Below are 60,948 nucleotides of genomic sequence, written 5' to 3'. Positions count from 1 at the left end.
GATTGGCCATGCTAAATTGCCCGTAGTGTCCTAGTAAGGTTAAGGGAGGGGTTGTTGGGTTACGGGTATAGGGTGGATACGTGGGTTTGAGTAGGGTGATCGTTGCTCGGCACAACATCGAGGGCCGAAGGGCCTGTTCTGTGCTGTACTGTTCTATGTTCTAATCCTCAGGCTTACTACTATGTTGGCCCCTTTATGAGCCTCTTCCATGGATCAAATGTAATCTTTAACTTTTCATGTTAGCCACGTTGCATCACTTTTCCTGTTGGAGTTTTGTTCCTTCAAGGAATCAATATCTGTTGTATAAATGTGAAATGCAAGTCGCCAAAGTCCCAGAGGACAATAGGCTGCTCCCCCCGTTGAGAGAGAGAGAGAGCTGACTGACAGTAATTTAACCTGAGTGTCATCATACGTGAGATGGGTAGCAAGGTTGAGAAGGCGAGGGCCTCATGGATAACGTCAGCCGGTACAGGGGTTGAACCCGCTCTGTTGGCATCACTCTATATGTCACAAACCAACCATCCAGCCAACTGAACTAACTGACCCCCTTGTAAATGTGCAATAATTCCTTAAATATTAGCTATTGTCTGTCTCTCATCATACCATTTAATGTCGTTTCCAAGTCCACCTCAGACAAGTTGCTCTTCATCCCCTGATAGTTGTCTTCTGTGACAAAAACTCAAATAAATTAAGCAAAGGAACCAGAGCACATCGTCATGGCAACGCGGCATGCTTTTGGCAGCACAAAACAGAAATGGGAACTAAATATATTTTCATTTCCAAACACCCTTTCACGCTGTTATCCTTGTAAAATTTGAAACCAGATATTTGCAACAAGGCTTACAGAGCATCAGCCCACTGGAAGCAAAGTTGTGAGACCAGCCAGTCCAGCAGAAAGAAACCCTCCGACCCTCCCACTTCACCAAGTGTCAGAATGAACACGATGCAGTCCTGGATGTAATTGAGAGGAGAAACAATAACCGCAGAATCCAACCCTTGTAATCACTTGTCCATTTATTGGTGTCTCAGCAGGCGCAATGAATCACAAAATCCCTTCCCACATTTCGAGCGGGTGAACACTCTCTCTCCGGTATGAACCTATTTATGTGCCTGCATGTGGCATAACTGAGTGAATCCCTTCCCACACTGAGAGCAGGTGAATAGCCTCTCCCCAGTGTGGACTCGCTGATGTGTCTGCAGGTTGGATGAATCACCAAATCTCTTTCCACACTGAGGGCAGGTGAATGGCTTCTCTCCAGTGTGAACTCGCTGGTGTTTCTGCAGGATGGATGAATGACTGAAACCCTTCCCACACTGACAGCAGGTGAATGACCTCTCCCCAGTGTGAACTCGTTGATGTGTCTGCAGGCTGGATAATTGAGTGAATCCCTTCCCACATTGAGAACAGGTGAACGGTCTCTCCCCAGTGTGAATTCGCTGGTGTGTCCGCAGGTGGGATAACTGAATGAATCCCTTCTCACACTGAGAGAAGATGAACAGCCTCTCCCCAGTGTGACTGCGCCGATGAATGTCCAGCACAGACGGGCATCTGAATCCCTTTCCACAGTCCCCACATTTCCACGGTTTCTCCATGGTGCCAGGCTCCTTGTGTCTTTGACGATCTATTCAAGCCTCGTCCACACACAGAACACGTGTATGGTCTCTCTCCGCTGTGAATGGTGTGATGTTTTTCAGGCTGTGGAACCGATTAAAGCTCTTTCCACAGTCAGTGCTCTGGAACACTCTCACTCGGGTGTGTGTGTCTCGGTGCTTTTCCAGTCACACTAATATTTAATATCTTTTAAAGCCGACAGATTGGCAAAAAATTCTCCTTCTTGATTCAAAGTCCGACCATATTCAGGGCCAAGGAATCCAGTGACTGTCAGATCTATATGTGACGTTTGCGATTTTTGTCTATCATTCCACCTCTTCTAATTTCCTGTCAAAACAATTTACCAAAGGTGTCGCTGTCAGTACAGAATAGAAATTCAGAACACTCAATTCTAGTTTCTCGGTACACTCTTTCCTCTCTCATTCCCCAAAAGGTGTAAATCTCCATCCCACACACACTCCCTCCATTCTCACTCTGCTGTATCTAATATTCACCCTACCAATTCTTCTGAAGGTGCTGATTCAGGCTGATTGACAGATCCCTGCTCACTGCTTCCTGTCCTGGATATAGAGATCATAACAAATAGGAGCTGCAGTTGGCCATTTGGGCCATGGTGCCTGCTCAAACATTCCATGGGATCATTGGCCAATCTATCTCAGGCCATTTTCCGGCAATTTTGGCCATATCCCTTGTCCTTGTCAATATCTAGAAAAATATCAATCTCTGTCTTCAAAATACTTGATGACTAAGGCTCCACAGTCCTCTGGGGTAGTTTCACCTCATCCCCGAGTGAAGAAATCCCTCCTCATCTCAGCCTTCTCTCCATTTTACTGCCTGTTCCCCATAACCTTTGACTCCCTCGTCAATTAGAAATCTGTCGAGCTCATACGTGAAAATATTCAATGACCCCCAGACTGGGCTGGTCCATGTGGAAGAGAAATCCAGAGACTAACAACCCTCTGTGGGAAGAGATGACTGGAAATATATAGCGTAGCAAGAGTAGTTTATTACAAGAGTAGAAATAATTTTTTAAAACTTTATTACAAAACCATCAATAACTTCTCTCATCTGTACCATAGAATGGCACAGCAGCAGTGGTTAGCACTGTTGCTTCACAGTTCCAGGGTCCCAGGTTCGATTCCCGGCTTGCATCACTGTCTGAGCAGAGCCTGCATGTTCTCCCCATGTCTGCATGGGTTTCATCCGGGTGCTCTGGTTTCCTCCCACAAGTCTCGAAAGATGTACTAATTGGACCTTCTAAATTCTCCCTCAGTGTATTTGAACAGGTACCATAGTGTGGCAACTAGTTTTTCACAGTAACTTAATTGCAGTGTTAATGTAAACCTACTTGTGACACTAGTAAAGATGACTATTATCATAGCACTGGACATGTCATGGCCGATATTGACTGTCCCCTGAAATGTCAGCCATTTCCTGGGGAAACCAGCCCTTTAAATGTGAACATTAGGAAAGAGACCATCCTTTTCGCCAGACAAATAAATGTGTCAAGCTGAGGGAGCAAAGGATGTCAATGTATTTGAGAGAGAGAGAGAGAGAGAGACCTGGGCCAAGCTTTCCAGAGTATGCACCCTCCCTGGATTCACTTCCTTTCCTTCAGTTGCTGCAAGTCCCCAATGTCCCCCCAGAATGAGGAAAGAAATGGAAAGGGGGAAACATTGCAGATGTTGCAGAGGAGGAAGTTTTAGTTTGAAACTCATTGTGTGACCTCTGTGTTGTGACGTCACAATAAAGCCTTGTCTGAGTCAGCCAATCGAAATCACGCTGCTCCGCGGTGACGTCTCCGGGTTCCAGTGCGCAGGCCCGGCGCGGACACTGAGACCACACCCCCAACCTTTGTCTCGCCCGCCTCCTGTGCCTCCTCGACACAAGGTTTCCTGGCAACCGGTGAACTGTTCCGGCCAGAGCGATGAGCCGCTCGGTGGTCTCGTCCCCGACGACGCATGTGCAAGGGAGAGGGGAAGCTGCGCATGCCCATCCCTGAGCTTCCTGCTGAAGTATTGACCAGTTAAACAACTTGGAGGACCGGAAGGACCCTGGTGTTCCAACCAATCACAGCACGGTCTTTGTGTGAATGAAGACTGAGCTTCACACAGACTGAAACCTCCTCCTCTCTCCAACATCTGTGAGTAAAACATTTTCTTTTCTCCCCCATTCCATTTCTTTCCTCATTCTCACCTTCATTTGGTCACTTGCAGCAACTGAAGGGAAAGGAAGTGAATCCAGTCTGTATATTACAAACATTTTTAGTCCAGTATTATGGACAGGTATATGTCTGGCAGCCTGCAGGTAGATTTTCAGGTCTCTGTGTCCAGGATAGGAAGCAGTGAGCATGGATCTGTCAATCAGCCTGAATCAGCACCTTCAGGAGAATTGGGAGGGTGAATATTAGATACAGCAGAGTGAGAATGGAGGGAGAGTGTGTGGGATGGAGATTTAGAGCTTTTGGGGAATAAGAGAGAGAAAATAGGATTGTTTGTTCATAATTTATATCCTGTGCCGATAATAACTTTTGTAAATTCCTTTTACAGGGTATCAGAAGGGGAGGATTTACAGACAGAAATCTGAAATGAAATATCACGTAAAGATCTGAGAGAGTCACTCAATTCACCAGGACCTAAATATTATCTGTCTTATCGTGAAGGAGGAGGTGTTGTGCCTGCTTCAAATGGCCTTAAACATCAGTGTGACTGAAAAAGCACTGAGACACATACACCCAAGTGAGAGTGTTCCAGTGTACTGTTTGTGAAAAGAGCTTTAACCAGTTACACAGCCTGAAAAATCATCACACCATTCACAGCGGGGAGAGACCGTACACGTGCTCGGTGTAAGATTTCAACTCATTATTTAACCTTGAGAGACACAAGCATACCAGCATCATGGAGAAACCATGGACATGTGGGGACTGTGGGAAAGGATTCAGGTACCCATCTGAGCTGGAAATTCATCAACGCAGTCACACTGGAGAGAGACCATTCACATGCTCCAGGTGTGGGAAGGGATTCAGTGATTCATCCACACTCCGGCAACACCAGCGGGTTCACACTGGGGACTGGCCGTTCACTTGCTCTGTGTGTGGGAAGGGATTCAGTCGTTCATCCCGACTGCTAACACACCAGCGACTTCACTCCGGGGAAAGTCCATTCACCTGCTCTGCGTGTGGGAAGGGATTCACTCAGTTATCCAACCTGCTGAGCCACAACATCACTCACACAAACGAGAGACCCTTTAAATGCTCTGACTGTGGGAGCAGTTTCAAAAACTCTCGAGAACTGATGGACCACGAGCGCATTCACACTGAGGAGAGACTGTTCAGCTGCTCTCACTGCGCAAAGAGGTTTAGAACCTCATCCACCCTGCAGAGACACCAGCGAGTTCACACTGGGGAGAGGCCATTCACCTGCTCTGACTGTGGGATGGGATTCACTCGGCCATCCCACTTACAGACACACCAGCGAGTGCACACTGGGGCGAGGCCGTTCACCTGCTCTGACTGTGGGAAGGAATTCACTCAGTTAACGAATCTGCTGACACACAAGCGAGTTCACACTGGGGAGAAGCCATTCACCTGCTCTAACTGTGGAAAGGGATTCACTCAGTTATCCACCCTGCAGACGCACCAACGAGTTCACACGAAGGAGAGGCCGTTCACTTGCTCCGACTGTGGGAAGGGATTTGTTCAATTAACCAATCTGCTAACACACCAGCGAGTTCACACTGGGGAGAGGCCGTTCACCTGCTCTGACTGTGGGAAGAGATTCGCTCAGTTATCAGCAATGCAGACACACCAGCGAATTCACACTGGGGAGAGGCCCTTCATCTGCTCTCAATGTGGAAAGGGATTTGTTCGGTCAACCCACCTGCTAAGACACCAGCAAGTTCACGAGTGATGACAGGAGTTGGATTGTGCTGTTATTTTATCATAGAATTTACAGTGCAGAAGGAGGCCATTCGGCCCATCGAGTCTGCACCGGCTCTTGGAAAGAGCACCCTACCCAAGGTCAACACCTCCACCCTATCCCCCTATCCCCATAACCCAGTAACTCCACCCCACTAAGGGTAATCCACCTAACCTGCACATCTTTTGGGCTGTGGGAGGAAACTGGAGCACCCGGAGGAAACCCACGCACACACGGGTAGGATGTGCAGACTCCGCACAGACAGTGACCCAAGCCGGAATCGAACCTGGGACCCTGGAGCTGTGAAGCATTTGTGCTATCCACAATGCTACCGTGCTGCCCTTACAGAGTTAAATCGTGCAATGAGGATAGCCAGTGATATTTTTGTTGCACCTCCTATTTTTCACCATCACTAAAAATGATTTGGTAGAGCCGGACTTAAGAGTATTCAGCATTTTAACTTTTGAAAAAAGTAGCCACTTTTATACAAAAAAGTATAAAAAATAGTAGTGTTATTGCTGCTGTTAATCACATCCAGGACTGAACCATGTTCATTCTGACACTTGGTGAAGTGGGAGGGTCGGAGGGTTTCTTTCTGCTGGACTGGCCGGTCTCACAACTTTGCTTCCAGTGGACTGATGCTCTTTGAGCCTGGGAGAGCACATTTCCACTGGAATGATCCACAAAAGCCGATGAAGGACATTTATTTTACTCTGGAGAGTAAGTAGTGTTTTTCCTACCCCGAAGGACGAATCAATAATAAATACAGAATGTTGTCAGATTTCTAACTGCTGAAAATTCACAATGCACGAGGGCAAAGTAGCCAATCTTACACCAGGACTGTGAAAACAGCTGTAGTTACACTTTGTTGAACCGGGCTGTTGAGGAAGCAATGCTGCGGCAGCGAAGACTACTAGGCAGCGACAGATGAGAACATTCTCGATGCTGGGAGAAAAGGAAGAGATTTGGAGCCTCCATGGCGTAGATCCGCAGGAACAAGCATCGAGTAAGGAATCTCTGGGCCCGGGATGCAGAGATGTTACAGTATGGAGAGGGGAAGGGAGGGCGGTGTTACAGAATGGAGAGGGGAAGGGAGGGCGGTGTTACAGAATGGAGAGGGGAAGGGAGGGCTGTGTTACAGAATGGAGAGGGGAAGGGAGGGTGGGGTTACAGAATGGAGAGGGGAAGGGAGGGCGGGGTTACAGAATGGAGAGGGGAAGGGAGGGCGGGGTTACAGAATGGAGAGGGGAATGGAGGGCGGGGTTACAGAATGGAAAGGGGACGGGAGGGCGGTGTTTCAGAATGGAGAGGGGAAGGGAGGGCGGGGTTACAGAATGGAGAGGGGAAGGGAGGGCGGGGTTACAGAATGGAGAGGGGGAGGGAGGGCGGGGTTACAGAATGGAGAGGGGAAGGGAGGGTGGGGTTACAGAATGGAGAGGGGGAGGGCTGTGTTACAGAATGGAGAGGGGATGGGAGGGCGGGGTTACAGAATGGAGAGGGGAAGGGAGGGCGGGGTTACAGAATGGAGAGGGGGAGGGCGGTGTTACAGAATGGAGAGGGGAAGGGAGGGCTGTGCTACAGAATGGAAAGGGGAAGGGAGGGCGGGATTACAGAATGGAGAGGGGAAGGAACGGAGGGCGGGGTTACAGCATGGAGAGGGGAAGGGAGGGCGGGGTTACAGAATGGAGAGGGGAAGGGAGGGCGGGGTTACAGAATGGAGAGGGGAAGGGAGGGCGGGGTTACAGAATGGAGAGGGGAAGGGAGGGCTGTGTTACAGAATGGAGAGGGGGAGGGAGGGCGGGGTTACAGAATGGAGAGGGGAAGGGAGGGCGGGGTTACAGAATGGAGAGGGGAAGGGAGGGCGGGGTTACAGAATGGAGAGGGGAAGGGAGGGCGGGGTTACAGAATGGAGAGGGGGAGGGAGGGCGGGGTTACAGAATGGAGAGGGGGAGGGAGGGCGGGGTTACAGAATGGAGAGGGGGAGGGAGGGCGGGGTTACAGAATGGAGAGGGGGAGGGAGGGCGGGGTTACAGAATGGAGAGGGGAAGGGAGGGCGGGGTTACAGAATGGAGAGGGGAAGGGAGGGCGGGGTTACAGAATGGAGAGGGGAAGGGAGGGCTGTGTTACAGAATGGAGAGGGGAAGGGAGGGCTGTGTTACAGAATGGAGAGGGGAAGGGAGGGCTGTGTTACAGAATGGAGATGGGGAGGGAGGGCGGGGTTACAGAATGGAGAGGGGAAGGGAGGGCGCGATTACAGAATGGAGAGGGGAAGGGAGGGCGGGATTACAGAATGGAGAGGGGAAGGGAGGGCTGTGCTACAGAATGGAGAGGGGAAGGGAGGGCGGTGTTACAGAATGGAGAGGGGAAGGGAGGGCGGGGTTACAGAATGGAGAGGGGGAGGGAGGGCGGGGTTACAGAATGGAGAGGGGGAGGGAGGGCTGTGTTACAGAATGGAGAGGGGAAGGGAGGGCGGTGTTACAGAATGGAGAGGGGAAGGGAGGGCGGTGTTACAGAATGGAGAGGGGGAGGGAGGGCGGTGTTACAGAATGGAGAGGGGGCGGGAGGGCGGGGTTACAGAATGGAGAGGGGAAGGGAGGGCGCGATTACAGAATGGAGAGGGGAAGGGAGGGCGGGATTACAGAATGGAGAGGGGAAGGGAGGGCGGGGTTACAGAATGGAGAGGGGAAGGGAGGGCGGGGTTACAGAATGGAGAGGGGAAGGGAGGGCGGTGTTTCAGAATGGAGAGGGGAAGGGAGGGCGGGGTTACAGAATGGAGAGGGGAAGGGAGGGCGGGGTTACAGAATGGAGAGGGGAAGGGAGGGCGGGGTTACAGAATGGAGAGGGGAAGGGAGGGCTGTGTTACAGAATGAAGAGGGGAAGGGAGGGCTGTGTTACAGAATGGAGAGGGGAAGGGAGGGCGGGGTTACAGAATGGAGAGGGGAAGGGAGGGCGGGGTTACAGAATGGAGAGGGGAAGGGAGGGCGGGGGTTACAGAATGGAGAGGGGAAGGGAGGGCTGTGTTACAGAATGGAGAGGGGGAGGGAGGGCGGTGTTACAGAATGGAGAGGGGGCGGGAGGGCGGGGTTACAGAATGGAGAGGGGAAGGGAGGGCGCGATTACAGAATGGAGAGGGGAAGGGAGGGCGGGATTACAGAATGGAGAGGGGAAGGGAGGGCGGGGTTACAGAATGGAGAGGGGAAGGGAGGGCGGGGTTACAGAATGGAGAGGGGAAGGGAGGGCTGTGTTACAGAATGAAGAGGGGAAGGGAGGGCTGTGTTACAGAATGGAGAGGGGAAGGGAGGGCGGGGTTACAGAATGGAGAGGGGAAGGGAGGGCGGGGTTACAGAATGGAGAGGGGAAGGGAGGGCGGGGTTACAGAATGGAGAGGGGAAGGGAGGGCTGTGTTACAGAATGGAGAGGGGGAGGGAGGGCGGTGTTACAGAATGGAGAGGGGGGGGGGAGGGCGGGGTTACAGAATGGAGAGGGGAAGGGAGGGCGCGATTACAGAATGGAGAGGGGAAGGGAGGGCGGGATTACAGAATGGAGAGGGGAAGGGAGGGCGGGGTTACAGAATGGAGAGGGGAAGGGAGGGCGGGGTTACAGAATGGAGAGGGGAAGGGAGGGCGGGGTTACAGAATGGAGAGGGGGAGGGCGGGGTTACAGAATGGAGAGGGGAAGGGAGGGCTGTGTTACAGAATGGAGAGGGGAAGGGAGGGCTGTGCTACAGAATGGAGAGGGGAAGGGAGGGCGGGGTTACAGAATGGAGAGGGGAGGGAGGGCGGGGTTACAGAATGGAGAGGGGGAGGGAGGGCGGGGTTACAGAATGGAGAGGGGAAGGGAGGGCGGGGTTACAGAATGGAGAGGGGAAGGGAGGGCGGGGTTACAGAATGGAGAGGGGGAGGGAGGGCGGGGTTACAGAATGGAGAGGGGGAGGGAGGGCGGGGTTACAGAATGGAGATGGGGAGGGAGGGCGGGGTTACAGAATGGAGAGGGGAAGGTAGGGCGGGGTTACAGAATGGAGAGGGGAAGGGAGGGCGGGGTTACAGAATGGAGAGGAGGAGGGAGGGCGGGGTTACAGAATGGAGAGGGTAAGGGAGGGCGGGGTTACAGAATGGGGAGGGGAAGGGAGGGTGGGGTTACAGAATGGAGAGGGGAAGGGAGGGCGGGGTTACAGAATGTAGCGGGGGAGGGAGGGCTGTGTTACAGAATGGAGAGGGGAAGGGAGGGCGGGGGTTACAGAATGGAGAGGGGAAGGGAGGGCGGGGTTACAGAATGGAGTGGGGAAGGGAGGGCGGGGTTACAGAATGGAGAGGGGAAGGGAGGGCTGTGTTACAGAATGGAGAGGGGAAGGGAGGGCGGGGTTACAGAATGGAGAGGGGGAGGGAGGGCGGGGTTACAGAATGGAGAGGGGAAGGGAGGGCGGGGTTACAGAATGGAGAGGGGAAGGGAGGGCGGGGTTACAGAATGGAGAGGGGAAGGGAGGGCGGGGTTACAGAATGGAGAGGGGGAGGGAGGGCGGGGTTACAGAATGGAGAGGGGAAGGGAGGCCGGGGTTACAGAATGGAGAGGGGAAGGGAGGGCGGGGTTACAGAATGGAGAGGGGAAGGGAGGGCGGGGTTACAGAATGGAGAGGGGGAGGGAGGGCGGGGTTACAGAATGGAGAGGGGAAGGGAGGGCGGGGTTACAGAATGGAGAGGGGGAGGGAGGGCGGGGTTACAGAATGGAGAGGGGAAGGGAGGGCGGGGTTACAGAATGGAGAGGGGAAGGGAGGGCGGGGTTACAGAATGGAGAGGGGAAGGGAGGGCGGGGTTACAGAATGGAGAGGGGAAGGGAGGGCGGGGTTACAGAATGGAGAGGGGAAGGGAGGGCGGGGTTACAGAATGGAGAGGGGAAGGGAGGGCGGGGTTACAGAATGGAGAGGGGAAGGGAGGGCGGGGTTACAGAATGGAGAGGGGAGGTCAGGGCGGTTATACAGATTGAGGGGGGAAGGAACTATCTCTCCACTTCACCTGAATATCATCCGAATAGAGGGTCTGCTGGAGGGGTTGGTGGGCTCACTTGCTCAGATGCTGCAGAAGCTGGTAGGTGAGGAACGTTTCAGCCATCCCCCCCCCCCCCCCCCCCCCATCGAGATTGAGCGTGCACACGGACTACTGAGGAGTGAGCCAAAGACGGGTGAGCAGCAAGGGTGAAGGTGGTGCGACTGCACCGTTTCCTGCACAAGGAATAAATTCTGAGGTGGGCTCGGCAGGCGAGGAAGAGCTCCTGAGAGGGAAGTGTGATCAGAATATACCCCCATTGAGGTGGAACTTGCGAAACACCGAGCCGGATTGAACAGGGTCAAGAAGGTCCTCCGTACGGAAGGTGTGAGATTTGGAATGTCGTATCCGGCTTGTTTATGGATCACCTTTCAGAACCAGAAACACTTTTTCCACACTCCAGAAGAGGCGGGCAAGTTTCTTCAGGACCAGGAAATTGGGAATCTGTCAATACGTTAAAATGCGCTTCTTCTGTGCTTCATGATATTGTTGATAGTTCAGTTGCTGTGCATTTCTGTATCTTTGTCCTGTTCTTCTCTCTATCATTCTCCTCCCTATTTTCTTTTTATTGAGGAGTGTTCTGGGTTTGCGGGGGATGTGGAGGGTGGGATAGTCGTTATTTTTGTTTGAGTTTGGGTGCGATGGCAGGTTCAGGGCAGTCGTAGGCCTCGTGCGTGGGTGGTGGGGGGGGGGGGGGGCACCATACTGGTGTGAGAACCAGTAAACGGAAGGGATGTGGGGGACGAGGTGGCGTGAGGAGGGTGGTTTAGCTTGAGGGGTAGGGCAGGGAGTGGGAAGGGTGGTGTATGGGGAAGCTGACGGTGTGAGTAATGTTCGGGCACAGAGATAGAGAAGTCGGTGGCAGTGGATGCCTCACGGGGGCCCCAAGGGGTCTGATTGGACGACCTGGGGTGATTGTCCTAAATGGACCAGTTCAAAGGTCACGCATATTCGCCCATTTGAAGAACCTGAGGGCGGACTTGATATTTCCCCAGGAGACTTACTGAAGATTGACGGACCAGATCAGACTAAGAAGGGGGTGAGTTGGTCAGGTTTACCACTCAGGACTTGACATGAAGACGAGAGGGGTGGCCGTCGTAATAGGTAAGAGGGTATCTTTCTCGATGAAGAGGTTCATTGCTGATCCGAGTGGAAGAATCGTGCTGGTGAGCGGGTGATTGGAGGGCTCCCCGGGTCGTGCTGAGCAATATGTACGCCTCAAACTGGGACAGTGTGGATTTTGTGAAGCGGGTTTTGTCTTTGATCCCAGATTTGGATACACACAGATTGATCCTCGGAGGGGGACTGCAACACTTTCTTGGACCCGGAGCTGGACCGCTCGTGCTCGAGATCCGGGAGGATGTCAGCGATGGCTGGGGTGCTTTCGAGACTCATGCAGCTTATGGGTGGCATGGATCCGTGGAGCTTTGGGAGGCCTCGGACGAGGGAGTTTCTTTCTGATCACAAGTGTTATTCTCGAATAGACTTTTTTGTTTGAAAGTGTGGTGATATGCATCACTGTAAATACACAAGGGGTTAATGTAGATACACTACGACTAAGTAAACACTAGAGGGAGCACCAGAGACATGACACACACACATGCAACCAATAGGTCAGTAAGATAGGATACAACCAATAGGCAGTCAAGACACACCCAGAGGTGACACTACCACAAGGGGGCTACCCATATAAAAGGACAGGGCACACATAGAACATAGAACAGTACAGCACAGAACAGGCCCTTCGGCCCTCGATGTTGTGCCGAGCCATGATCACCCTACTCAAACCCACGTATCCACCCTATACCCGTAACCCAACAACCCCCCCCCCCCCCCTTAACCTTACTTTTTAGGACACTACGGGCAATTTAGCATGGCCAATCCACCTAACCCGCACATCTTTGGACTGTGGGAGGAAACCGGAGCACCCGGAGGAAACCCACGCACACACGGGGAGGACGTGCAGACTCCGCACAGACAGTGACCCAGCCGGGAATCGAACCTGGGACCCTGGAGCTGTGAAGCATTTATGCTAACCACCATGCTACCGTGCTGCCCCTCTTTCTGCCCACATGCTCTTTCTCTTTCCACAGGCGACACTCAGAGAGACAGGGGCAGATCAGGGAGCATCACACCCACCGCATGGATTAGAGCAGATGGTTAGTTAGACTGAGTTACTATAGCAAGATCAGCAGGAGAGTCGAACTCAAGTAGAATTGTTAACTGTTCAATAAATGTGTTCAATAAATGTGTTAAACCGATCTCCAAGTCTGAACCTTCCTTTGTCAGAGCATACATTAAGGAAGGAGCTTATGCTACATGAAGAAGCATAACACAACAGAAAGAAGACGTTGATTTCACGAGTGGCAGGGACAGAGTACTCGGCGATCGTGGTGGTCTGACCCCCCCCCTCCCCCCTCCACACTGGATGGAGATGCGGGCGGAAAAGCCATCCCCTTGCAGACCTCAGTGGAGACTGGATGCTGGTCTCCTTGCCGATAAGGGAATATGCGAGAGGTTGGAAGGGGGAACCCGTAGCTATGTGGGGGTGGTCTCTGCCGGGGGTGCTGTGCTGTGGGAGGCACTGAAGGATGTGGTTGGGGGAGAGCTCATCTCAATCTAGACCAGGGGTGGGCAAACTACGGCCCGCGGGCCGCATGCGGCCCGCCTAAGGTCTTTATGCGGCCCACCAAGTCATTAAAAAAAAAATTTTAATGGGGGGGCTGTTGGGTTACTTACTGGTATAGGGTGGATACGTTGACTTGAGTAGGGTGATCATTTCTCGGCACAACGTCAAGGGCCGAAGGGCCTGTTCTGTGCTGTACTGTTCTATGTTCTATATGAGGCGCCCAGAATCATAACCGGGTGAAGTAATTATTTTACTTAATATACTATGCGGCCCTTTAAAATTGTGAATTTCTGAATGTGGCCCTTGCACGGAAAAGTTTGCCCACCCCTGATCTAGACGCTCAGACTGAGGGTGGAGCAAGAGGAGCAAACAGGATTGGTGGAGGCGATCTTGGGGTTCGATCGCAGTTCCCTGGAATCACATGACGAGACGCTGTTGAAGAAGCGCCAGAGACTCCAGGTGGAGTTTAATCTGGTCACTTCAGATAAGGCAGTGAGACAACTGCGCAGAGCTGGAGAGTTCGTGGACGAGTACAGAGAGAAGGCTGGCAGGATGCTCACCCACCAACTGGGGAAACGGACAGCTGCTCGGGAAATAAATAGGCTGAGGGAGGCGAGGTGGTCATGGACGTGGGAGGGATCAACAAAATGTTTGAGTCCTTCCCATCAGAGAGTACACGAATCGGAACCTCAGCCAGGGGATGAAATGAGACGGTGATGTTTGGGTGGATTAGAGTTTCCGAGGGGGGGATCAGGCGAGGGCAAAAGGCCTGGGGGGCCCCCAATAGGTTTAAGGGGAGGTGCTGGGATGTGTGAGTTTGCTGCAGTCAGAGAAGGCCTCGGGTCTGGACGGATTCCCAGCCGAATTTTACAAATGCTTTGGTGCGTTGCTGGCTCCGTTAATGGTGCGGGTGAACAATGCAGCGCTGGAGGGGTGGGGGGGGGGGGGGGGGGTGGTATTCCCCACCCATTGTCGCAGGCCTCCACTTCCCTCATCCAAAAAAAGGACAAGGATCCGGAACAATGGATCTTACCGTCCGATGTCACTCCTGGATCCAAAATCCCTGGCTAAGATCTTGGCTAGACGTGGTGAGGTGTGTGCCGGACATGGTTGGAGAGGACCAAACCAGGTTCATAAAAGCCAGATTATTTAGCAACCAACGTACGGAGGGTATTAGACGTACTTATGATGCCCGCAGGAGGAAGTGAGATGGAGGTTGTGGTGCCAATGGATGCCAAGAAGGCATTTAACCAAGTGGAATGGGTGTACTTGTTTGATATTTTGGAGCGGTTTGCGCACTGGGTTACATTATTGGCTACTCTAAATTTATTTTTTGAAAAAAATTATTGTACTGTTGAAGAAATTATAAGTCAGCAGTTTGAGCTTTCGTCAAAGGTCCTTTATTTAGCACGCAGTGCGGGGGAGGGGATTAGAGAGACCACAGTCATTCCAAATGTCCCCGCTTTACAAAGGTAAGGCAAGCAATTTATATGATACAGGAAGCAATATCCAGGACAAAAGGCATTCTTTAGACTAGCAAAAAGACAGAAAAGCGAGCAGGCTGGAGTTAGAGTTTAATAACAGGCCTTGGGTTCCTCGCCTAAGAAAAATAATACTTGTCTGCTGTCAGCAAAACAATGTGCAGCTGTACGCTTGTTTACATTGTATGACCTTCTGACTGTTTCATACAGAACTCCCTGACTAAAAATAAGGCTAACTATCCATCATGCTTTGCCAAGTGCCTATTTCCATGAAATATAGTCAGGCAGCCGGTTAAAATGAATACAGGGTATTAAGGCAACGAATCTGCCAACGAAAGTCCCTTCTATATGTACAAAGCCCTGAAAGCAAGCATCTCCACTAATGGACCATCACGTGCCACCCCCTGGTCTGTCACTGTGCTCGTCGCCGTCAATCATACAGTCCTGTTGATTAGTATGCACCCCCCTCCTTTCTTGTCCTTGTATCAAAACAGAAGTGAAATGTTTGTCCCACCCAGCCCTTCCTTACCCGCTGTCAGTCTCTCTCTCTCTCTCAAGGGTGTGTTTCCTGTAGCAAGGCTAAGTCCACCCTCAGACTTTTGAGATGGGCGAGGATTCCGGATCTCTTCACCGGCCTGTTAAGGCCCCTCATGTTACTATTCAGAAGGGGGAGCAGAAGCTGGGGGGGGGGGAGGGGGAGGGGGGGAGCGGGGGCTCCTCTAAAGTTATTTTTTAAAATCCCCAGAATCAAAGACCCCTCCCACCCGGCTTACTCACTGTTCCAACTTCTTCCATCGGGCAGGAGATACAGAAGTCTGAGAACACGCACGAACAGATTCAAAAACAGCTTCTTCCCCACTGTCACCCGACTCCTAAATGACCCTCTAATGGACTGATCTGATTAACACCACACCATGTATGCTTCAACCGATGCCGGTGTCTATTTACATTGTGTACCTTGTATTGCCCTCTTATGTATTTTTTCTTTTCTTTTCATGTACTAAATGATCTGTTGAGCTGCTCGCAGAAAAATACTTTTCACTGTACCTCAGTACACTTGACGATAAAATAGCTAATCCAATCGAGCCACTGACCTTTACCCTCAGATCGGTGAATTGGGGGACGGGCACTGGGAGAGTAGGCAGAGAGCACAGAGTCTCACTCGATGTTGATGACCTGCTCCTCTACATGTCGTACCCCCGAGCAAGGATTAGAAAGCTAACTGGACTCTTCAGGGAGTTTGGCGCCTTCTCAGGTTACAAACTCAACCGGGGAAAGAGCAAAACCTTCCTGGTAAACCCCCGAGAGGGAGGAACAGAAATGGAGGAACTGCCATTTAATAAAGTGGACCAAACCAAGTTCAGGTACCTGGGGATCTAAGTGGCCCACGCCTGGTAGAGGCTCCGCAAATGGAACCTCTCCAGCCTGGAGGAGGAGGTGAAGAGGGACCTGTAAAGATGGGGCTCACTCCCTCTTTACCTGGCGGGAAGGGGACAGACAATCAAAATGAATGTACTGCCTGGGTTCCACTTTGTGTTCAGATCACTCCCGATCTTCATCCTCAAATGCTTCTTCACCAGGATCGACAAGTTAATCACGATCTTTGTTTGGGCGAGGGAAGAGGTCAGATTGTTTTACAACGGGGGCGGCATGTGGGAGGCCTGGCTCGACCAAATCTCCTACTTTACCACTGGGCGGCAAACGCGGAGAGGTGAGGGGGGTGGCTAAGGGAACTGGAGGCAGACTGGGTCTGAATGGAGGAGGCCTACTGCATGGGGACGTCTCTCCGAGCGCTGGCCACAGTACCACTCTCCTAACAACCCCCCCCCCCCCCCCCGGCCCCCTCGCCGACCCCCACCACATACTCCAGGTGCCCAGCGGTAGTGGCCACCCTAAGGACATGGAACCTGTTCAGGCGGCACTTCGAACTGGGTGAGGTGTCCATAGAGGCCCCCAGCTGCAACAACCACAGGTTCACACCGGCGAAGGTAGACGCCACATTTGGGTCGTGGCGGGAGGACAGAGGGACACTGACAGGAGAGGACATGGACAACAGACTGGTAACCATGGGGAACTCACAGAGAGGCTCCAACTCCCTTAAGGGAATGAGCTCAGGTACCTGCAGCTGCCTGATTTTCTCCGCAAGGAGACAAAAATATTCCCGCAAAGACCCAGACACATTTCTGGACACAATGGTAGCACGGTAGCATAGTGGTTAGCATAAATGCTTCACAGCTCCAGGGTCCCAGGTTCGATTCCCGGCTGGGTCACTGTCTGTGCGGAGTCTGCACGTCCTCCCCGTGTCTGCGTGGGTTTCCTCCGGGTGCTCCGGTTTCCTCCCACAGTCCAAAGATGTGCGGGTTAGGTGGATTGGCCATGCTAAATTGCCCATAGTGTCCTAATAAGGTAAGGTTAAGGGGGGGGGTTGTTGGGTTACGGGTATAGGGTGGATATGTGGGTTTGAGTAGGGTGATCATGGCTCGGCACAACATCGAGGGCCAAAGGGCCTGTTCTGTGCTGTACTGTTCTATGTTCTAATGGTAGGGCTGGACTGGTTAGGGGGTGACAAGTGTGGCGACATCTACTGATGACTTATGGAAAAGGTCAGGACGCCACTGGATGAGACCAGACGGAAATGGGGGTGGGGGGAAATCAGCATGGAGATTTCATAGAATTTACAGTGCAGAAGGAGGCCATTCGGCCCATCGAGTCTGCACTGGCCCTTACAAAGAGCAACCCATTCAAGCCCACGTATCTACCCTATCCCCGCAATCCAGCAACCCCCACTTAGCATTTTTGGTCACTAAGGGCAATTGATCATGGCCAATCCACCTAACCTGCACATCTTTGGACTGTGGGAGGAAATCAGAGCTCCCAGAGGAAACCCACGCAGACACGGGGAGAACGTGTAGACTCCGCACAGACAGTGACCCAGCCAGGAATTGAACCTGGGACCCTGGAGCTGTGAAGCAATTGTGCTAACCACTATGCTACTGTGCTGCCCGATAGGGGGAAGATTCTGGATCGAGGTGTTGTACAGGATCAACTCCATCTCCTCCTGCGTGTGGGTTGGAGGGGTGGACAGGGAATGTCAACTGGATGGACGGGAGCTTGTGAATAGCAGAGAAGGAACGGGGGGGGGGGGGGGGGGTCAGGGCCCCCACAGGAGGGAATACAAACCCCTCCCACACAGGCTAAACCAGGAAAATGGAGGGAGTCGCCCTCCCACGAAAATTAAATAATGTAAAGTGACACTGGGACCTCAATCAGGGTCTGGTTTAGCACAGGGCTAAATTGCTGGCTTTGAAAGCAGACCAGGGCAGGCCAGCAACACGGTTCAATTCCCATACCAGCCTCCCCGAACAGGCGCCGGAATGTGGTGACTAGGGGCTTTTCACAGTAACTTCATTTGAAGCCTACTTGTGACAATAAGCGATTTTCATTTCATTTCAATCACGGATATGGTGACAGCACGGGGCTCGGGTTTTGTTTTTATTGTTAACTATTATTATCGTTGTTCTTGTGTTGTTCTTTGTCTGCAAAGCTTTGTCTTTATATTAAATTCAAATGGCAATAAAAATATTGTAATAATGTCATGGCGAGATTAAACAGAATTTGGGTAAATGAAACTAACATGAAGCTTTTCCCAGAGGATTTGCAATGGATCAAAAAAACAATGAGTCAGAGCTCATCAAAAACATTTGTCAAAGTCATTCAGAAAGCTGAGGGAACCGGGCAACAGACTGAAATGATTCAAGTGACCAACTGGAGAGGATGATATTTGGAACTGGGTTACAAACGTACAGATACACCCGGGAATAAGAATTGCTTCACACCTTATGGTTATAATTCTGATTTTCTTGTATCAAGAGTCTACTTTGGTCATGTTTAAATGTTCGGAAGTTGAGATGGAAGGGAAGTTAAAAATGGAATTGTTTGTGTGAAAACATGAATGAAAGAGAGATAAAATTAAAGTGGACTTGAATGTCTGCTTCCGCAAGATGGGGTATAATCAGGAAATGAAAAATGTAATGAAAATTGCTTATCGTCACGAGTAGGCTTCAATGAAGTTACTGTGAAAAGCCCTTAGTCGCCACATTCTGGCGCCTGTCCGGTGAGGCTGATACGGGAATCGAACCGTGCTGCTGGCCTGCTTTAAAAGCCAGCGATTTAGCCCAGTGAGCTAAACCAGCCACATCTGTGGTCCAATTCACTGAGGCTTCATTGATCAAAGGGGGACTGTAGCCAGACAGCGAACAGCTAAGCATCCACAAGGCATGATGGGAAAAGTAGCCAATCTTAGACTAGAACAGGGACTGTGAAAACTGCTGTAGTTGCAGAACCAGCCTGTTTAGAAAGGAATTCTGCATTTATTTTTGATTGACCTAAAGTGGTCGGAAAAACACTATTTACTGTCCAGAATAAAATAAATGTCCTTCATTAGCTTTTGTGGCTCATTTCAGGGAAATGTGCTCTCCCAGGCTCAAAGAACATCAGCCCACTGGAAGCAAAGTCGTGAGACTGGCCAGTCCAGCAGAAAGAAACCCTCCGACCCTCCCACTTCACCAAGTGTCAGAATGAACATGGTTCAGTCCTGGATGTGATTAACAACAGCAGAATCCAACTCTTGTAATCACTCGTGAACTTTCTGGTGTCTCAGCAGGGGTGTGGACCGAGTGAATCCCTTCCCACACACTGAGCAAGTGAACGGCCTCTCCCCAGTGTGAACTCGCTGATGTTTTTGCAAGGTGGATAACTGGGTAAATCCCTTCCCACAGTCAGAGCAGATGAATGGCCTCTCCCCAGTGTGAACCCGCTGGTGTGTCTGCAGATTGGTTAACTGAGTGAATCCCTTCCCACAGTCAGAGCAGCTGAACGGCCTTTCCCCAGTGTGAACTCGCTGATGTGTCTGCAGGGCGGTTGACGTTCTAAACCTCTTTGTGCAGTGAGAGCAGCTGAACGGTCTCTCCTCAGTGTGAATGCGCTGGTGGATCATTAAGTCCCGAGAGCTTTTGAAGCCACTCCCACAGTCAGAGCATTTAAAGGGTCTCTCCTCGGTGTGAGTGATATTGTGACTCAGTAGGTTGGATAACCGAATGAATCCCTTCCCACACACAGAGCAGGTGAACGGCCTCTCCCCAGTGTGCACTCGGTGGTGTGTCAACAGTTGGGATGAACGACTGAATGCATTCCCACACACAGAGCAGATGAATGGCCTCTCTCCAGTGTGAACTCGCTGGTGTTCCCGGAGTGTGGATGAATCACTGAACCCATTCCCACACACAGAGCAGGTGAAAGGTCTCTCGCCAGTGTGACTGCGTTGATGAATTTCCAGCTCTGATGGGTACCGGAATCCCTTCCCACAGTCCCCACATTTCCAATGTTTCTCCATGATGCTGGTGTCCTCCTGTCTCTTCAGGTTAAACAATCAGTTGAAGTCTCACGCAGAACATGGATAAGGTCTTTCCCTGCTGTGAATGGTACAATTTTTCCCCACGCTGTGCAACTGGTTAAAGCTCTTTCCACAGTCAGTGCTCTGGAACCCTCTCACTCGGGTGTGTGTGTCTCGGTGCTTTTCCAGTCACGCTGATATTTGAAGCTTTCTGATGCAGACAGAATAGACAAACATTTCTCCTTCTAGATTCAAAGGTTAATGATATTCTGGTCCTGATGAATTGAGTGATGCTGTCGGATCCTGACGTGATATTTGGTTTGAGATTTCTGACTGTAAATCCTCACTTTGTAATATCCTGGAAAAGGTGTGAACAAAAGTCATCACTGTTAATACAGGACAGAAATTCATAACACAATTCTAGTTTCTATGTAACATTCTTTCCTCTCATTCCTTGAAAGATACAAATTTCCATCCCACACATTCTCCCTCCATTCTCACTCTACTGTATCTAATATTCACCCTCCCAATTCTCCTGAAGGTGCTGATTCAGGCGGATTGACAGTTCCATGCTCATTGCTTCCTGTCCTGGACACAGGCACATTGGAAATCTTCAAGCAGCTGGCAGCCGAACAGAAATACGACTGCGTTACTGGACTAAAAATGTGTTCAATGCATCGGATTGTTTCAGTTAGTTAAGATACAGGGGGTGTTGTGAATAATCATGATTTTGAGCTTGCTGCCAATGAGGAGAGTTGAGCAGAGATGATCAATAATTTGAAATGAAATGAAAAACAGAATGAGACCCACTCGAGACTGACAGAATTGCTCGATGGAGAATCGACAACAACTCGAGTTGTTCAATGCACTCCTATGGTGTGATGACTCTATGGCTGTAAACATATATTGTAGCAATTATATTATATGACTAGAAATAATAAATTGACTTTACTTCAGAACTATAAATAATATATCTAATATGTACTATATAACACTAGACATATCTCTGATATTAATTTACTGTCCCCTTAAATGTCAGCCATCTCCTGGGGAAACCAGCCCTTGAATTGTGAACATTAGGAAAGAGACCATCCTTTTAGCCAGACAAATAAATGTGTCAAGCTGAGGGAGCAAAGGATGTCAATGTCTTTAAGAGAGAGAGAGACCTGGGCCAAGCTTTCCAGAGTCTGCACCCTCCCTGGATTCACTTCCTTTCCCTTCAGTTGCTGCAAGTGACCAATTGAAGGTCAGAATGAGAAAATAGAGTGTTTTACTCACAGATGTGGGAGACAGGAGGAAGATTCAGTCTGTATGAAGCTCAATCTTCATTCGATTGGCTGGATGACCAGAGTCCTTCCGGTCCTCCAACTCTTTTCATTGGTCAGATTCTCATTTTGACAATCGGGTTGAAAGGCTCGCACATGCGCAGCTGCCCTTCTCCTTCAGGCCTGCGCAGTCCCGGGCCGGGGGAGGGGAGAGGTCACCGAGCGGCTTCTCGCTCTGGCCGGAGCCGTCAGCGGTTGCCTGGAAACCTTTTGTCTCGACGGGGGGGGACGGGGGACGGGAGACGGGTGGTCGTGTCCGCGCGCTGGGCCTGTGCGCTGGATCCCTCATACGTCACCACGGAGTAAAATGATCTTTATTGGCGGATTCAGACAGGACTCTATTGTGACGTCACAATGACTCAGAGGGGCGTTCCCAGCACACAGTCTCCCATTGGGGCAATATCACCGGGCACAGAAACAACACACTGCGGATCGGACAGCAGCTCAGCGCCCCCTGGGGGGCCGGAGGGGTTAACGCGCGGGTCCCACTCCAGGAGGGAGATTAACCAATGGAAATCCGGGGAGGACCGGAAGCTAGTGTTGCAGTCACTCAATTGTGTCACTTGGGTGCAGGGGGGCTTCCTCCACTGTCTGCCCAGCAAAGCTGCTGCTCCTCTGTCTGTGAATGAAGATTGAACTTTACAGACTGAAACTTCTTCCTGTCTCCAACATCTGTGAGTAAAACACTTTTCTCTCCCTTTCCATATTTTTTCTCATTCTGACCTTCATGTGGGGCCTTACAGGAACATTCTGCTGTATCTTCACCGACTGAAATAATCCTATCCATTAAACACATTTTTCTCTGTCTGTTTTAACTATCCATTATCCATCCATGAAACACATTATATCTGTCTGGCAGCCTGCATGAAGATTTTCAGGTCTCTGTGTCCAGGAGTGTCAATCAGCCTGAATCAGCACCTTCAGGAGAATTGGGAGGGTGAATATTAGATACAGCAGAGTGAGAATGGAGGGAGAGTGTGTGGGATGGAGATTTACAGCATTTGGGAATGTGAGAGAAGGAACTAGAATGATATTTTCTGAATTTCTGCCCTGTACTGACAGTGATACATTTTGTAAACTCCTTTTACAGGATGTTAGAAAGGGAGGATTTGCAGACATCAACACAAACCAAACTTCACATCAAAATCTGACAGAGTCACGCAATTCATGGGAATCTAGGAGGAGAAATGTTTGTCTGCTCTGTCTGCTTCTGAAGGCTTTAAACATCAGTGTGACTGGAAAAGCAACAAGACATACACACAAGTAAGTGGGTTCTGCCGCAGCAACTGTGGAAAGAGCTCTAACAAGTTACACAGCCTGAAAGAAATCACATCATTCACAGCGAGGAGGGACCGTACACGGGTTCTGTGTTAGACTTCAGTTGATTGTCTAACCTTGAGAGACACAAGAACACCCGCACCATGGAGAAACGTTGGAAATGTGGAGACTGTGGGAAATTATTTAGGTATCCATCTGCAGTAGAAACTCATCGACGCATTCACACCGGGGTGAGGCCATTCAGCTGCTCAGTGTGTGGGAAGGGGTTCAGTGTTTCATCCAGCCTGCGGAGACACCAGCGAGTTCACACTGGAGAGCGGCCATTCACCTGCACTGAGTGTGGGAAGGGATTCACTCAGTTACCCAATCTGCAGACACACCAGCGCGTTCATAATGGGGAGAGACCGTTCACCTGCTCTGACTGTGGGAAGGGATTCAGTACTTTATCCCAACTGCAGATACACAAACGAGTTCATACTGGGGAGAGGCCGTTCACCTGCACCACGTGTGGGCAACGATTCGCTGAGTTATCCAGCCTGCTGAGACACAATGTCACTCACACCAATGAGAGGCCCTTTAAATGCTCTGACTGTGGGAGCAGCTTCAAAAGCTCTCAGGTACTGATGGAGCACCAGCGCATTCACACTGAGGAGAGACCGTTCAGCTGCTCGCACTGCACAAAGAGGTTCAGAACGTCAACCACCCTGCGGGGACACCAGCGGGTTCACACTGGGGAGAGTCCATTCACCTGCTCTCACTGTTGCAAAGGATTCAGTAATTCATCCACCCTCCGGGCACACCAGCGAGTCCACACTGGGGAAAGACCGTTCACCTGCTCTCAATGCGGGAAGGCATTCACTCAGTTATCCAACCTGCTGAGACACAATGTCACTCACACCAATGAGAGGCCCTTTAAATGCACTGACTGTGGGAGTGGGTTCAAAAGCTCTCAGGGACTGATGATCCACCAGGGCACTCACTCTGAGGAGAGACCGTTCAGCTGCTCTCACTGCACAAAGAGATTTAGAACGTCTTCCACTCTGCAGGAGCATCAGCGAGTTCACACCGGAGAGAGGCCATTTACTTGCTCTGTATGCACGAAGGGTTTCACTCTGCTGTCCAGGCTAGTGACGCACCAGCGAGTTCACACTGGGGAGAGGCCGTTCAGCTGCTCTGTGTGTTGGAAGGGATTCACTCATTCGTCCAGCCTGCGGAGACACCAGAGAGTTCACCAGCAATTACAGGCATTGGATTCTGTTGTTAATCACATCCAGGACTAAACTGTGTTGATTCTGCCACTTGGTGAAGTGGGAGGGTCGGACGATTTCTTTCTGCTGGACTGGCCGGTCTCACGACTTTGCTTCCAGTGGGCTGATGCTCTTTGAGCCTGGGAGAGCACAGTTCCACTGAAATGATCCACAAAAGCTGATGAAGTATATTTATTTTATCCTGATAGTTTTTCCTGCCACTACAGGCAGATCTAATGGAAATATTGAAAGAATTGGAAAAATGTATATTGTCTTGAAGTAGGACAAATAAATCCAGAGGTCCCGGAATGATGAGAGGGATAGAGGTGATGTTCAGAAGGATGAATTGCATAGATGTCAGGTAGAAAATACAACGGCGAATCAGTTGAAATATTGAAAGACCAGAGGGGAAATGGAGAAACTAACAAGAAAGGCAAGGAGCGTGCATGAAAAGAGACTGGCAGCGAATATAAAGGGGAATCCCAAGATCTTTAAACATAGAAATAATAAGTTGGAAAAGAGAGCTGGGCCGATTAGAGTAAAAAAAAAGGGGGACATTTCCCAGTCTTAGACACAGGGCTGGAGAATTATGAATGTTACACCCTTGTTCAAAAAGGGATGCGAGGATTAAGCTGGCAACTACAGCTCAGTCAGTCTGACTTCAGTGGTAGTCAGAAGTCTACCTGTCCCAGAAGTGGGACAGAAGTGTCCCACTTCTGGAAACTATAGTTTGATGCAAAATCAGTAGTCACTTAGACAAGTGCAGGGTAATTAAGGAAAGCCAGCCTGGATTCATAAAAAAAAAATTATGTTCAACTAACTTGCTGGAGTTTTTTAAGGTAGTAACAGAGAAGGTTGATAAGGGCAACACTGTTGATGTGGTGTACATGGGTTTTCAAAAGACATTTGATACTGAAATTAACAACAGACTTGTGAGAAAACATCTAATTCATGGAATAAAAGGGAAAGTTGGCACTTGGATATGGAATTGGTTGAGGGACAGGAACAGAGAGTAGTGATAAATGGTTGTTTTTCAGACTGGAGGAAGGTTTGTAGTGGAGTTCCCCAGGGGTCAGTATTCGGGGGCCAGTGTTGGGACCCTTGCTCTTTCTGATATATATTCATGACTCAGACTGTGGTGTTCGGGGTTTGATTGCAAAATTTGCAGATGATACGAAGATTGAAGCATTGTCAACTGTGAAGAGGATAGTCTTGAACTTCAAAGGGACATTGACAGGTTGGTTGATTGGGCAGACAAGTGGCGGATGAAGTTAAGTGCAGAGAAGTGTGGGGTGATTCATTTTGGCTGGAAGAATATGGAGAGACAGCATAAAATAAAGGGAGAAACTCTAAAGCGGGTTCAGGAACAGAGGGACCTTGTAAATGTATATAAGTCATTGAAGGTGGCAGGGCACGTGGAGAGAGCAGTTAATAAAGCACATAGTATCTCAGACTTTATTAATAGGGGCAATGAGTACAAGAGTAAGGGGGGCATTGTATAGAGTACAGAGGAGATTCCAGAGGTAAAGAACTGTAGCTAGGAGGATAGATTGGAGAGATTGGGTCTATTTTCCTTGGAGAAAATAAAATTGAGAGGAGATTTGATAGAGGTATTCACAATCATCAGGGGTTCGGACAGGGTAGATGATGAGAAACTGTTCCCACTGAAGAGAGAATCAGGAACGAGAGAGCACAGATTCTAAGTAATTGGTGAACAAAGTAAGTGGTGTGAGGGAATGTTTATTCACCCAGAGGGTGGTTGGAGTCTGGAATGAACTTCCTGAGATTAACAAGGATGATATCAGAGCTGAGAGGGTTTAAGTTTCAGGAGAGATTGAACAGGTTGGGGATATTTTCTCTGGGAAAGAGAAGGCGGAAGACTGACCTGAGAGAGACTTTAATGGATGTGATAGGATTGACATCATCAAGTCATCACTGTGATTGCAGGATGGAAATTCAGAACTGACAATTCTAGTTGTCACAGAAAAATCCTTCCTATCAAACTATAAATCTCTGTCCCCACCCACTCCTTCCTCCCTATTAACTGTAACACTAATTCATCCCACTATTCTCCTCCTGCTTTTCCTCAATTCTCCTCCCCTGAAGCTGCTGACTCTGGGGTTCAGTTTCACCCTCACCTGTTGCTCTCCCCAATATGTCACCCAGGTGTCTAAATCTTTACACCTGATTAAAGTCCAACATGTTTGTTTCAAACACTAGCTTTCGGAGCACTGCTCCTTCCTCAGGTGAATCACCCGAGGAAGGAGCAGTGCTCCGAAAGCTCGTGTTTGAAACAAACCTGTTGGACTTTAACCTGGTGTTGTAAGACTTCTTACTGTGCTCACCCCAGTCCAACGCCGGCATCTCCACATCATCTTAATACCTGAAGTTAACAAACTGCTTTGCTAAGGGGGGGCCGTCACAATCCAATCCAGTGACCACCCAGATGTACTTTGTGTCAGGGTGGGGTCACTGCCTCCTCCCCTTTTCATCCCAGGAGTTTGGAGACTGGGCTCTGGGTGAGTAATGACGGCCGCAGCTCCCACAAATCCCCCCTTCCCCCTCCCCGTTGTGGAAACCGCTCTATCCGCCGATCGGGAGGACGTCCCGGGTCTGCACATGTCTAAGGGAGATGGGGCTTTCCATGTAATAATAATCTTAGTGTCACAGGTAGGTTTACATTAACAGTGTAATGAAGTTACTGTGACAATTCCCTAGACCCACACTCCGGCGCCTGTTCAGGTACACAGAGCGAGAATTCAGAATGTCCAATTCACCTACAAGCACGTCTTTCAGGAGTTGTGGGAGGAAACCGGAGCACCCGGAGGAAACCAATGCAGACACGGGGAGAACGTGCAGACTCAACCCAGACAGTGACCCAAGCCAGGAATCGAACCTGGGACCTTGGCAATGTGAAGCAACAGTGCTAATCTCTGTGCTACCAACCCGTCCAGATGCGGGGGAACGTCCACCCCTGACCTTCCTGCTGAGGTATTGACCAATGGGAAAAATGGGAGGACCGGAAGGACTCTGATCCTCCAGCCAATTAGAGCGCGAGCGTTGTGCGAATGAAATTTGAGCTTCACTCAGACTGAAACTTCCTCCTGTCTCCAACATCTGGGAGTAAAACACTTTCTTTTCTCCCCCTTTCCATTTCTTTTCTCATTCTCACCTTCAATTGGTCACTTGCAGCAACTGAAGGGAAAGGAAGTGAATCCAGGGAGGGTGCAGGCTCTGTAAAGCTTGGCCCAGGTCTCTCTCTCTCTCTCTCTCTCTCTTAAAGACATTGGCATCCTTTGCTCCCTCAGCTTGACACATTTATTTGTCTGGCTAAAAGGATGGTCTCTTTCCCAATGTCCACAATTAAAGGGCTGGTTTCCCCAGGAGATGGCTGACATTTAAGGGGACAGTAATTAATATCAGATAGAGATATGTCTAATGTTATATGGTACAGATTCGATATATTATCTATGGATCTGTAATATAGTACATTTATTATTATTTCTAGTTTTGGAATATAATACTGTAGCTACGTTATATATTTCCAGTCATAAAGTCAGTCCAGCACAAGTGGGCAGCACGGTGGCACAGTGGTTGGCATTGCTGTCTCACGGCGCCGAGGTCCCAGGTTCGATCCTCCCAGGTCACTGTCTGTGAGGAGTTTGCACATTCTCCCCGTGTCTGCGTGGGTTTCACCCCCACAACCCAAAGATGTGCAGGGTAGGTGGATTGGCCACGCTAAATTGCTCCTTAATTGGAAAAGAATTGAGTATTCTAAATTTATTTTAAAAAAGAAAAAAAAAAAATTCCGGGACTGGAGTTCATTCGGCAACACTGACTCTCTGTCACGCAATCCAGTCAGTCCCATTCCCCCTCCATATCCCCGTTCCCCTGCGGGATTTTCACAGTAACTTCATTGCAATGTTAATGTAAGCCGACTTGTGACACTAATAAAGATTATTATTATTGAAACATTGTTTCCCCTCAAGTGCCCATCCAATTTCATTTTGAAATAATTGATCACCTCTGCTTCCGGTAGCTTAAGGCAGCGGGTTCCAGGTCTTCATCTCTTGCAGCCGAAATCCTCCCTCACTCATCCTGTGGAAGCTTTGGAAAAGGTGCAAAGGAGATTTACCAGGATGTTGCCTAGAATGGAGAGTAGGTCTTACGAGGAAAGGTTGAGGGTGCTAGGCCTTTTCTCATTAGAACGGAGAAGGATGAGGGGCAACTTGATAGAGGTTTATAAGATGATCAGGAGGAATAGATAGAGTAGACAGTCAGAGACTTTTTTCCCCAGGTGGAACAAACCATTGCAAGGGGACATAAATTTAAGGTGAATGGTGGAAGTTATAGGGGGGATGTCAGAGGTAGGTTCTTTACCCAGAGAGTAGTGGGGGCATGGAATGCACTGCCTGTGGAAGTAGTTGAGTTGGAAACATTAGGGACCTTCAAGCGGCTATTGGATAGGTACATGAATTGTGGAGGAATTATGGGGTGTAGATTAATTTGTTCTTAATCTAGGACAGAAGTTCGGCACAACATCGTGGGCCGAAGGGCCTGTTCTGTGCTGTATTTTTCTTTGTTTTTTCTATGTATCTCAATGATACAGTTCTCTATATTACTCACATTCTGAATCCGGTTGCAGAAATAAGTTTAGCTTGCAGGCTGCATGGAGGTTTTCAGATCTCTGTGTCTTGGACAAGAAGTGGTGAGCACGGGTCTGTCGAATGAGGGTGAAAGCATCTTCAGCAGGTGTGGATCTCACAGCACGGTAGCATTGTGGTTAGCACAATGGCTTCACAGCTCCAGGGTCCCAGGTTCGATTCCGGCTTGGGTCACTGTCTGTGCGGAGTCTGCACATCCTCCCTGTGTGCATGGGTTTCCTCCGGGTGCTCAGGTTTCCTCCCACAGTCCAAAGATGTGCAGGTTAGGTGGATTGGCCATGATAAATTTCCCTTAGTGTCCAAAATTGCCCTTAGTGTTGGGTGGGGTTACTGGGTTTTTGGGATGGGGGGAGGTGTTGACCTTGGGTAGGGTGCTCTTTCCAAGAGCCGGTACAGACTCGATGGGCTGAATGGCCTCCTTCTGCACTGTAAATTCTATGATAGAAGACAGAATTGGAACAGCACTAATAGGTGAATGAACCCCAGGAATGACTGGGTAACAATTAACAGCAGTTTCAGGTCTGACTGAAAATATCATTGTGATGAACTGCCCAAAGCGGGAAACCAGGGTCATCAAAGTGACACATGGCAGAGAGAATTCTGAGGCTGAATGTGATGATGATCAGTCTGAAGGAATTGTCTTCATCACAAGGAGCTTCGGTCCAGTATTTTATTTAGCGAATGCAAAGTCCCCCAGCCGAGCAGTTTCTTCTGGTCCTGCTGTGTTGGGTGCGGATAGGCCTCCGCTGTGTCTGCGGATTGGACATTCTTCTGTGAGGTGCTGCACAGGGAGCTGGTACTAATGCCCCATCTGGGGAGGTTGGTTAAGCAGGAGCCCTGGCCGGTCCTGAACCTGTGAAGTGTGGACCACTCTTTCCTGGGAAGGTTGAAAGCAGGCAGCTGTTGGGTTGGGTTTGAGATCAGGTACTTGTTTGTCAAGTCCAATGATTCCCATTCATTTGCCCAGGTGGAATTTGCATTGACGTCCTATGTGGGAGGATTTTTGCAGATTGGCCTTTTGGATGGGAGCCGTACCGTGGATGGGCTGAATATATCAGGATGAAGTAATCCAGTGTTAAGTGTGTTCGTCAATGAAGGGAACTGGCTATTTCTGATCGGTAAAAGGGTCATTGATTTAGCCATTTTAATGTAAATACTAAAGCCCAGTTTAAAACCCATTTTAAAATGGATTTCATCATATAACTTCAAGCGTAACTTAGATTACAAATACACACAGCGTGCAGAATTTGCAGTGGCAAAGCACAGAATTTAAAACATCTAAAAAGCGAGCTAAAGTTTATGCAACATTTGACTGAAAAGTCAAATTGATATTATAAACTGTCCATTGTTCTAATGAACAGAATTGCAAAAGCTGTGCAGCCATACCACAATCTGATCAAGGTCACCATGACTACATGAACCCACCATTGTTCAGAATACAGATCATAGCGCAGTCAGCAATAAAACCAGTGAAAGCTGGAATAGATTATAAGAATATATCACATTCCAACACACACAAACATCTAAAAATGCAACATATCCAAATATATGTTGCACATTGATGATTGGCAACTAACCATCCAACCAAATGCATTTGAAACCCATCCAAACCAATCAGTACATTGCAGGGGAAGGGACAGATGGAGTCTGACTGATAACATTCTCTTTAAACATAGAGGTCCGGGCAGCCATTTTCCATCCAGGATCACTTTATACCTTTTACCTGACTACTCGCTATCCTTATTTCGTATTTCCACTCTAACTCTTGAACTTTGCGCAAGCTGTTTTGCTTTGAGCAAGAACTATTACTGTATTTTGAAAGTTAAACCTGTTGTAAACCATTAAGCCAATTATTTCTCTTTGAAGTCTTTTGCTGGCAAGGGCTTTATTGAGAACATTTGATTTGTAACCACAATAAGATCTTAGCCTCTCAATTATAATCAATAGACACAATAAAAGATTTTTATTTCGCATCCGAGAAGTGTAACTTAAATTCTAATGAGTTTTGAAGTGTATACGGGACTACACTTAAACCACACGGTAGATTCATACAGTCAACCACTCATTCAACTCTGCTGTGTTAGACAGTGGCTGCATGTTATGGGACAGGGTTTAGAAAACTCCAAAATATATTATGGAGCTCACCTTACCGGCAATTGTTTATTGAATTTGGTTATGATGAGTACAAGAGCCTGCCTTTCAGGTGTCATTCAACAGAGTTCTGAGGCGCTTTTAATCAACAAAACAAACTTTATTTTAAGAATGTAGTTCACATTTGTATAACCCCACACAATAAGCATTTTTATCAACTACAAGCATAAAGACCCCACACAGCTACAGTAATCTACGTATAACCCTTAATGAATTCCCCCTTTAACTGTTCCAATTCAATAACAAAATTCAAGTAAGACCAGAAACCCCTTTTCAAAGGTGTTGGCCAGCACACGGCACTCTTACTGGTATAAAACGTGTTAGTGATACACTGTTCCCCTTCTCGAACAGCAGGTTTGAATTCCTCCCAGTAAGCAATTATCTCTTAAGTTACCAAGTAGTTCAGAAACAGCTTTTAAAATGAAGATAGAGAAACACTTCTTTCAACCTGTGCAGTTCAAAATCGATCCAAACTCAAAGCCAAAGTAAAACCCACAGAGCCACAAACCAGCTTCAAACACAAAGCGAAAGTAAAAACTCACAGAGCCACAGCCCAGCTCCACCCACACAATGACATCACTGAAGCCATGTGAGAAGACAAAAACATTTCTTAGAGGGTCATTCCCATGGCACCTCCCCCCAAGAAAAAAAATAAACCATCAACTTCAAAGATGGTTTCATTTTTCACCTTTTCACTTGCCCATTAATACCAATCGGGAATAAACATACATTTTTTTAAACAAAAACAAAACGGGCAAACATTGATTATAATACTGTGGTTATAATAGTCCATTTTAGTTCTTCTTCCACCATCGAACCTGCTTCTCTTCATCACATTTGTGGCAAAGCATCAGCTATCACATTTTCTCGTCCTGCACATTTATAATTTTTAAATGAAATGGCTGAAATAATAAACTCCATCGAAACAGTCTGACATTTTTATTCCTGAATCACTCCAGAAACGTCAATGGATTATGATCAGTATATATATGTAATTGTTTCAGACGAATTGCTGGCAACGTAAATGTTAAAATGTTGCAAAGCCAGCACCAAGCTCAAAGTTTCCTTTTCAATTGTTGATACTTCCTCTGGTGATCATTCAATTTCTTGGAAAACTATCCAATATGCCGCTCTATTCCTTTGTCGTCTTCTTGCAAGACCACAGCACCTACGCCCACATCACTCGCATCAATAGCCACTTTGAATGGTTTTGTATAATATGGGGTGGAAAACACAGGAGCAGTGGTTAACACAGCCTTCAGGCTGTCAAGTGCTTGTTGACACTCCGCCGTCCACTGAAATTTGCTACGCTTCTTCAGCAAGTCCGTCAGTGGAGCAACCACACTGCTAAAATCTGGCACAAATTTACAGTAAAAACCACTCATGCCAAGATGCATTATTTCCCTTTGTATCGAGGGTATTGGAAACTCCCCAATAGCTATCATTTTCGCATCCCATGGGACCATTTATCCATATCCAATTGTCTGGCCAAGGACCATATGGCTTTTCCAAACTCACTTTTGGCTCGGTTTACCACCAAACCTGCCTCTCTGAAGTCGATCGAATAACCCCATCAGATACTTCAAATGTTCTTTCCATGTCTGACTAAAAATCACCAGATCGTCTATATATACTGCACAATTGGGTAATCCTGAAATGACTTTGTTAGTTAACCATTGAAATGTGGCTGGGGCTTTTATTGTGCCAGATGGCATAACTTTGAATTGTATATACCATTTGGAGTCACAAAAGCTGAAATCTCCTTCGCCCTTTCAGATAAAGGTACCTGTTAGTAACCTGTAAATAAATCTAGTTTGAAGATAAAAGCTGATTGTCCCATCTTCTCGATGCAGTCCTCCAATTGTGGGATTGGATAAGAGTCTGTTCTTGTAACTGCATTAGCCTTTCTATAGTCCCACACACAACCGTTGGTACCATCTGGTTTCGGTACCATCACAATGGGTGAGCTCCATTGGCCACTTCAATTGGCCATTTTTAAGCATACTTTCAATTTCTTTTTCAAGCTGTGCCAATTTTAAAGGGTTAAGTCTACATGGCTGTTGCTTAATTGCAACAGCATTTCCCACATCTACATCACATATAACCATTTTAGTATCTCCACAAACTTCCCCAAGTGATATTAATAACTCTGTCAGGTCAGTTCGTTTTTCCTCTGGAAGGTAACTCAATAATTTATCCCAATTTTTAAGAACATCTTTGTTATCCAATTTAATTTGAGGTATGTCAAATTCAGAGTCATCTGGATTTGGTTCTTCACTTTGAGTTAGAATTACTAAAACCTCTTCCTTTTGCTCTCCTTCTATTTGGCGTTCTTACGAAATAATTCACCTCACGCAATTTCCTTTAAATCTGATACGGTCCACAGAACCTTGCTTTTAAAGGTTCACCTACCACTGGTAACAATACAGAAACTTTATCTCTACTGGCAAAACTACTTTTGCTTTCTTGTCAGCTACCTGTTTCATCACATGCTGTGTAACTTTTAAATGTTGTCTAGCCAATTCACCTGCTCTATTTAATCGTTCCCTAAAATTTGACACTTAATCCAATAATGTAATTTCAGAATGCTCACTCACCAATTTCTCCTTAATCAATTTAAGTGGTCCTCTTACCTCATGACCAAAAATTAGTTCAAAAGGACTGAATTTGGTTGACTCATTAGGTGCATCCTAATTGCAAACAGTATGAATTGAATTCCTTTAACCCAATCCTCTAGATAATCTTGACAATAAGCCCTCAACATTGTCTTTAACGTCTGATGCCACCTTTCTAACGCTCCCTTCGATTCTGGATGGTACGCAGTTGATTTAAATTGTTTTACTCCTAAGCTATCCATAACTTCCTTGAATAACCTTGAGGTAAAATTTGGTCCTTGATCCAATTATATTTCTGTGGGTAGTCCATATCTCGTAACAAAATTTAAGCAACTCCTCCACAATCTTTTTAGCTGTAATATTGCGGACTGGAATGGCCTCTGGAAGCCTAGTAGACACATCCATTAAAGTCAAAAGATATTAGGGCCTCACGGTAGCATGGTGGTTAGCATCAATGCTTCACAGCTCCAGTGGTCCCAGGTTCGATTCCCGGCTGGGTCACTGTCTGTGTGGAGTCTGCACGTCCTCCCCGTGTGTGCGTGGGTTTCCTCCGGGTGCTCCGGTTTCCTCCCACAGTCCAAAGATGTGCGGGTTAGGTGGATTGGCCATGCTAAATTGCCCATAGTGTAAGGTTAATGGGGGGATTGTTGGGTTACGGGTATACGGGTTACGTGGGTTTAAGTAGGGTGATCATTGCTCGGCACAACATCGAGGGCCGAAGGGCCTGTTCTGTGCTGTACTGTTCTATGTTCTATATTGATTCCCACTTTTCGTTTTAGGAAGCGGTCCTACGCAATCAATTAACACCCTTGTGAAAGGCTCCTCAAATGCCTTTTCTGTTGTAACTCCGCCAACTTTCCTGAACTAAAATTATCCAGCTCATCCTCCACCTGTTCTTATTTTTTTCCAACCATCTGATCAAAAATTGTTTCTGATAATTCAACATCATCTTCACTCTTTGATTTCTCCTCTTGTCTTAACCTGTGACTTTGCGACTTTGTTACTACACAATCAGGAAAAATCCTAGGATATTCGACCTTCAACAAATCTGTTGTTTGGTTTTCCGGTGGCTTATCAACCACAGTAGGCATCACTCCTCACTGCGATCCAGCTATATCGTTAACCAAAATAAACTGTATTCCTGGACAAGATAGTTTGTATTATTCCTACTACAACTTCACCACTCTTCACAACCTCACCTTATATAATGGAACACTCTTCTCACCCTGAATTCCACTTATTAGCACCTTTTCTGGCAATATTCCTCCCAAACTACATAACTTCTCATCTCTTACCATCAAAGATTGACTGGCTCTCGTATAGGGGCTGATTTAGCTCATTGGGCTAAATCGCTGGTTTTTAAAGCAGACCAAGCAGGCCAGCAGCACGGTTTTATTCCCGTATCAGCCTCCCCGGACAGGCGCTGGAATGTGGCGACTAGGGGCTTTTCACAGTAACTTCATTGAAGCCTACTTGTGACAATAAGCGATTTTCATTTCATTTCATTTTCATTTCATCTCTTAAAATTCTGACTTCTTTACCTACTCCTTCTAGTACACATGAGTAAACTTTATCCACACAAATAAATTATTTAAAGAGATCTGGCACCGTCTTATCAATCACCTCTTGATTAGGCTGTACATTTATTTGCACCTCCTTCGCTTCACTTGGGCTTTCCTTTACCACTTTAACAAACCCCTCTGTCTTATCCTGTTTTACCACATCAGCCTTCCCAGTGCTTTTCTTCAATCCCCAACACTGTGACTTTACATGGCCTAGTTTATTACAGTGAAAACATTTGAAACTTTTCATTTCTCTTTCACCCTCCTGGATTTCTTTTTTAACCTGAGGTACACTATCCTTATTATCTCCCATCAGCTCACCTTTACCTTTATCACCTGAGTATTTCTCCTTTCCCCAGTTTCTATCCCTCACAGGCTGAAACTGATGTCGGAAACCAAGCTTTGATTTATGAACTAATTCATAATCATCTGCCATTTCTGCTGCTAATCTCGCAGTTGTTACCCTCTGCTCTTCCACGTGAGTTTTTACTACATCAGGAATTTAATTTTTAAACCCCTCCAAAATTATCATTTCTCTGAGAGCTTCATACGTTTGGTCTATTTTCAAAGCCCTTATCCACCTGTCAAAATTACTCTGTTTCATCCTTTCAAACTCTATGTATGTTTGACCAGGTTCTTTCCTTAAATCTGTAGGCTTTGTCTGTAGGCTTCAGGCACTAGTTCATATGCACCTAAGATGGATATTTTCACCTCCTTGTTGGTCCAAGATATCTCCTCTGAAAATGATGCAAACACTTCACTCGCTGTACCTACCAACTTTATTTGAATCAGTAAAACCCACATGTCCTGTGGCCATTTCCTTTGTTAAGCTGCCTTCTCAAATGAAATGAAAAAGGCTTCCACGTCCTTCTCATCAAACCGTGGCAATGCTTGGATGTATTTAAATAGATCCCCACCAAACCTTCGACTATGACGCTCTTTCTCACTATCTTCATCACTATCCTCAGACTAATTGTTTACCTTTACGTCCGCCAATTTTAACTGACTTTCACGTTTCATGGCCAGTTTCTGAAGTTCAAAGTCTCTCTCTTTTTCTTTTTCCCTGATTGGTACCTCCCTTTCCATTCTGCTAGGGCTATTCGTTCTTTTTATCTTTCTTCTCTCTCCTTTTCGCTTTCCTTTTCCCTCATTTCATATTCAAGCTCCTTTAATTCTTTTTCATGTTCAATCCGCTTGATCTGTAATTGAATTCTTGCCATTTCCAATGATTCTGACTGTGTCTAGGGCAATTTTAACTGCACAGCTACCGCCGCAATTATCTCTTCTTTCCGTACTTTGTCAGGCAATGTTAACTGCAATGTTTTTGCCAAATCTAAAAGCCTTTTTTAGTCTCTGTCCGTAAGGTACTGCATGTGATCTTCTCCACCTCCAACAACGTATGAGCCTCTGAAAGAGCCATTGTCCACAACACATTCCCTACTTAAGCTGGAATACACCACCTGAAAAGCAAACACAAATATGCTCACCCCTCACTGTCTTTAAGTTCACTAAGCCAAACCAATCACGAAAAATAGACTTTTATCCCACGAGCCCCCAATTTGTTATGGGACAGTGTTTAGAAAACTCCAAAGCATATTGTGGAAATCATCTGACCTACAACTGTTTATTGAATTTGGTTACGAGTACAAGAGCCTGCCTTTCAGGTGTTATTCAATGGAGTTCTTAGGTGCGTTTGATCAAAAAATACAAGCTTTATTCTAAGAATTTAGTTAACATTTGTATAACCCCTCACAATAAACATTTTTATTAACTACAAGCATAAAAATCCCACACAGCTACAGTAATCTATGTATAACTCTGAATGAATTCCCCCTTTAACTGTTCCAATTCAATAACAAAATCCAAGTAAAACTAGAAACCCCTTTTCAAAGGTATGGCCCAGCTTATGGCACTCTTACTGGTATAAGACTTGTTATTGATACACTGTTCCCCTTCTCAAACAGCAGTTTGAATTCCTTCCAGAAAGCAATTCTCTCTTTTAAGTTATCAGGCAGTCTGGAAACAACTTTTAAAATGAAGATAGAGAAACACTTCTTTCAACCTGTGCAGTTCAAAACCAATCCAAACTCAAAGTAAAACCCACAGAGCCACAAACCAGCTTCAAACTCGAGACGAAAGTAAAAACTCTCAGAGCCACAGCCCAGCTCCACCCACACAATGACATCACTGAAGCCATGTGATAAGACAAAAACATTTCTTAAAGGGGCAGTCCCATGACATGTACCTCAACAGGATGTGGATCAACTTGTCAAAAATGTTACGCCGATTCACCTCGTAGTGAAGATCGACACAAGGTTAAGGAGTATAAAATTCTCTTTGTTTCGGTTTTGTGATATCAACACATTGAAGTCACGAAAAAGAGTGGGGATTCCGTGCAAGATAGCTGGAGTCAGTCACTTCACCAGGACTGCTGTAGTCTCTGGTGAGATATCCTTTATGTGGAATAAACCTTCCATGAAAAAGACACACATACAACTGGACATTTAGCAAGATAAAGCAATTGTTTTACAAAGTCAATGGATGTGCAGTTTACTCAATCAGGACGTTATTGTATCACCTGAACGATACCTGATGTTTCTAATCAGAGTGTTTGAGAAGGATTGATGGCATCTGGTGATAGGAATCAGAGAGAAACAGCATTAAATACACATTAATCATTCTCCCATTGTCCAATGAAATTCACTCGTCTTCCAGCTCTCTGCTGAGTTTCACGCCCGGTTTAAGATAAAGAATGTCACTCTTTACCTGGTTTTCTAAAAGTTTGTTTCTTCCAGTCATTCCAGTCAAAGGTCCGAGTGGCGTGGAAGATTCCTCGTTGCTCTGCACAGATGAACTTCAAAACAGGTTGTGCTGATTGAGCTTTTAAACTTTATTGTCTTTCTTCTCTCAGAGGGTTGTGCTACATTAGCCCTCTCTGCCTCAGAAGGTGGAGGCAGGTTCATTAAATATTTTTAAGGTGAGGGTAGCTGGACTCCCGCTGGGCAAGAGAATCGAAGGTCATCGGGGGAATGTGGAACTGGTGACACAACCAGGTCAGCCATGATCTGAATAAAAAGTGAAACAGGCTCGAGGGGCCGAATGGGCTATTTCTGCTCCTATCTCACAACATCTTCATCTTTCAACTCGACTGATGTGTTGGCTGGTGTAGGCTTGAGAGATGAACAGACACTTCCAACACTGATGAAGGTTCAACTCAATTTTATTAACTACTTCTAATTAACTAACACATGAGGACTGTGGGTCTAAATAATGCTAACTTGAACTAGAGACCTCAGCCTTGTCCGAACCAGTTGATTTTCTCAGCAAGTGTTGTGAGTCTGTGCTGGGCTGGATGAGTTCCTGTTACACTGAGAGGCAGCACCCAGAATGAGCGGGACCTGTGGTGCCCTCTGCCTTTATAGTGTGTGTATTCTAACTGGTGATTGGCTGCGGTGTTTGTAGATGTTGATTGGTCCCTGTGTGTGTCCATCAGTGTGTGTCTGCACCATGATATGTGGTATATGTTATGACATCGACAAAAAACATCTCCGTTCATTCCATAGTTAACTTGTCTCTCCCTCTCTTTGTTACCTGTTGTCCTACAGTCATATAGGCAGACTGGGATTGTTTCCGCTGGAGTTTCGGAGAGTGAAGGGTTGATCTGATTTAAGTAAATAAGATCCTCAACCGTATTGACAAAGTAGATGTGGAAAGGATGTTTCCTCTTGCGGGTGTGTCCTGAAATAGGGGGGCACTGGTTTAAAATTACGGGCCGCCCTTTTAGAACAAAGACAAGGAGAATTTTTGTCCCTCAGAGGGATGTGTGACTTTGGAACTCTCTGCCTCAGAAGGCGGGGTCACTGAACATTTTTAACACAGAGGTAGATAGATTCTTGTTAAGTAAGAGAATCAAAGGTTATCGGCGGAATGTGGAGCTTGAAATACAATCAGATCAGCCATGATCTTATCAAATGGCAGAGCAGGTTCGAGGGGCCGAATGGCCGGCTGCTCTTCCTAATTCATAGTTTCAGATTAAAGTTCATTTTCCAGCCTTAAACATTTTAAATTCGCTTTTTGAGATAAGTTCAAAATGGCTTCTTTTTGAACCAAGAACTGGTTCTTTATTTGGCCAAGATCTTCCTTGGGCCACTTTAAGATTCAATGGTCAGTTAAAGCCTATTCCAAACACAGACATTTCTCCTCATTCTGAATGGTGCAATATATTTTCAGTCTGTGCTTTTTCAAAAAGCTTTTTCAACAGTCAATGCAGTGGAACACTGTCACTCTGCATACTTTTCCAGCTACACTGATGTTTAAAATCTGTTGAAGCAAACAGGCAAACATTTCCCTTTCTATATTCAAAAAACAAAGATGTTCCGCTCCCCGAATCGAATGATGGTCAGATCTTGCTGTGATGTTTGGTGTGTCTGCAAATCCTCATCTTTTAATATCCTGTAAAAGGAGTCATCACTGTCTGTACAGGATAGAAATTCAGAACAGAAATTCTTGTTTCAATAGAACATTCTTTCCTCATTCCCCCAAAAGCTGTAAATCTCCATCCCACACACTCTCCCTCCATTCTCACTCGGCTGTATCTAACATTTAAAAAAATAAATTTAGAGTACCCAATTCATTTTTTCCAATTAAGGGGCAATTTAGCGGTGGCCAATCCACCGACCCTGCACATCTTTGGGTTGTGGGGGTGAAACCCACGCAGACACGGGGAGAATATGCAAACTTCACACGGACAGTGACCCAGAGCCGGGATCGAACCTGGGACCTCGGCGCCGTGAGGCCACAGGGCTAACCACTGTGCTGCCATGCTGCCCTGCTGTATCTAACATACACCCAATATTATTAATATCAATGTGTGTAATGTACAGTGCTCAATTACATAATTAGAGACACATGGAACTGTGAGTGAGAACTTTAGGTAGCGATTGGTGTTGAGCCTCCGAGGTGAAGGAATTGGAGCTGATCAATAATTTCAAAATGAAATTGAATGGGAACTTGAAGGAAATAAACTTGCAGAGGAACGGGGATAGAGAGGGGGAATGGGACTGACTGGGTTGTTTTACAGAGAGTCGGCATGGACCCGAGGTTCTGAATGGACTCCTTCTGTGCTGCAATGATTCTATAACTGGAAATATGTAATATAGCTACACTGTTGTACTCGAAAACTAGAAATAGTAGTAAATGAACTTAATTACAAAAACTATAAATTTAAATATCTAAATTGTCCCCTATCACCATATTAGACATCTCTCTAACCTATATTACTATATTGTCCTGGGTCACAACTGCTGGTAAAAGAACATAGAACATAGAACAGTACAGCACAGAACAGGCCCTTCGGCCCTCGATGTTGTGCCGAGCAATGATCACCCTACTCAAACCCACGTATCCACCCTATACCCGTAACCCAACAACCCCCCCTTAACCTTACTTTTTAGGACACTACGGGCAATTTAGCATGGCCAATCCACCTAACCCGCATTGGCCATTTAGCATGGCCAATCCACCTAACCTGCACATCTTTGGACTGTGGGAGGAAACCGGAGCACCCGGAGGAAACCCACGCACACACGGGGAGGACGTAGTGACAGTGACCCAGCCGGGAATCAAACCTGGGACCCTGGAGCTGTGAAGCATTTATGCTAACCACTATGCTACCGTGTTGCCCTAATGCTACCGTGCTGCCCTTCAAGGCACACTTCAACCATGGGAGCGTGGGGGCTGGTGGAAAGCGGATGACCGAGAGAGTGGATTGAGGGCGGACCTTGAGTTTCAATATGAATGGAAGTGAGGTGGAGAGATGTTTATGACCAGGGATTTTCAAACTATGGGTCACGACCCGCGGGTGGGTCGCGGGCATGTGTTGGGAGGGTCGCGGAGTGACCGTATGTGGCATTCCCGATCGTGGGAAGATGTCCCCTACAGCTGCGACCGGCTTTTAAGAATGCTGTTGCGGGCAGTTCCCGATTGGTTGCAGCGTTTGAGGGGGCGGGGCAGTGCGAGGCTGGGCTGTGTGCTGGTCACCGCGTACGGGGGAGTGTGGGCAGGGGGGTGACAGACATACACGTGGGTGCGCGATGCTAACAGTGGTGGCCCCAGCTTGGAGCTCCGTGCTGGTGCTTGTCCTCTGCGCGCTGCGCGGCTCGTCCCCCACCACCGATCAACAGTACGCGACCTGCAGCTCTGTGGTCAAGCTGTTCAACAGCCGGCACAACGTCCGCCTGTACTCTCACGACGTGAAGTACTAGTCTGGAAGTAATCATAAAAATAATCTTTATTAGTGTCACAGGTAGGCTGACATTAACTCTGCAATGAAGTTGCTGTGAAAATCCCCCAGTCGCTACATTCCGGCGCCTGTCCGGGTCACAGAGGGAGAATTCAGAATGTCCAATTCACCTCACAGCACATCTTTCAGGACTTGTGGGAGGAAACCGGAGCACCCGGAGGAAACCCACGCAGACACGGGGATAACATGCAGACGTTATCGTACAGACGGTGACCCAAGCCGGGAATCGAACCTCGGACCCTGGCGCCGTGAATCAACAGTGCCAACCACTGCTGCCGTGCCGTCCAACTGGTCAGCAGTGGTCAGTGGAAGTGGTCAGCAGTCTGTGACTGGGGTGGATGCAGCTACTGGACAGTGAGAGCGAAGCCAGGCCAGGTTTTCCAGCGAGGTATACCGGTCAACCGAGGCCAATACGATTGACGTATGTCAACACGGGAAGAAACCTACACAGTCACCACTTTGTGTGTCCACTCTCTGGAAACCAGGAGGTAAGTGCCTTGCTGGGCAGGAATGAGCAAGTTAAACAAGCTCATTGCACATCTAGATAATGGAGCAGCTCTGATTGGCTGGAGAAGCAGAGTCCTTCCGGTCCTCCTGGTTTCCCATTGGTCAATTCCCCCCGCTGACAGACAATGAGGGGCGGAACCCCAAGTGGGACCCTCCAGCCGCGCTGAGCTGGTGTCCAATGGGAAAGGCTGGAAGACTCGGACACACACTGGTCAGTGTGCCGCTTTGTCCCGATCCCCGCCTCACCCCGGACATGCGCATATCCCTGAAAAGTTGCACATGCGCATTAGTCCCGATAATTGCACATGCGCTCTTCCGACTCGGATCACCTCAACACCACCGGCCATTGAGATAAGTTGGAGCACCTGAAGGACTCTGGTCCTGCAGCCAATCAGAGCGGGGGCTTTGTGTGAATGAAGATTGAACTTCGCACAAACTACAGAATTTGTTTGAAAAAATTAATTCTTTTATAATGTTGATAAGTTGCAGGACATCAGGGCAGTGCAGTGGTTAGCATGACTGCCTCACGCCGCCAAGGACCCGGGTTCAATCCGGGCCCCGGGTCACTGTCCGTGTGGAGTTTGCACATTCTCCCCGTGTCTGCTTGGGTCTCACCCCCACAACCCAAAGATGTGCAGGCTAGGTGGATTGGCCATGATAAATTGCCCCTTAATTGAAAAAAAAATGGGTGTTCTAAATTTACATTTCTAAAGTTGCAGGACTATTCTGTCAAGACTATGTGGGTGGGGCAGTGGCAGAGTGGTATTGTCACTGGGCTACTCATCCAGAGACCTAGGTTAATGCTCTGGGGATTTTGGTTCGAATCTGGCTGCAGCAGATGGTGCAATTGAAATTTAATAAAAGTCTTAAATTTGAAAGTCCAGAGATGACCATGAGGCCCGTGTCATTTTTTGTAAACATTCATCTGGTTCGCCAGATCCTTTAGGGAAGGAAATCTGCCGGCCTTGCCTGGTCTGGCCTACACGTGACTCCAGATACACTGCAATGCTGTGGTTGACTTGTAAGTGCCCTCTGAAATGGCCCAGCAAACCACTCAGGCCAAGGGCAATTAGGGATGGGCAATAAATGCTGGCCCAGCCGGTAACATCCACATTCCCATGAATGAATAATGAAACAAAATAAGGCTCATTGTTCAAGCTGAAGATTGGTGCGAAACAAACGTCCGCAAACGTTTGAACCAAATTTGTATGAACCAAATGTATTAATTAAAGATTACTGTACTAGTTACAAATGACTGAGCCTTTATTGAGTTACAAAACTAATGTATTATAGATACATAGAAGATAGGAGCAGGAGGAGGCTTTTTGGCCCTTCGAGCCTGCTCCGCCATTCATCACGATCATGGCTGATCATCCAAAACAATAGCCTAATCCTGCTTTTTCCCCATAGCCTTTGATCCCATTCTCCCAAAGTGCCATATCCAGCCGCCTCTTGAATATATTCAAAGTTTTAGCATCAACTACTTCCTGTGGTAATGAATTCCACAGGCTCACCACTCTTTGGGTGAAGAAATGTCTCCTTATTTCTGTCCGAAATGGATTCTCAGACTGTGACCGCTGGTTCTGGACAAACCCACCATCAGGTACATCCTCCCTGCATCTACCCTGTCCAGTCCTGTTAGAATTTTATAAGTCTCTATGAGATCCCCCCCTCATTCTTCTGAACTCCAGCGAGAACAATCCTAACCAATCCAATCTCTTCTCATATGACAGTCCCACCATCCATGGATTCAGTCTGGTAAACCTTCGCTGCACTCCCTCAAGAGGAAGAACATCCTTCCTCAGAAAAGGAGACCCAAACTGCTCACAATATTCTCGGTGTGGCCTCACCAAGGCCCTGGATAATTGCAGCAACACATCCCTGCTCCTGTACTCAAAACTCTATAAATGAAGGCCAACATATCATTAGCCTTCTTTACCGCCTGCTGCACCTGCATGCTTACCTTCAGCGACTGGTGCATAAGGACACCCAGGTCCCGCTGCACCCTCCTCTCCCCAAATTTACAACCATTCAGGTAGTAATCTGCCTTCCTGTTTTTGCTTCCAAAGTGAATAACCTCACATTTATCCAAATTATACTGCATCTGCCATTGGTTTGCCCACTCGCCCAACCTGTCCAGATCTTGCTGTAGGATCCCTGCAACCTCGTCACAATTCACCCTCTCACCCAACTTGGTATCATCTGCAAACTTTGTGATGTTATATTTTGTTCCCTCATCCAAATCCTTAATATATATTGTGAATAGCTGGGGTCGCAGCACCGATTCCTGTGGTACGCCACTAGTTACTGCCTGCCAATTTGAAAAGGACCCATTAATCACTACTCTTTGTTTCCTCTCTGCCAACCAGTTTTTTACCCATCTCAATACATTTCCCCAGTCCCATGAGCTTTAATCTTGCACAACAATCTCTTATGCAGGACCTTGTCGAACACCTTCTGAAAGTCCAAATATACCACATCGACTGGCTCCCCCTTGTCAACTGTACCAGTTACATCCTCAAAGAATTCAAAGTATCAATAATGAATTAGTAGTTATAGTAAAAGATTAAGTTTTTTGGCTGTAAAAATGTAAAAACTTAATTGCTGTGTATGTAAAGAATGTGCAATGAAGATATATGTACTGGTGAGAGAGACCTTCAACATTTGAAGCTGTATGAATAAAGGATGTACAGAATCAGCTAAAGGGATAGTAGGAGACAGTTCTATTGTATTCCTGTCTAATGTTGACCGTTATGATCCCAACAGCATCGCCAATACTGTTGCTAATATTAATGATGTTGGTGAACCACAAGCCTTCCCTCATAAGTGATCAAATGACCACACAACCAGTTGGTTAGTTCAAAAGATGGTTTATTTACATACACAAGAGTTATCTCAACATGCTAACACAATATCTACTATGAGTTAAACTACACCTATCAGCTACAATAACCTATACTTAACTTCAGGGTGACCGGCACTGTGCAAATGGATAAGGCCTTTATCTGGATTTCACTTGGCTGGTTCGAAGAAAGCGGCTCTGTCTCTGTTGGGCTCATCCGTCAGGTAGCGATCGTTGGTCTTGAACTTAGCTGACTGTTCCTGCTGCAATTGGTTTGGCACAGGCCGGATCCAAACGAGACAGAACACATGGCTGTGTTCTCTTTTATCCCTCTGGGATTTCGCGCTCTTTGAGGCGGTCCTTAACCTTGGACCCAATAGTTCGACAGGGCTCTGATCACTGTCTTAGATTTTAGCCAATAAAGATGCGGGTGCCTTGGTAGCTGGGCGGGTCCTTAGCAGTCATTGACCTTGATGTTGGGCTCTCTGTGTAAAGGGAGTGGTGCTGATCAGTCTGTGGCTGTACCGGTTTCTAGATTGGAGTTCTATTGTCCTGGGAAAATGGTCCATTGAAATGTAAACGAATGGGGGTTTCGATCAGGCTTGGTTACCTGCGTGTCAGATACACATCGGCTCTGTATCTGTCTGAGTCCTGGGTTGGCCATAATTCCCATGGTCCTTTGCAGGTGGCCATCTTAGATGGCTCCACTAAGATAATGAGAGAAGGTGGTGTCAGTAATTGGGGATCCAATTAATCTCGTGACCAAATTGACCAATGGTCATGTTACAACAGGCCCAACTCTGATGTGAGGTAATGGTCACTTTGGGGATAAAAGTAGAGGTTCTGAAGGTCTTCCTTACTGGCCAAGTACTGAAGATTCCCGAGGCCCAGTTCCAAGGAAATTACTGTCAAAGAAGGAGCCAGACTCCCGAGGCTGAATTCCACAAGAATTACTGTCAAAGAAGGAGCCAGAGAGAGTTCTGCTTCTACAGACTGATCAGCGACATGAAGTTGTAAAAGTCAATGTCTTAACATTGTTCAGTAAACCTTTTTGATTTAATAAACTTCTTTTTTAATTTACTTTCCGGAGAATTGTGCCTTTGCCTTAATTGGTTGAAGTCTTGTCTGATCCAATGTGAATTTTTAAAATGGTGAGTGGGTGGCGGAAATCAATTAAGTTCCAGATAACAAGACCAGGAAAAATAAAAGTTCTGTCTTCAGGTCCCTGGACTGGGATTTAAATCCACAATCTTTTGACTCAGAGGTGAGAGAGCTGCCCACTGAGCCACAGCAGACATGATGGACAATGCAGCATTACATAGAATTTACAGTGCAGAAGGAGGCCATTCGGCCCATCGAGTCTGCACCGGCTCCTGGAAAGAGCACCTTACCCAAGGTTAACACCTCCACCCTATCCCCATAACCCAGTAACCCCACCCAACACTAAGGGCAATTTATCATGGCCAATCCACATCTTTGGATTGTGGGAGGAAACCGGAGCACCCGGAGGAAACCCACGCACACACAGGGAGGATGTGCAGACTCCGCACAGACAGTGACCCAAGCCGGAATCGAACCTGGGACCCTGAAGCTGTGAAGCGATTGTGCTACTGTGCTGCCCTAGAAAGGGAAAGGTACCCTTTCAAACCCCCATCCTTTGGTTCCAGTGTCTAAATCTAATAATAAAACCCCCAGTATAAATAACATGGATTTGACTGACAAATGTTGAAGTGTTGATTTGGAGCCCCAAGTTTGAACTTCCCACTTGCTCCTCGGGCACCTTTCTGTCTCTATTGCTCGTGTCAGTGACAGGCAGGAGACAGAGCTGGGGCTGAATTTAGCTGAGAATAACGGGGCCTGTGCCCCAGTTGGGAAACTGCCATGGGTGTCGCACTAATAGAGAGACAGGAAGGTGCTGGAGGGAGCGTCGGTCAGTATGGACTCTAATTTGTGGCAATCACCGGTTTCTGCCTGTGGGGCCTTGAAGGGGAGTTTCGGAGGTGGCAGTGAGCTGGGATTGAGTGGTTAGGGGACCTGTTTATTGACGGCAGCTTTCCGTGCTTGGAGGAGGAGGAGTTTGAGCTGCCAGGTGGGAATGGGTTTGAGAATGTGAAGCAAGGGTTAAGAGCTAGAACAATCCAAACTTAATGGGACACATTAGTGGAAAGTTACTGAGGAGGGAGTTATTATTGAATTCGTGAGCCGACTCATGACTGTAAGCCAAATAGCCTTGAGAAACAAGGAAGATGGCTGGATGACGGAATATGAAATGTAAGAGCCATTGATAAATCATGGCTGGACACCTGGTGTTTTGCTAAAATTGCTATACGCTCCTGTGCCAATAGATAACCTCAATGTCTGTAAAATTATGTATTGAAAATATGACAATAACAAATTAATCATGTACTAAACATTTGGTAAAAACAAGCTGTAATCTGTACTGGAGGCAAGCTCAAGTGAATGTAAGGGACAGCCCCTTAAAAAACCATATAAAGATAGGATGCTTTGGGCAAAACTTTGGCACACTCAGAGGTGTTTCTTTGGAATACCTAGAGGGCTGCCCAATAAAGAATATTCTAAGTACGAGCGTGTTCGAGACTGTTTCTTCCGGACTGATAGATAAGTGAATTAAAGAGACAGGTGAGGTGAGGGACTTTGCACGGAGTCAGGTCTCAACCTTTCCTCTCCTACTGCCCCAGGGGATACAGGACAAGGTATTGTCGAAAACGGGTGTGGGGGAGGGGAAGGTCTCGGAAATTTATAAAGAGCTCATGGAATGGGAGGGAACCCCGATAGGGGAGGGAAAGTGAAAATGGGAGGAGGAGTTGGGCAAAGAATTGGAGGCAGGATTGTGGGAGGGTGCCTTTGACAAATTAAGTTCTTTACCCGTCAGTCTGGTCTCAATAAAACTTGAGAGGGATCTGTAGGTATGGTATTATTTATTTTTAAACTTCTTGCAAGGCTGACCCGCTCTATAGAGACTCAGAACACATGCAGTCTCCTGAAACTCCCAAAGCCGAGTGAGACAGAGGACAAAGAGATCTTCTATACATATCATTCAAATGGCATCAAGTTTCACATACAAGATTCCCATAGGTCATCCTATACACCTCCTGACCTGGCCATATATCCTGATTGGCTCACTCTGCATTCCTCAACCCTGGGCCTCTTGTTACCCAGCATTCTTTTCACCATCCTCTGCATGAGGCTCCTGTTGCTCGTTTTACTGGAGTGTATTAACACGCCTCCGTTTAAAGGCCGTGTGCTTAACACTACTATGGCTCTGTGTATGTAATTATGCTCAGGAGTCGCCAGGTGCCGTATTTAGACACCTCACAAATATATCAAGGTCAGGTTCAAAGTAATAAATCTGTACACCGATTAGTAAGTCCAAACGATTGATATTTATTATGACAAATATAATAAATACACATGCATACGCTAAAGAGACTAACTTACTTCTAATACTAAACAACTAAAATACTTATCTAGACAGGAACAGGCAAGGTCAGGGAGCAAGGCCTTCGTCCCGTTCTTGGTCTGCAACTCTCAGGTACTTAAAGTTGTCAGGATCTAGCAAGGTCTGGATCACGTAGCGATCATTGTATTGGCACTTACAGTTTGATGGCTGATGGCTCAACGGGTGGTGATGGAACTGGAGTCAGGATGCGATGTATCAGCAAAGCAGAGCCGGAGCGACAAAACAGACCGAACCATGTGCGGGGTCTATTCTTATAGGTCCCAGAAGTCCGTGCCCCCTTGGGGCGGGCCTTTTACCTGCCATGTATCGATTGGGCCTTTCCCAATCGATATCTTCTAAACCCCCCAATCTGAGGGTCGTTCCTCGATGGGTGGGGCGGTCCCTACGGTTCTTTGTGTTGGTTACTGTGGCGCCATTCTATCTGGGCGTCTACGCAAAAGTATCCATTGATACTTAAATGTTTCTATTGTGCGGGGTCTGGATCTGGATCACCTCATTACTATGTAGATCTGTTGCCATTTACACCTTTGGCTGAAACTCTGCACCTGGCCATAAACTGGTTTCTGTACGTGCAGAATGCTAATTAGTCTTCTGCAAGCTGCTTGTCCTCGCTAAGACTATTTTTCCCTGCAGCCTTAGCAGTTCTCCATTTTGTAGCCCAGTGTCCACCTTAGATGGCTACACTCCCCTCCCCCCTTCCTGGCCATGCTTTGCTGAATTCCTTTTTTCATTACCATGTGGGGTGAATTCATACTGTATTGCAATTCACACTGTATTGCATTGCATTGTATTATGTCCTTGTGGGCTCTGTATGTGAGCCGTTGCGCGGCTCTGCCCATAGGGGAGATGAGGAGCTTGTACAGGGCTCCACCCTTGGCTCCGCCCATGGCCCCTCCCACTACCGGAAGTATAACGTTCTGCAGCCGTGAGCCTGCCCTCAGTTCCTCTGGTCGTAGGCAGGCTCAGTTGTAAGACTATTAAAACCACAGTTTACTTCCAATTGTGTGTCTAGTGAATTGATGGTCTCATCAATTTAATAGTCTTAGAAAACTTGAAGAAAACTACTATGGAATCAGCCCTCAAACCTGATCGACTAGAACTCGACCCGCAGGCTGCAGAGGCGAAGGAAATCTTCCTACACTGGCTTTGATGTTTCAAGGCCTACCTGGCTGAATCAAGCACATCCGAGACGACAGCGGAGCAGAAACTCAGCCTACGGCACGTACGGGTGAGCCATCGTATGTCTACGCAATAGGTACCACCTCATATAAGGAGGCACTGGCTATGCTCGACCGATTGTACGTGCGGCTGATTAACGAGGTCTACGCGCGGCACAATTTCACGACCCAACGCCAGCGCCCCGCAGTCGCTGGAAGACTTCCTGCACAACTTAACAGCCCTTGCTCAGGACTGCAACTTTCAGGCTGTAACGGCCTCCCAACACATGGAACTCGCTGTCCGTGATGTATACGTTGCAGGGCTCAGGTCCAACTATGTGCGCCAGCGACTACTTGAAAAAGGGGCCCAGAACTTGGAGAACACTGTAGAGTTGGCAACTACTATGGAGGTTGCGTTCCGCAGTCTGAACTCCTTCCCTGCGGACCAAGCGACCCCATCGTGGGCCCCCGACCAGCGACTGCCCCAGGCCTGCGCCGCGCAGCCACCCACCCACTATGGAGCGCCAGCGTGCCATTTTTGTGGCCAGCCCCAACACCCACAGCAGCACTGCCCGGCCCGCAACGCCCGAGTCTGCCTGGCAAAATCGAAACTTCCAAAACCCCCGCAGTCCAGAGCACCCACCTCCCCAACTCACAGGCCCGCAGACCCCGTAATGCTGCAGCGTGTCTGCCGACTCCGCCTCCGCCCGACACGTGCGACTCATGGGGGCTGCCATCTTGGCAATCCTCCCCCACGCGGCCGGCCATGTGCGAGTCATGGGGTCCGCCATCTTGGATGCCATCTTCCTCGCCGCCCGCGACGTGCGATCCACGGGGGCGGCCATCTTGGACACCATCTTCTTCATCACCCGCCACGTGCATTCAACGGGGGCCACCATCTTGGCCATCAACCGAAGTTCACCTCGACGACTACGACCTCAGCCGACAGTCATCACGGGGCCACTCCAGCACTGCTGATCGAGCTGCCGACTACCTGCAACTCAACGCGGTCACGCTGGACCAGTCGCGTCCAAAGCACCTCCAAAGCTCGATGATGTCCGTTAAAATCAACGGGTACAGGACACCGTGCCTCTTCGACTCTGGGAGCACCGAGAGCTTCGTACATCCTGACCTGGTAAGACGCTGTTCGTTCCCTATCTTCCCTGCACGGCAAACTATCGGGCTCGCACTCAGTCCACATACAAGGGCGCACCGTCACGACCCTAATGATTCAGGGCGCCAGCTACTCTAATTTCCAGCTGTACGTACTCCCCGACCTCTGCGCCCCACTCTTACTCGGGCTCGACTTTCAATGTAACCTCAAGAGCCTCACACTCAGCTTCGGCGGGCCCCTACCTCCTCTCACTATCTGCAGTCTAGAGTCGCTAAAAATCGACTCCCCTCCACTCTTTGCTAATCTCACTGCTAACTGCAAACCCGTACCACTAGCAGCAGGCAGTATAGCCTGCAAGACAGGGTATTTATTAAAGCTGAAGTCCAGCGGCTCCTACGTGAGGGAGTCATAGAGGCCAGTAACAGCCCCTGGAGAGCTCAGATGGTGGTCGTCAAGACCGGGGAAAAGTTCCGGATGGTGGTTGATTACAGCCAAACCATTAACCGGTTCACGCACCTCGATGCGTACCCCCTCCCCAGGATTGCAGACATGGTCAATCAGATCGGCCAGTACCGCATATTCTCCACGGTGGATCTGAAGTCTGCTTACTACCAGCTCCCAATCCGCCCGGAGGACTGCCACTACACGGCATTTGAGGCAGACGGCCGCCTCTTCCATTGCAGACGGCCGCCTCTTCCATTTCCTATGGGTCCCCTTTGGCGTCACGAATGGGGTCTCGGTGTTCCAACGAACAATGGACCGAATGGTGGACCAGTACGGGCTGCGGGCCACGTTTCCGTACTTGGACAATGTCACCATCTGCGGCCATGATCAGCAGGACCACGATGCCAACCTCCACCGATTTCTCCAAACCGCCCAGAAACTCAATCTCACTTACAATACGGAGAAATGCGTTTTCCGCACTACCAGACTAGCCATCCTCGGCTATGTCATGGAAAACGGAGTCCTGGGCCCCAACCCGGACCATATGCACCCCCTCTTACAACTCCCTCTCCCTCATTGTCCCAGGGCCCTCGAGGCCCAGTGGGTCCCCCAGTATTCGGACAAAGCCCGCCCACTATTTAAGGCCACACTCTTCCCACTGTCAGCTGAGGCCCACCAGGCCTTCAAATGTATTAAGGAGGACATCGCCAAAGCCGCCATGCGGGTGGTGGATGAATCCGTCCCCTTTCAGGTGGAGAGCGACGCCTCAGAGGTCACTCTCGCCGCCACTCTGAATCAGGCAGGGAGACCAGTCGCCTTCTTCTCCCGAATCCTCTCCGCTTCGGAACTTCAACACTCCTCAGTCAAAAAGGAAGCTCAGGCCATTGTGGAAGCCGTACGGCACTGGAGACACTACCTCGCAGGTAGGAGGTTTACCCTCATCACCAACCAAAGATCGGTTGCCTTCATGTTCGACAACTCTCAAAGGGGCAAAATTAAAAATGGTAAAATCTTGCGGTGGAGGATCGAACTCTCCACCTATAATTACGATATCATATATCGACCGGGGAAGCTCAACAAGCCCCCAGATGCCCTGTCCCACGGCACGTGCACCAGCGCGCAAGACGACCGCCTGAAAGCTATCCACAATGACCTCTGCCACCCGGGGGACACCCGGCTCACCCACTACATCAAAGCCCGAAATCTGCCTTTCTCCACCGAGGAGGTAAAAGCCATCACCAGGGATTGCCCGATCTGCGCGGAGTGCAAACCGCATCTCTACAGACCAGACAAGGCCCACCTGGTAAAGGCATCCCGGCCCTTTGAATGCTTGAGCATCGATTTCAAAAGGCCACTCCCCTCGACCAATCAAAATGTGTACTTTCTTAACGTCATCGACAAATTCTTCCGCTTCCCCTTTGCTATCCCTTCCGCCGATATGACCTCCCACACAGTCATCAGAGCCCTGCACAGTGTCTTCATCCTGTTCGGTTTCCCCAGCAACGTACACAGCGACAGGGGTTCATCCTTCTTGAGTGACAAGATGCGTCAGTACCTGCTCGACAAGGGCATCGCCTCGAGCAGGACTACCAGCTACAACCCCAGGGGGAACGGGCAGGTGGAGAGAGAGAACGTGACGGTCTGGAAGACCGTCCTATTGACCCTCCGGTCCAGGAATCTCCCGACCTCCCATTGGCAGGAGGTCCTCCCCGACGCGCTCCATGCAATTCGGTCCCTCCTATGCACCGCCACCAACCAGACCCCTCACGAACGACTATTTGCTTTCTCTAGGGGCACTACCACGGGGGCTTCTCTCCCATCCTGGTTGAGAACACCGGGCCCGGTTCTCCTCCAGAAGCACGTCCGGGTACACAAAACGGACCCACTGGTAGAGAGAGTGCTACTGCTTCATTCGAACCCCCAATACGCTTTTATTGAATACCCCAATGGCCGTCAGGACACCGTTTCCCTCCGGGACCTGGCGTCTGCAGGATCCACCACCACCGCCGAGGTACCCCTCACACTACACCCCATCCAACCCCCCACGCCCTGCGCCTATAGATTTCCTGCGCCCCCGCGCCTATAGGTTTCTTGCGCCCCCCATCGTCCATCGCACCGGTCAGGAATGAAGCTCGGGCGGAAACATCCCCGGAGTCCACCCTCATACCCACACGATCGTCACCACCCAGCCACTCAAAGAGGCTGCAACCCCGGTGCTCTGCCGATCCCAAATGACGACTCGGCCACCGGACCGGCTCAACTTGTGGAACCGTCACCCCTGTCGGACTTGATTTTTTTTTACAGGGGGTGAATGTGGTGAATTCATACTGTATTGTAATTCACACTGTATTGCATTGCATTGTATTATGTCCTTGTGGGCTCTGTATGTGAGCCGTTGCGTGGCTCTGCCCATAGGGGCAGATGAGGAGCTGGTTCAGGGCTCCACCCTTGGCTCCGCCCATGGCCCCTCCCACTACTGGAAGTATAAAGTGCTGCAGCCGTGAGCCTGCCCTCAGTTCCTCTGGTCGCAGGCAGGCTCAGTTGTAAGACTATTAAAACCACAGTTTACTTCCAATCGTGTCTCTAGTGAATTGATGGGTCACATCTCCATGCTTTGCTGAATTCCTTTGTTCATTACCCGCTAACTCACTACCATCAGACCGGCTCTATCCTCTACATTCTTCTAACTAATTATCCTATTTTATATCACATTCGTTTGTTCAATTCCTCACCTTGAGTCGGGTCCTCATCGTGTGCCAGGCTCAGCCTGATACAATTCAAGGTGGTCCACAGGGCGCATATAATTGTGGCCCGTATGAGCAGGTTCTTTGAAGGGGTGGAGGATAGGTGTGTGGGGGGCCCGCGAATCATCTCCACATGTTTTGGGCATGTCGGAAGCTTAGGGGATTCTGGCACGGTTTTGCCGATGTCGTGTCCGCTGTATTGAAGACATGGGTGGCGCCGAGTTCAGAGGTGCCGATGTTTGGAGTGTCGGAAGACCCGGGAGCCCAGGGGGCGAGAGAGGCTGACGTTTTGGCCTTTGCCTCCCTGGTAGCCCGTAGACGGGTCTTATTGGCATGGAGGGACTCGGAGCTCCCGAAATCAGGGGGGGGGTGGTGTACAAAAGGGGGGTGGGTGGTTGGTTGGGGGGGGGGGGTGGTGTACAAAAGGGGGGTGGGTGGTTGGTTGGGGGGGGTGGTGTACAAAAGGGGGGTGGGTGGTTGGTTGGGGGGGGGTGGTGTACAAAAGGGGGGTGGGTGGTTGGTTGGGGGGGTGGTGTACAAAAGGGGGGTGGGTGGTTGGTTAGGGGGGGGTGGTTGAGGCGGGATTACTAAGTGGAGGAGGGGTACTGGGGAACTGTGTATGTAAGCCATGTTGTCTGGGTGTGGTTGTTGCCCGGGGCGGGGGGGGGGGGGGGGGGGTTACTCACTTTGTTGTGTTTTCTCTTGCAATTGTTGTTAAAAATTTACAAATGTCTTAATAAAATGTCTTTAAAAAAAAAGAAAGGTGCCGGAGGACTGACTGGGAAATGGGTTCCAACCAATTGTTATATCGGTCACTCAGAGCTAAAGAGAAACCCGTCTCTTCAAATGCATAGACAGGTGGATAGGTAGAATTCCGAATGGACTACAGAAGATACAACATGGATGCCGCCTGATATAAAATGGACTATGTTATTATCAGTGTCTGCTGCTGTAGTAAGTAAAGCTTTGTGCAAAACAAGTGATACACGAGCTGCATCCGGAGAGACAATTAGCCGTTAGCAAACTTGCCCAATGTCGGTATTGGTAGCTACTTAGCTGACTGACAAAGGGCCCCAAATTAAGGAGCTAGCAAGGAATGAGGAAGGACTTGTCCAACGTGGCTGTATGTGACCGTTATCTATGTTATGAGAGACAAACTGCCAATTAGAGGCTGTTGGAGCCATTTATGGCATTGAAGATGCATGTTATGAATTTGTGACCCGAACAGAATTGATTGAGTATATGTAAATGCAAACTAATTCCACTTTCCTTCTGCATATTAACTCAGTGCGACCTCAGCTCAGGCGAGGAAAGGGTGCTGCAGACCCGGGGGGGGGGGGGGGGGGGGGGGGGGGGGGTCAAAGGCCTTTCTCCCAGAATTCTGAAAATTAATAAATCGCTTCTTTATCACTCAAAGGATCTATTCGCGAATATTTTCACCTCCACAGGGAAGAGGCTGCAATGAAATCTGTCACTTTTAACCTGCACAAAAGCAGGAGGCTCAGATTCACAAGCTGGAAAGAGTTCATTCAGCCCATCATGCCCTGCTATCTCTTTGAAAGGACTCTCCGATTCATCCAACAAATTAAACGCTCACATGACTGAACTTCGAGACTGACAAATTTTATTATAGCAGACAAACCAGAAGCAACGATGACTAAACACTATTTTTGTCGGAAACATATCCTTTGAACTATAAAATAATGTTTCCCTTTTACACAATCGGAAATCCTACTCCATGCTGATACGTTGTCTGCCCTGGCAGTCGAAACATTTACTGTCCCGGAACCAGTCCCGAGGATTTACTTCCATTCTTTTCCTTTCCAAGCCTCGCAACATTTTACTCCAGAACCATCTTTCAAAGTGCAAGTTCTCCTTGATTCTTCATCTAACTCCATAAAGGTGAATCTTCCAGTCTTGTTGCCAATTCTCTTTTCTATCTGAGCACAAGTTTGCATCCATATTCCTGTGTGGTAAAACACAGAGACTAGCAACCTCACTCTCTCTCGGATCCTTGCAGACTGTTCTGTTCAGAGATATCTTTTACGAGACCCTTCAAATCCAATCCTACAATGGTTTCCTATGCACCTTTACCTTCTCAAAGCCCATTTCCATGGCAACGTAAATCACACAAGCCTTTTATCCAGGTTGACACGCAGATTGGCTGTCACTTAAGACACCCAACTCCATTCTAGAAATTAAATTGACAATTAATTCACAACTGTTTACAAAATCGGACATTTTTACCACTTTCCTGGGACATTAGAGACTAACAGACTATTTAAATGTTGAAGGACACATGACGTTTAGGAAGTACAGAAAGGGAAAAGGTGGAGGGGCTGACACTGCTGATCAATGATAACATTCGCACAATAGAGAGAGATGACCTAAGTTCAGGAAACCAAGATGTCAAAGCTATTCGGGCTGAGGTGAGAGGTTATAAAGGCAAGAAGTCACTTGTGGGAGTGGTGTGCAAGCCCCCGAACACTAACCACGTAGTATGACAGAGTATAAATGAAGAAATAATGGGAGCTTGCCACATTGGAGATAAATATGGGGGTACATAGCCTATACAAATATATACTGGAGAAACCAGATGGGCAAAGGCAGCCTGGGCAGGGAGTTTGTAGAATGTTTTCAGGTTATTTTCTGAGAACAGCACATTCACAGAATCATAGAATTTACAGTGCAGAAGACCATTCGGCCCATCGAGTCTGCACCGGCCCTTACAAAGATCACCCTACTCAAGCCCACGTCTCCACCCTATCCCCGCAACCCCCACTTAACCTTTTTTTTGGACGCTAAGAGCAATTTAGCACTGCCAATCCACCTAACCCGCACATCTTTGGACTGTGGGAGGAAACTGGAGCACCCGGAGGAAACCCACACACACGCGGGGAGAACGTGCAGACTCCGCACAGACAGTGACCCAAGCCGGGAATCGAACCTGGGACCCTGGAGCTGTGAAGCAACTGTACTAACCACGACGTTACCGTGCTGCCCCATTCTGGAGGCAGCGAGCTGGCTATACTGGACCGGTTATTGTACAGCGAGATAGGATTAATTAATGACCTCATAGTGAAGGTGTCCCTAAGTAGCAGCAATCAAAATGTGATTCAATTTTACATTTAGTCTGAGAGAGTGTAGAATAGGTCCAAAACTAGTATTTTAAATGGATTGCAGCATTTTCCCTCCTACTGATGTCAGGCTAATGGGGCTGTGGTTCCCCGTTTTCTCTTTCCCTCCTTAAATAGTGGGGTTACATTTACCACCTTCCAATCTGCAGGAACCATTCCAGAATCTATAGAATTGTGAAAGATGATCACCAATGTATCCATTATCTCTACAGCCGCCTCTTTCAACACTCTGGGATGTAGAGCAGCAGCTTTTGGGGATTTATTAACTTTCAATCACATTAATTTCTCCAGTACTACTTTTTCTACTAGTCCTCTTGGTTCCCTCGTGTTTTTGGGACAATTTCTGTATCTTCCTCCACATTGTTTAGTTTCTCTGCCATTTCCTTATTCCCCATTATAAACTCTCCTGTCTCTGCCTGGAATGGACCCACATTGGTCTTTGCTGATCTTTTCCTTTTCACATTCCTACAGGAGCTTTTCCAGTTGGTTTTTATGTTTCTCCCCAGTTTGCTGTCATATTCTATTTTCTCTTTTCAGTTTCTTGGTCCTCCTTTGCTGAATTCTAAAACTAGTTCCCAATCCTCAGGCTTACAACTATTTTGGCCACTTTATGAGTCTCCTCCATTGATCTAATGGAATCTTGAACTTTTCCTGTTATCCACGGTTGCATCACCTTTCATAGATTATTATAGAATTTACAGTACAGAAGGAGGCCATTCGGCCCATCAGGTCTGCACCGGCTCTTGGAAAGAGCACCCGACCCAAGGTCAACACCTCCACCCTTTCCCCATAACCCAGTAACCCCACCCAACACTAAGGGCAATTTTGGACACCAAGGGGCAATTTAGCATGGCCAATCCACCTAACCCGCACGTCTTTGGACTGTGGGAGGAAACCGGAGCACCCGGAGGAAACCCACGCACACACGGGGAGGATGTGCAGACTCCGCACGGACAGTGACCCAAGCCAGGAATCGAACCTGGGACCCTGGGGCTGTGAAGCAATTGTGCTATCCACAATGCTACCGTGCTGCCCTTTCCTGTTGGATTATTGTTTCTTAAAGGAATCTATATTTTATTTCAATAATTCCTTAACAGCTAGCGATTGCCTGTCTATCATCATATGTTTTATTGTAAGCCCCCAATCTACAACAGACTTCTCCTTCACACCTTGACAGGTTCCTCTGTGAGAAACATCCAGATAAATTAAACCAGGTAACCACCAGAGCCCAACTTCATGGCAATGCAGCATGCATGGGGGGGGTCTCAAACAGAAATGGGAACTAAATATAATTTAAATTCCCAACACCCTTTCACTCTATGATCCTTGTGAAATTTGAAACCACGCATTCGCAACAAGGGTCAAGGAGCATCAGCCCACTGGAGGCAAAGCCGTGTTACTGGCCAGTCCAGCAGAAAGAATCCTCTGATCATCCCTATTCACCAACTGACAGAATGGATGAAATGCAGTCCTGGATGTAATTGAGAGCAGAAGCAATAACAGCAGAATCCGGCCCCTGTAATTATTGTGAAATTGTTGGCATCTTAGCAGGTGTGATGAAACACTAATTTGTTTCCACAGTGAGACAGATGAATTGGCTCTCCCCAGTATGAACTCATTGGTGACTGCTGCTACACAAGGGAGATATCAGGAAATTGGGTCCAGAAATTATATTGAAGACTTAGCTGGCAATTTAGGGGTTAAACAGACTGAAGGGAAAAAAAATCCCAGCTAGCACAGAGTCAGAGATATGTCCACAGCTAGCCGGGTTACGCTGTCCCAGTCAGGCTTAAACTCATTAGTGTGAATATACAGAATGCCCCAAATCCATTGTTCTTTTGGACACTTCTGTCTGACCAGCTATTAGCCCATTGCAGAGTCTGATGGCCTCTTTGTCTGTCATTGGGAGATTAGTTACATATCAACAGCATGGCTCTGTTCTTTTGGATAAACTGGGCCATCAAACATCCAAGATAATGATGATAGGTTCAAGTCAGGAAACTCCAGCAGACAACCTTTGTTTCGAGGGTTGGCCGGAGCTGGTAGAAAGAGAGAAAAAAAATTCTGTTTTGAACAGGTGGGGAGAAGGCTTTGGAAATCTACTGAGAGAGGTCATGAAACTTGCCACTTAAGCAGGCTTTGGAAAAGGGTTCTGAACGAATGTCCCTCACAGATGAAAAATTGCTTTGTAAATGCAAGTATTGCTTTTGTCTGCCTGTGAAAGTGGCACAAGAGCTGCATATTCTGCACTGTAAATTCTATGATCTTATGATGTGCTGTTTAATGGGAACTAGTGTGTTAAGATTAAGAAACTACATGGAATCTGTTTGTGCTAGAGTTGAAGATGAAAAGTTTAAATATTGTTTTTATTTTGTTCAAATAAAGTTTGTTTATAAAATAACCAATGCCTATTTCTTATATTATCACTCATGGAATAAATTGATATTTCCGCTCGGTCTTAGTTTTGGCTTTGGTTCAGTCTCTTAGCCCCATTGAAAGCTGACCAGGCATGTGCAACACTGTGTAGCGGAGATGGATCACTGAATGTTTTACCCTTCTCAAAGCATGTGAATGGCTGTCCCACAGTGTGAATTCGCTGATGTTTCCGCAGGTTGGATGAATCACTGAATCGCTTCCCACACTGAGAGCAGGTGAATGGCTTCTCCCCAGTGTGAATTCTCTGATGTTTCCGCAGGGTGGATGAATCATTGAATCCCTTCTCACACTGAGAGCAGATGAATGGCTTTTCCCCAGTGTGAATTCGCTGGTGTGACTTCAGGGTGGATAATTGAGTAAATCCCTTCCCACACTGAGGGCAGTTGAATGGCCTCTCCCCAGTGTGAACTCGCTGGTGACTCTGCAAATGGGATAACCGACTGAATCCCTTCCCACACTGAGAGCAGGTGCGCAGTTTCTCCCCAGTGTGAACTCGCTGATGTTTCCGCAGGGTGGATGAATCACTGAATCCCTTCTCACACTGAGAGCAGGTGAATGGCCTCTCCCCGATGTGAACTCGCTGGTGATTCTGCAGGTTGGATAACTGAGTGAATCTCTTCCCACACTGAGGGCAGGTGAATGGCTTCTCCCCAGTGTGATCTCGCTGGTGTGACTTCAGACTCGAAAGATCAGTGAATCCCTTCCCACACTGAGAGCAGGTGAACGGTTTCATCCCAGTGTGAACTCGCTGGTGTCTCTGCAGGCTGGATAACCGAGTGAATCCCTTCCTACACTGAAAGCAGGTGAACGGCTTCTCCCCAGTGTGAACGCGCTGGTGACTCTGCAGGTTGGAAGAGCGAGTGAATCCCATCCCACACTGAGAGCAGGTGAACGGCCTCTCCCCAGTGTGAACTCGCTGGTGGCTACACAGGATGGATAAATTTGTGAATCCCTTCCCACACTGAGGGCAGATGAATGGCCTCTCCCCAGTGTGAACTCGCTGGTGTGTCTGCAGGTGGGATGAATCACTGAATCCCTTCCCACACTGAGAGCAAGTAAACGGCCTCTCCCCAGTGTGAACTCGCTGATGTCTCTGCAGGTGGGAGGAATGACTGAACGTCTTCCCACAGTGAAAGCAGGTGAACGGCCTCTCCCCAGTGTGAATTCGCTCATGTGACCTCAGGCTGGAAAACTCGATGAATCCCTTCTCACACTGAGAGCAGGTGAACGGCCTCTCCCCAGTGTGAATGCGTCGATGAATTTCCAGCTTCGATGGGACTCTGAAACCCTTCCCACAGTCCCAACATTTCCACGGTTTCTCCATGTTTTGGGTCTCCTCGGGTCTCTCCAGGTCGGACATTCAGTTGAGGCCTCGTCCACACAGAGAACACGTGTACGGTTTCTCCCCGCTGTGAACGGTGCAATGTGTTTTCAGGCTGTGTAACTGGTTAAAGCTCTTTCCACAGTCAGTGGTCTGGGACACTCTCACTCGGGTGTGTGTGTCTCGGTGCTTTTCCAGTCACACTGATGGTTAAAATTTTTTGAAGCCGACAGATCAGGCAAATATTTCTCCTTCTAGATTCAAAGGCCGATGATACTCAGGTCCACATGAATCGAATGAATCAGTTAGATCTTGACTTGGGCGTTCGAGATTTCTGCCGGGAATTCCTCCTCTTCTAATATCCTGTAATAACTAATTACAAAACAGTTAGTACAGGATAGAAATTCAGAACAGACAATTCTAGTTCCTATGGAACATTCTTTCCTCTCTCATTCCCCAAACGCTGTAAATCTCCATTCCACACACTCTCCCTCTATTCTCACTCTGCTGTATCTAATATTCACCCTCCCTTTTCTTCCATGTACTGAATGA

The 60,948-nt window shown here is 48.0% G+C and overlaps 2 protein-coding genes across 5 annotated transcripts in view; one reads left to right on the top strand and one right to left on the bottom strand.

The window, feature by feature from the left end:
- The first annotated feature begins 21,633 nt into the window (after window positions 1-21,633).
- On the top strand, window positions 21,634-24,241 carry LOC119951214 (gastrula zinc finger protein XlCGF8.2DB-like). Its single transcript, XM_038774249.1, has 2 exons — window positions 21,634-22,069; window positions 22,486-24,241. Exon 2 carries the CDS (start codon window positions 22,817-22,819, stop codon window positions 23,951-23,953), a length of 1,137 nt encoding a protein of 378 aa, XP_038630177.1. The 5' UTR covers window positions 21,634-22,069; window positions 22,486-22,816; the 3' UTR covers window positions 23,954-24,241.
- Window positions 24,242-55,109: 30,868 nt separating this feature from the next.
- The window catches only part of LOC119951208 (gastrula zinc finger protein XlCGF26.1-like), a 7,107-nt gene continuing 1,268 nt past the window's right edge, over window positions 55,110-60,948 (bottom strand). The window contains exons 2-4 of one of the 4 annotated variants that reach the window (XR_005457543.1): window positions 59,193-60,768; window positions 55,597-55,693; window positions 55,110-55,468 (exon numbers count right to left, since the gene is read on the bottom strand). Coding sequence is in view for 2 of the 4 variants with exons in the window: in XM_038774238.1 (XP_038630166.1) it covers window positions 59,098-60,435 (1,338 nt within the window). In the remaining 2 variants the exon portion in view is untranslated. Of the gene's footprint in view, window positions 55,694-58,327; window positions 60,769-60,948 lie in introns of those variants that run through there. The other 3 variants (XM_038774239.1, XR_005457544.1, XM_038774238.1) reach the window with 3 other exon arrangements.

The sequence above is a fragment of the Scyliorhinus canicula genome, chromosome 17, assembly GCF_902713615.1.
Source record: "Scyliorhinus canicula chromosome 17, sScyCan1.1, whole genome shotgun sequence".
In the NCBI taxonomy this organism is placed as follows: Eukaryota; Metazoa; Chordata; class Chondrichthyes; order Carcharhiniformes; family Scyliorhinidae; genus Scyliorhinus; species Scyliorhinus canicula.
Note: the sequence above shows the minus strand (reverse complement) of the source record. Positions and strands in the feature narration are given on the sequence as shown.

Coding starts and splice junctions, on each gene's coding strand:
- LOC119951214 (XM_038774249.1), top strand. CDS start 22,817: ATGGAGAAACGTTGGAAATGTGGAGACTGTGGGAAATTATTTAGGTAT.